Raw genomic sequence first — 71,381 nt, forward strand, 5'->3', positions numbered from 1 at the left:
GCGTGGAAGTGGATCGCGGGTCGGGTGGAGAGGGGGCGGGCGGCTGCTGGGGGGGCGATGAGGGCGGGGCTGCGTGCGTATGCTGCTGGGGAGTGTGCCCTTAGGAGTGTTCGTAGCTGGTACTGGGATGGTCGTGCTCTGATCATCGTGGTGGTGGTCGTGGTGGTGTGGTGGTGGTGGGTGGCGGCTGAGCGGGAGAGGGATATTTGTAGGAGTTCGATCGGGGAACACCGGGGAGACATCACGAGGATCAGCACATCACTCATCACATCACATCACATCACATCACACCCACTCCTGCAGATCCAACCGGAGGAGTGTTAAGGATGGGTCTGGAGAGCCCCACCCCCAGGATCCGCATCTGCATACACCCTTTTTTTTTTTTTTTTTTTTTTTTTTTTTAAAGTGAATTTTGGCCTATGGCATTGCACACTATGAATCTAAGTGACATCTTTGTGAAAGAAAACAAACTCCTGATCCAACACACAAACACGGGAACCGTAAAGTGAAAATACAACGAGTCTAGAAAAGAAAACATTTAAGGAAAATAAAGAGTGTAGATAGGATGGAGGAGGAAAGAGAGGATGAGACTATTGAGGAGGGAGGTATTCCAAGAATTGCTTGGTGTTCCATAAAAAGGCCGCTAAGGCTGGTTCAGCCTTCCGATTGTTAAGAGTCCTGTCGAGCCTGTCAGCCTTGAATCAAATCTTGAGGTGGCGGAGATGTTTTTGGAAGAGTGCCCGCTGGCTCTTGACTTTTGGACAGAAATTCATCAGATGAAAGACCGTTTCTTTCGCCCCACAGTTGGGACAAAGAGGGTCGAAACTCCTACAAATTCGAAAAAGGTGTCTTTTCAGTGCGCAATGACCTGATGCCAGTTGATTGATCAGGGAGCTAAAGCCTATGGGAAGACCCGAGGGAGCTGGTCGCTTGGGCAGGAGCGGGGCTGTGGCCTTCTGGTGAACCTTTCTGTAGTTGCTTTTGACCATTAAGGATTGCAAGGAGGGGGACTCCAGTGCCTCCTTTGCTAACTGATCCGCCATTTCATTGCCAAGAATGTCCTTGTGACCTGGGCACCACACAAGAGACACCTCCAGCGCTGCCGGGAGCTCTGCTAGCGCAGAGTTGATCAATTTGAAAAGCCGCTGCCCAGGCTTGGGAATGTTAGGGTCCTCGGTCCTGGAAATAACTCCTTGATTGTCTACAAAAATCAGAAGCTTCCGATATCGCGATTTCACAACCAACTCCTTTGCCAGTCCTAGGGCAGCTAGAACTCCAACCGCCTCGCTTTCATGGTTCGAAATAACAGACGGCCCCCCCAAGGAATATGAGCTGAAACTGTTCAAGCTTGGACAGACAGCTGCCTAGAGATGGCCCCGATGAACCCGTCGCGGGTACCTGCTATCCGCTGGCGGGTACCCGCCCATGGTTGGCGGGTACCCGCCAGCGTGTGCGTGTTTGGGTGCGGATGCTGGATTTCTGAGAGAAATCGAGCGGGTACCCGCTCTTGTTTGGGCAGGTGGCGGCTGCCACGACGACCAGAAGGACTGGGGAAGTCTTCCTTCCGGTCAAAGAGGTTCTGTAACCCCTTTGACCGGAAGGATTCCTTCCGGTCGAAGTGGTTCTGTAACCTCTTCGACTGGAAGGAAGGCCTTCCAGTTGAAGAGGTTACAAAACCTCTTCGACTGGAAAGGCCTTCCGGTTGAAGAGGTTACAAAACCACTTTGACCGGAAGGATTCCTTCCAGTCGAAGAGGTTAAACCTCACCTCTTCAACTAAACCTCTTCGACTGGAAGGAATCCTTCCGGTCAAAGGGGTTACAGAACCTCTTTGACTGGAAGGCCTTTCCAGTCGAAGAGGTTTTTTAACCTCTTTGAAGGCCCTCCAGTTGAAGAGGTTACAAAACCTCTTCAAGCGGAAGGATTCCTTCCAGTCGAGGAGGTTTTGCAACCTCTTCGACTGGAAGGAATATTCCTTCCGGTCGATTTTGAGGGGCAGGTACCCGCCGGTACCCGCTCTGACTGCCCCAGGCGGTGCGGGTGCGGGTGCGGGTGTCGAACTTTTGGCAAAAAAGCGTGCGGGTACCCGCATCCGAACAGGTACCCGGGTTCACAGGGGCCATCTCTACAGCTGCCCCAGCCCCTCCTTTCTCCGGGTGATATGACCCATCACTGAAGATTAACAGCACCCCCGGGTCCAAAGACAACTGAGAGACAAGAGACTTAACAGAGAGAGTTGCTGCCTCCTTGGTCAGCCCCATATTGACATATTCCAGCTTCCGCGTTAAGCCGGATCCAAAGTTAAAATCAATGTGTATGAGTTCTGGGTCCAATTCCATGGCCCTGTCCACATTACCCGTTGCCAGGCCACTCTGCGCCAAGTCCGCATATCGCACTGAGGAGTCAGCCCTACTAGAGAGAATGGATGATCGAACCACATTGTTAGCTTTGATCATCACAATCTTCCTAAAGAAGAAAGAAAAACTTGTCCGTAAGATTTCATCCAAGAAAAACGGCAGCGCCAATCTCCTCTGGATGAACACATTTGGTGTTGACTTGAAAACCCCCAGAGTGAAGATTCCCGCCAGTCGATCCACCTTGCTGGCCAGATTTGCAACCTTGCCCTTATTAGACTTTGTGGCCCATACAGCCGCCCCGTACGTGATCCTGGGGAAAAGCACACATTTAATCAGTTTAACACAATCCACCTCCCTAGTCCCCCAGCGTGAGGTGCCAAAAATCTTTAGCTGGTTAATCGTTTTGTGAGCCTTCTCTTCCAGGGCTTTAAAGTTACGGTTGAACAGAAGTTTCCTGTCCAACCAAACTCCAAGCCACTTAACCTCTGACATTGGCTCCAGTTCAAAGGCCCCAAATGGTAAAGCTCCATCCAGAGCCTTACCCTTAGTTAGCCAAAGAAACTGAGCTTTTGCCTGGTCAAAGAAAGCCCCATGAGTCTCACCCCATCGGAGTGAGCGAATGCCCTCTTCAATCAAACCCGCCCTTGCTGTCTCAGCCGAGTATCCCGCAACCAAATGGACGACATCGTCCACATAACCTATAGAGACAGAGTCTAGGGAAGTCAAAAAAGATTTCTTCAGCAGCGAGTTATTATACAGGATATATAGAATAACCAAAAGCGGGGATCCTTGCGGTAGTCCAATCCGGATCGGGAAGGCCTTGGAGACAAAATCATCCAGTCTGATGGTTGTCGATCTATCTTTCAAGAAATCCGCAATAGTTAGCACAAGGTACGTTGGGCAGTTCATTTCAAATAGGTAATTGATCAGCCTGGCCGGGTGGACTGAGGGGTAGGCCGACTTGACATCCAAGAACAGGCCTGCCACTACTTTATCCTCCCTCCACTTTGTCTTGACCCAGTGCTCCAGGGAGAAGATCACATCCTCCGTCCCCGAACCCTTCCTTCCTCCGAAGTGGCCTTCTGCCAGCACTCCCGACCTCTCGGCCCACGCCGTTAGTTGTCTAGCCAGGATTAGCTCAAAGAGCTTGCTCAATGTGCCAAGGAGAGCAATCGGTCGGTAGGCCAACGGGTTGGTGTAGTCCGGTTTACCCTGTTTCCGGATGATAGTGGTCACCGCTACCTTCCAAGAAGCAGGGAATTTACTAGTTATTAGTATGTTATTGTACAAAACTGACAGAGTTTCCGAGAGAGGGTCTGAAAGAGACTTAAGAAGCTCATTCGCTATCCCGTCAATCCCTGGTGCCTTTTTAGGACGGATCCTCCGGATGGCCAAGCGAACTTCCTCCCTTGTTACTGGAGGGTAACTGCCGAACCTGCAAGACAAATCAAAGCGAATATCTGCCAAGTCAATCGGTACATCAGGGGCAGACGTGCCTCTAAACAGCAACTCAGCTTGCTCGTTCTTGTTGTGTACAATGGCCCCGTCATGACCTTTCAGTGGGAGAACTTCTCCCCCTACCGACTTGGATGTGAAGCGTAGAACCAGAAACAGATCCCCTTCGGACGGATCTTCCAGAAGTTTCCGCCAGTTACGCTGTTTCAAAGAGTTAACCAGGGAGAGGAAATAGTCATTCCACTGTTGGTAGCATTCACATGCCTCTGGTGACTTAGCTAATAACATCCAGCGCCGGGCTTGGTTGCGGGTTCGTAGAACCGGGTCAAGGGTCCTGCTACACCACCAGGGCTTGGCCTTGGCCTTGTTGGACCGTGTCCGGCGGCCGAGCTGCTCCTGGGCCCGTTGAAGAAAAGAGGTCAGGGCTTCAGCTTGTGCGTTGGGGTCTGAGGGCAATGTGGTTGAAATTGAGGACAACTCAGCAGATAGGGATTCCAGTTTCCCGCTATCCAGCTCTGTCCATCTGGGGAGTCGCCAATGATAGGTCGGGGCTGGACGGCTCATCCGCAAGGTGGCACGCAGGGCTTGGTGGTCCGATCCGAAGTCCTCGCTTGACACCGAGACCGTCTCCAGCAGTTTGGAGCCTAAAAAATTTGCCCATATCAGGTCAATAGTTGAACCTCTTCCTTTGGATGAGAAAAAAGTGGGGACGTGTCTGGGAGACACTATCCGAAAACCAGAAGATGAAAGGGAACTTAGCAGGTCTCTAGCCTCGGGCTCCGTTTTCCTACAACCCGGGGGGTTCCAGTGCTGATGGTGCAAGTTTGCATCCATAGCAATAATCATCGGGTGTTGCCTAGAATAAAAGGAAGACAGCCAGTCTTTGAGCTCTGCAACTGAAGGGAGTGAAGATGGGGGATTATAAATATTCAAAAGTCGAAAAACCTTCCCAGTCGGGTGAGTGATTTCCACCCCGACCAGGTTCTGGGAGCCCCCCTCCAGAAGTCTAATTGACTCGGAGGGGATCGAGCGCTGTACATAGATGACAGTCTTATGTCTCTGATTCCAGCAGCTAGGAACATGTTCATAGGCTACAAACGCCCGCCATGCCGAGTGTTGAGGTGGTTGGAGGGTGACCGAGTTGATCCACGGTTCTTGAAGAAGGAGAAAATCAAACGAGAGACAGGAATTGAGAACACTTAGCGTTACAGCCTTGGAGACGTGGCAGTTCAGATGCAGAAAGGATGAGGATTCAGGATTGGAGAGGGGGGAAGCGGACGACGGTTCAAGGTCTTGACGGAAATCAGCGGTTTGGATGAGTTCGGGGCGGATAGCACGCGGAGGTGTTTGAGACGGTGGTTGGTGTGTGTGGTGGGGCTGGTCAAGGGTTACCGGAGGTGTACCTATCATTGAGAGGGCAGGGGTTTCTTATCGAACCAGGCCTTCTTGTACGGGCAGGCCATGCTGAAAGGTGTGTGATCGACGCTGTTGATGCCTTCTGTCTTGTTCTTGAGACCAGCCTTGCAGAGAACGCAGGTTTCGACACCGCCAATGCCTTCGGGGCACTCGTTTGTTGGGTGGCTGTTTGCACATTTGGCGCATCGGGCAGACTCACGACACCATTTGCCGAAATGACCCATTCTTAGACATTTGAAGCATTGCGGGGGGCGCGGCTTGAAACACTCCGTCCTATGGAAGTCGTAGTTCAGAAAAACACCTGCTTTCTCGATCCTAGACGCGAGATCTTTGCTGGTAAAGGCCAGGACAATGGAACCGGCTTTCTTTGCTGTCGGCTCGCTCGAGCCCATCCACCTGACACGAGCCAAATCACTCGCCTGGAAGCCATTCTCGGAAGCCAATTGCGCTAGACTCGTCGGTTTGCCAATGTCGAAGCTCCTGGGGACTCCATGCGCCATGACCGAGTATGTGCTCGGGGTCGCCTCAAGATCGGGGTGTACGGTTTTGGACCAGGCATGCTTGTTGTCCATTAACCATTTCTGATGAGTCCTGTTCTTCGTATAGAAGGAAACGTCTCCGGAGGGGAGCACGCTGGCTCCTCTGATCGCAACCTGCTCCCCGTCGACACGAGCATCTAAGCCAAGCAAGGCCTCGTTCGCCTTCTGAACCAAAGCCCCGCTGGGCATTTTCTTCACCTCCGTGCTAGCCGGGTTCGAGTGGATGATAACCCGCTTCGGCTTCAGAGATGCGATGACCTGTTTGGGTGGAGGACGCGTCGTCGGCGCGTGGATGGAGCCATCGAGGGCCGTCGACGCGACGGACGCAAAAGATTTGCCCGTGCTCGCTACAGGTTTGGGGCCAGCCTTCAACATTTTCTCGAATTCAGCCATCCGCTCGATTATGGGATCGACCTTGGCATCGACCTTGGCGTTGAGTTGGTCGACCGTGGCCTCCAGACGCTGAATCATCCTCTCGTTGTTGGCCGAGAGATCAAGGATAAGTTGCACGAACTTGGCGTCTAGAAAAACCCCGCCGTTCGCTTCACGGTTCGCGTCTTCGCCAAGAATCTTGGTCAGGAGGATGTGGAGGCTGGACGCGGGGGGCATGGTAGGCGGGCGAGGTGGAAGGCGGGCCTCGATGTCGTCCATCATCTCCGAATCGCCTGCGATGGGCGCGTCGGGCGGTCGGATTGGGTCGGGGGGGCGATGTGCAGGAAGCATAGGCTGCCTGGGGGGAAGGGGAGTGGGAAAAGAACTTTTCTGATGAGTAGGGGGAGGGGGTGGAGTGTTGAGAAATGTCGACGCGTAAAGTGGTGTTTTTTGTGGTTCGCGGCAGAAAAGTGACATACACCCTTGGTCGTCTCCAGCATCCCAGCTGGCATCTCTAAACTGTTCCAGGTACCTCCCCATAAAAACCTCACATTCTCAACACCTGCTCCCGCACCTGGCAGATGGCAGGTACCCGCATATGTAAACCTGTTTTTGTGGCACAAATGCCAGTGACTATTCAGTTACCAAGGATGTTGGTGATATCAGCAGTGGGCTGCTCAACTACTACACTACTGCCGATGGGGGTTTCTGTGAGCAGTCAGTGATTGCCCGCTACTGCTAACAGCTCCCCTCAAAATAAAGGGGCCCCTATTGGTGCTATTTGAAGTGCTGAAAAGGCTGATCGCACTGGTAGCGTAGGCTTAGCATAGCGGCGCTACTGCTAGCAGCATTTTGCCAGAAACTATACAACACCAAGCTAGCTGATAGCGCACGCTACCAATAGTGTAGCATATAAGCGGCCCAGGGTTGGTGATATGGTCTCTTTGTGATGATTTCTTCCTTTCCTCATGGCAAAGGAGTACATACTGGTACAAATCAATTGGGTGCAGAGTGGGTGAGTGATGGCTGTGGGTATCTGGTGCCAAGAGTCAAGCATGAGTGAACATGCCGCAGTTGTGCTTCCCCAAATATAAACGGCCTTGGACTGACTCCTCAGCCTGTGGCATACACTGCTCAAAAATCTGATTCATCAAAATTTATGGTATTCAAAATTGCATATGTCACTGTTTACATAAAATCATAAAGCCAATTTTGGCTGGGAGATGTCAGCTTGCATAAAACTTAAAGTGACATCTCCCAGCCAAAATTGCAGTTTATGATTTTATGTAAAAAAATCTTATGCAATTTTGAATACCATAATTCTTGGGGCTGATATGTGGCACACAATTTTTGCTGAATATGTGGTCTTTTGTGGGAACCTCCTTACATGAAAATTGACACACATCAAAACAGTTCAACAAGTTCAAGCTATAGATACATCAGTCATTTTGAGGCTTGCCTGGAAGATAATATAATCAAATAATAGTACATGTAACACTCAAGCTGTAAGCTGACAAGTAATCTTTGTGTATGCATGCCCTGAGATCAAAAAAGTAAAAAAAGCTGATTCCTAATTGCAGCCCAGCCTAGCCCAGCATGGTCAATTTCCTTAATCATATTTCTACCCAAATCTGATCAATTCCTATGCATCAAAAATAACTCTAGATAACTGGTATGTTTCAAAGTATGTACTGATATTGCTTGCATATACAGTAGTCAAAATACATGTACAGGAAAGGTTTTCTCCGGTAGAATGGGATATGATTGAGAGAGGCGATCAAATATCCATAGATCCCCAAAGACCTCTGTCAATGTAAGAATAAGATTCAAAATGTGGCCGTATGTGTAAGTACTTGTTCTTGAGTCTCTCTTGAATCCACGTTGAGCTGAGAATTATCTGAACAAGTCAATCAGCATAATTCAAGCAAAAAAATAGGTAGGGGGGTTAGGATGGACACAATTTCTGAATTCCGCCACACAGCAAAAAAAAAAAGAAAAGACAGAAGTTAGTGTGGAGAAAGGTTTTGAGCTAGAGACGGGAAGAGAGAGGGAGAGAGAGAATGAGACGGACCATGACTTCGGAAATGGTACCATGGTTAAGGTAAATACATTCAAGACGATGAGTGCGGCAGGCGTGGAGATAGTTAGGGGGAGGAGAGTCGTTGAGACGAGCGTGAAGGAAGACGATCTTTTTCAAGCGACGGAGACGGGCGAAGGGGTCGACGAGGAACGGTCTTTTACGACGATACAGAGTGTGGGAGTAGAGTGCGATGAGCTGGATGGGAGCCCGGGCAAAGAGATCCTGGGAGAGGACGTCGGCGATGCATTCCCAATAGTTCATTCTGAAGACTCGCAGCTTGGGGAAGTGGAAATCGAGGATGTGGGTGAGGATGGTTTCGTGGCTGATGAAGAGTCCTTCGAGGCTCTCTCTGAGGGTCTCAAAGACCGGCACCAGACGCAGACCATCGTCCCGGAAGCTGTGGATCGATAACACCTTTAGACTAGGCTTGAGCGCCTTCGAGAGACTGATGAGGCTCTCGAGAGACTCTTCATCTTCAAGTTTGATGTCCAGTTGGGTGATTGTCGGGTACATGGCGGATAGGGCGGGGAAGCTTGTGGGAAAACACCGGAGAGGCAGCTGGCTCACATCTAGCGACTCGAGTCCTCGAGCGGCGCCGATCAATGCGTCCAGCAGGCCAGTAGTCTCGTTCGGGCCTGTTGTGTCCAAGACTATCTTCTCGGCCACACTCCGGCCTCCGGAGAGGACTTCAGATTTGAGAGCCAGCCGGAGGACGCGCAGGTTTTCGATCCGTCCGATCAGCTCGATCGTCCTCAACGGAAGCCAGAAGCAGGATATAAATTCAAGGTCTAGTTCGACGATAGTATCCGAAAAATAGGACACCAGGGTTTCGAGGCTCTCGCAGGTATTCATCATTCCTTCGACGGACTTTTGAGGCTGGTCCGCCCGAGCTAGCCCGCGCGGAGGTTCCGGGGGGTTGGGCAGTGTCCAGATATCATAGACCATCAGGTGCTGGCATCGCGGCCGGCGAGAGGGGATCGAGGAGGGAGGTCCACTGGGGCGGGTGAGCTTGCGGATGAAGGCATGGGAGCGAACGCCATCGGTGAAGTTGAGGGTCCGGAAGAGATGATGGACGAAGAGCCAGTCCGCCCACTTCCGGCACACCAGGCGGAGCCCAGCCGCCGTGGTGCCCTCGACATCACTCCGGGCGCTGATGCCGTCGACTAGCCCGTCATCGATGTTGACCAGATACTTGAACACGATCTCGACCACATCCTCCGGCAGATCAAGAAGCCTTGCCATCTTGAATCGCCCATCCACTGTCGACTAATCCTTGAGACAGCCTTGAAGCTCGTGATCGCACGCCAATCGTCTCAAGTCGTTGGCTTGTCGTCGTATTATGTACATACGATGGTAGCTCGGAACAAGTCCCGGGAAGTTTCAGGCTGCAGGGCAGTCCCACCACCCGGATATGTAACCGGATATGCAACATCTCCGGGTCCCCATACATGCGGCAACTTCCGCTGAAGCTGTATGGCTACATTTGCTTTGAAGAATTGGCTGTCCTACAACAACATAACAGAATCTACAATCAAAATAACCATAGCCCGAGCGATATGTTTGCTTGGCTCAGCCAGAGAGGTTCCTCTCCAGGTGAGACTAAGTGCATCTCATGCGGTACATTGTGGCTACTTTAATCCAAGCCCCAATAGTCTCTAGCCAAGGCTCACTTGAGTTGCATGCTAGGTCCTGCGTATCAACAAATTTTCTTATTCTTAGGGTTGCCATTTAGAAAAATCTGAGAACCACAAGGATGCGGTAGTACATATGATCTCCTTTGGAGCTCCAAACTTAACACATGTCCCCCCTGCATATTATAGCAAATTTTACGCGGGAGTAGAAAGTTTGTTTTGGCTGGGAGGTTTGCAAATTTTGTATTGGGTGGCTTCCTGTCAAGATCTGAGGGCCTTCCAGAAGCCCAAAAGCTAGATTTCCCCGTGAAAATCTAGACTTTTTGGGTCTATATCCGCAACTTCAAGGGTCAGATGTGAAGGGAAGTCATCCATTACTCATCTCCCAGCCTCTCCAAAGGTCTGCCCTGGTCTTCCCCAGATGTATCTGATGCCAAATCACTGTCCCTACAATTTGGCCTACTCAGGAGCACCTCTAACTTAACTAAATACCCCCTCCAATAGGGGGGTTCACAATAGGATAAAAATAAAAATTTAGAGCTAATTTTAAGGTCTTTATGAGCAATTTTTGGAAAAATGAAGAAGTTGCTCTGATTCTCAGGGGACACCCAGTCCTGTACATCTTGCCAGATTTTTAAAAATCTGTTGACAAAGGCCTCAAAATTGACTCTGAAATTTTATTTTTATCCTGTTGTGAACCCCCCTAATAGAGGGGTTAAAAATAGAAATTAACAAAAATTGGAGGACTTCCTGTCGAGTCTGGGAGCCTCCCAGATCTCAATTTACACACCCAAATTCTTAATTTTTGACAAAAAGGGAAATGTTTTCCTAGCCCTACAGTTCATTACTTTCATGTGCACTGCCTGAGTTTCTGATAGGTGTCTTAATTTAGGATTTAGAGAGGCATCTAGAGCTCTCTAAATGATGACGGGAAGTCATCCATTTAAATCCCATTTTAAGGATTTTATCAGCAACTTTTTAAAAACTGAAGACTGGAGGACTTACTGTCAATCTGGGAACTCAGATTTTTCCAGATTTCATGGGGAAATCTGGGCTTGATTGTCCCAAATCCTAGATCTGTCTAGATTTCCCTGCATAAATCTGGGAAAATCTGGGTTTCCAGATCCACAGGAAGTCCTCCACTGATTGCCGAGCATGCCCAAATCTGAACATCTTGGCAAATTTTCAGAAATTTGTTGATAAGGGACTTAGTTCAGTTTGGCATTTTCTTGTGACAGAAGACATCAAAAGCAATGGGGTCCTACACTCATACAAGGATTTACAATTCCTACCAGCATAGGAACTAACATGGAAATATTTTTTTCTTGAAAACCATATCAAGTAGAGATATTATGAAAAGAAAAGAAGTTTTCTCGAGAAGTTTCCGAATGCCTGTTCGGGCTCATGTAATTACTTTCCCGGTCCGAGATATTGAAACATTTAGACCGATGCAAAACGGCTTGAACCCTTTAAACAATGTAAATTTAGAAAGAAGAGTATGTATGCATTCCTAGTCCACCCGGGGTCCACTGATAGAAAAATCTTCACATATTTTTCGAAATAAAGAAGTGAAAGCAGGACAAAAATAGGTGAAGTGATATGTAAAATTGTTGGCAGAGGGTCCAAGACAAGACACGGCAAGAGTTTGGAAGATTTTCCGGGTGCTCCACATGAATAGGAGCCATCAACTATCTATTTTTCTTTCTTGACTTTATTACTAGAAGCATTGTGATGTTGGGTCTTATGGATCGAGCCGGTTTTCCATCGCAAGGGCTTGACAGCCTCGTCGACCGTGAGGTTTTTAAGTGTTAGCCATTCCCGATGAACTGCGCCAACATGTCTCCCAAGGTCATGGCGACGACTGAATGCTTTCGAACAGCCATCAGCCGGACATGAAAAAGGTCGCATTCCTGCGTGAGTGGCGATATGTGTTTGGAGGTTGAATGCTCGAGCAAATCTAATTCACATCAAGACAAACACAAGAAACAAGAGGGTTTCAGAAAAAAAAGAACAGCACCTCGAGGTCTAAAACCTGATAAGCCTAACCTTTGACCACATTCTGGGCATGAGTAGCGCTTGAGCTTTACTGCTGGCACATTTTCACAGCTATTGTTTGGTTTATTGGAAGTATCAGAGCTTGAATGCAAGGCGGACGGTTGCGGGACGTTAAGATTGAAGGTCGTGTGCTGAGAGTTGCCGTAATCACTGGACCATGGACGCGAAAAGACCTCGAAGCTCTGTTGGTTATGAGCACAGTGGCTTGATTCGAGCGGGAAAACGTCAGCCATCAAGGAGACTGGCAAGTCGGAAAGTCCACCAGTACTAGTGGCGGGGAAGGTTTCCGTTGGGTTATATGGCAATGCCGTTGATTGGGTGAGACCGCAGAAGTTTGGCACCGTTGAACTCGTTGCAGTCTGGTCCCACATTCCCGCAGCTAAAAACCAGGAAAAAAGGAAAAGTAAATCACGTCAATTTGACTTATATATAAATCAGCACATTTCGATCAGCACAATCTAACCTTGTGGACGGTTCAAAAAACACTGATTCGAGGCTTCAGAGCAATTATCGGGAAGTATTTCAGCTTGGCTTGACGGACCGGGTGTACCGAAACCCACATCGGAGACGGCCTCTGGATGATCCGGGTTGCTTGGAGAAGAAAAAATGAATTGGGACCCAGGGGCTCGGAAGAGGCCTGAACAGGATCCATTTGGCGATGATGCGGGTGAATAAGGAGAACATTCCCGAGGTTCAAGGGGATGGATAGATTGGTGGAATGGCGGGTGAAAGGCGAGATCAGATGTGAAAGCTGAGTCGCCGAGGCTTTCCTGCAACGGATTTCGATTCGTCTGACTTGGAATTGAATCTACATGTTGTGGTTTTAGGAAGGGCATCGGCAACAACAACAGTGATGATAGCATCATAGGGTTATAGTCCAGCAGGCTCTCCATTGAAAATTGCTCTGCGACTGTTTGACCGACTTGGGAATGGTGATGATTGGTAAGAGAACCATCCTCAAAATCGAGAGCGGGCTTCCATTGATCGAACATGTTGAGGCTAGATTGAAAAACTTATATCTTAGAAATGATTTTATGTTCCTGATTGTTTATGGGGGTAAATAATAAACAAAAGCCAACACGACTAAGGAAATGCTTGTCAACTTCTGCAGATTGATAACTAAGTGTGCAGAGAATTGATGAAGTACCAAGCCTGCTATCGGTGTGATTCAAATAGGAAACGGGAGCGCTTCAAAAGAAGGAGGAGAGAGCCGGAAATACAACTATGATGTGGGTGTCTGACACATGAATCTCAATATACAAGGTTATATCACTCCGAGAAAATGTGGTTTTGGCCGTTGCATCAGAAGAGAATGCTCTCTGGGTATGATTCATGTTGGGCTTGGCTACGTGAGCGAGGAAGCTGTTAAAACCGAGAAATCAGATTAAGATATTTAAATATTTTATCAAGCGTTGAAGAAGGCTTGATGTTCAAGACTGCCAGAAAGTGTATTAGGAATCATGACGAGAGGGGATATGAGATCGAAACCCAAGCATTCTGGCTCGCAGGATATCTGAGGATTCCGGATCCATTCCAGTAAGATGTGTGGCACAGACTTGGAGCATAGTCACACAAAGTCTATCGGAATCATTGAAGCTTAACCAGAGACATGCTTTCGCATTTGACAACGACTTACTATTCTTTGCATCAAGAGCGAATCTGAGGAGGTGCTGGCACTTAAGGAATCGATTCATGAGTAATATGCAGCGCGGTGTATATGCTTGGGCCATGTAGTCGAGTGTTCCGGCCCGTGGATATTGTCCCAGGAAAGCACACTGCACTCAGAAATCATAAACGCCTTGCGAGCGAGACTTGGCCTGAAGATACTCAGTTTTCTCTCCTTGAGCTTCTTGGCAAGTCATGTTCATATTCATGTAGATCAACGCATGTTGGAATTCAATTGATTTCGTCTCATGACCCTTTCCAGCTCCGCATCGTTATTTAACACGTTGATCAAGTTGCAACGGGTACAAACAGAAGAAATCACAATTGTGCATGAACCATCGCGATTGAATAGATGATTAATGCTTCGATATAAACACAAGCTACATATTTATAAGGCCCCAGGTCTGATATGAGTGGTCTTGTCGATTGCGCTTTAATCCCGACCAGGACGTGTTGGGAAACCGGCGAGGACACCGGCATCCATGGAAAAAACATTTTCTGTTGGGTTCAAGCTCGAGCGGCCTGAGTGCAGTCACCGATCCATGTCCACTTGCTGCAACATTGACGGGCCATGAGCCTTTTCAGGTATGTAAGCGCGGAGTGCCAATTACGATCCTTGAAGGTATACATCTTTCATCAGCTCCGGCCTGAATATCAGCAGGCGCTGTCAGTGTGTGAAAAGTGTGGGCTCTTCCAATTAAAACCCAAAATGATTCCAGACACGGGCACTCTCTGCGAGGGACAGCCTGGCTCTCGGGCCGGAGTTGCATAGACTCCGAGGGACGAGGCGAAGGGGGTGATTTTAAATATTTATGTATTTTTTTGGCTGTAGCAAATCTAGCCAAGACCCCAACGATCATCGGAGTCTTGATGTTGACACAAAGGGATGAAAGTTTCGTCGCGGATTTGGTGCCGCGGACTTGGTGCCGGCCCGGCGTGAAGATTATGCCATGTTTCCCATCTGCGCGCGAACTCCAGCTGGATATCAACTCACCGATTACAACCTCGAAGCTGTTCGCCATATCTCGCCTGGTGTGTAGCAGCCTTCTGTTCGCTCGACTGAGGATGGGCGCCAACCACAAGAAGCGAAACTTCTCAGCCGTCGACACCTCGAACCAACCCGTCAAAGCATCGAAAATGGACCAATCTTCTGAACCCGCGAAGGAAAAGTTGCCTCACATTATGCCCAGAGTAACTCACACATAACCTGCCAATTCAGCTCAATCGTGGCCGCTGATGCTATATTATTCATTCTTGGTAGAAAAGGTTTTATCGGCAACGAGCTCATGCGAATCCGTTTTCAGACCACAATCTTGACTAGTTGAGTATGATATAACTTGCCAAAGAAGATCCTCCAAAAGTTCTCATGGTTTTCGCCCCTTAAGTCCTGCCCGACCAGAGGAAATGGATTGGTCAAAACACTATCCTCAGTTCTTTCGGAGCCAAAACTCAAATTCAACCGACCAACAAGACGAGAAAGCGGGCACAGATCGTGATTCGAAAAAAGTGGTAGAATTCGCCGATGTTGGGTGCGGCTTCGGAGGATTGTTGATTGCCATGGCACCTTTGTTTCCAGAAAAATTGATGCTAGGTAAATGTGTAAAACCCGTGTTGAGATATTCATCTTGAAGATTGCAAGCACACTTCCTCTATCTTTGGCCATCTATCTCTGCCAGCGAATTCTGAAACAAACCTCACTAACCGATCGACATGTTTGGTTCTCAGGACTAGAGATCCGTCCTCATGTCTGTCAATACGTGGAAGACAAGATCCTCGCACTTAGGGCCCAACAAAAAATTATACAGCAGCAAAACTCATCCGGGGTTGAAGGGGCCGAATTCGTCTTTGAACTACCCAGCTTGCCCAAGCAGATGCCCAAGTTTGTCAAGGATATTCACCAGGATCAGGTTGCCAGTCAAGTGCCAAACGAACCAGCACCAGATGATGAACTAGACGATGAAGCTCCAATCTGGGTTCCTAAGCCGGGAAGATTCGAGAATGTTAGCGTTATCCGGGCAAATGCTATGAAATTCTCGCCCAACTTTTTCTATAAGCATCAGGTCAGCACGATTTCTCATTCCCGCTTGTCTCGCTCTAGAGGAACGTTTTCTTGATTGATCGTTTTTGGTACCTTAACCTTATCCTTCATTTCACACGCAGCTCTCGAAAATGTTCTTCTTATTTCCTGACCCACATTTCAAGGCTAGGAAACACAAAGCAAGAATCATCTCGTTAGTCATCGTATCCTGTTACCTACTTCTCTATACCCGCAATTTGCAAGGCAGAGGACCAACGAATATCACAAAGTTAATCGAAATTGTTACGATAACGCAACACACAGGCCCACATTGCTATCAGAATACGGATACATCCTCAAACCGAATGGTATAATCTATACGATCACGGATGTGAAGGACTTGAACGTATGGATGGTCAAGCATCTGACAGAGCATCCGCTCTTCAAGCCAATCGAGGCGGAAGAGTTGATCAAAGCCGACCCGCTGGAAGACCAACTGATCAAATCGATCTACAATCTCACCGAAGAGGGTAAAAAAGTCACCAGGAATAAGGGCGATAAGTTCTTGGCCATCTTCCGAAGAATCTCTGAAGAAGAAGAACAATCCTTGTTACTATCCTGACAGTCAAATTGAATTATTTAAAGCCAGCAGCACAATGGCTCAAAACAAGGAGTACACCAGCATAGTGCAATGGATAGAGTGACCCCCTTTTGCCCGTGAATAAAACTGGCTGAAAACTCAATGTATATATATACATATATGAATTTCATCATTCTTTCAAGAACCACTCTCCGGGTTCCTTTGTTGCTTTAGCGCTTGCACGTTGGACTTGGTGGTTCGCGCCCAGGAGGGACTTTAGTTAAGTTCGGGCGTGTCCCCTGCCGGTGCGTCGCGGTGCACCCAACTTGGGCCGCCTTCTGGCCCCCAGGTCGGTGCCAACCCGACTGCACGCATGGCGCCACCGATTCAGGTGACCCAGGATACCCGTCACGCGATGCATGACAGGGTGCGAAGATGCGTACCAATGTTTCCCGATTCGCCGGCGCCCGGCTGTGTCTGTATTGGCCGGTAACTGCAACACAATGTTATGTATCGGGGAGGCTTGATTGGGCACCTAGCGCCTTTCTTCTCCTTTCTTACATTCAATCAGCCAGGTCTAATCACCGTGACGATAATCTTGTATGTACAAATGGTCTTTCTTCTTTTTGCAGGGTGCACTGGGCAGTCCTAACGCCTATAAAAAGAGCCATCGTTCGGACACCTATCCACTAATTCCTTCCTCACTCAAGCTCGATAGCAATCCTAATAAAATTATAATCATCGTAGCCGTGCTACTATCCTTTTCACCTGAACATCCATCGGCATACTTTTTTCTCCCCAAAATTTTTGTTCTTCTTGCTTAACTTCAGTAACTCGACGACGACATGCACTTTGCCAAGTCGATAATTGGTTTTGCAGCGGTTTTCGGGCTGCCGAGCGCGTTCGGCTACTAGGAATTCAAGAGTTGTCCAAGTCTCGTACGGAACCATGCCACGTATCCCGATACGTATTGCGGAACGAGCTTTTCCCTCAAGCCAGGTGAAAAGGTATGGGCATGTGAGTTGAAGTCCTTTCTCCGACCTACCTCCAGTATGTCCTCCTACATCACAGCAGTTAACATGTCCGATCGTGGTTTGCCTTTTTTCGGCCCGCGGGATTCTTTTAAAAGTCATAAAACCCCAAAAGGATAGTTACTGGGGCCCTGAATACTGCACCAACACACAAACACGCTGGTGTTGCAAGACCGATGCAAGTCTCCATTCGGATGTGAGTACCAACCTCAGCGCATCAATTCCGATCTCAGAGGAGTAATTATGGGCATCAGTATTGATGATTATTTGACATCCTCCCTCAAGTATCAACAAGGAGTCACCACCAATGACTCAGAGGTCACATCGAAATGCATCCAGCCATAAAGCTGAATCCTCCAATCAAAATATTCGAAGCTCATCACCATGTACATAGTAAAAAAACCCCTCCACCTTCATTCCTGTTCAACCTGGAGCTTTTGGTTGGATTTCTGGCCTCTTCCTATCTCCTACTTCTGCCCCAATCTCATGACACGTAGAGATTGTTTGGATCTACACCTATCTACACCCTAATCAATATGAAAACCTCCTCCATTAAAATCTGTCTTATCATCCTGTTATGAAATCTGGCCGCCTAGCATATAGCCTTATAAGAGCCCTAACTGTGGAAAGTTTCCTCTGATCTTTGTCTTGTCAGGGCTGATGTTGCAGATATGCATTTCACATGTGCATTAGAATCTTATAAGGGTACAAAGAGGCATATAGCCCTAGGTTTGATGAACCAGAGAATGTTGCGATTTCAAAATGGATGGGTTGAAAGAGAAGAAGAGGAGAAGAGATAAATTAAGGGAGTTGAAAAATCGACTCCCACAAATTAATTTATCGACTCCCAAAATGTGTTTACGTCGCGGGGACCGTCTCACGACGTCCACCCCAGGTCCGCGGGACCAAATTTTGACGCGCGCGGATTTTGGGAGTTGGAAAATTAATTCCGCTACCCAGAATGGGAGTCGGAATTTTAATTTCACAAAAAATGCCCAAAAATAAAGAAAAATTCATACTTCCTCACTGGGGCGCCCAAAGCCCCCCAAAATTTTACAGCAGTCAGAAAGTGCTCTTAAGAGCACATGATGAGCTGCACGGCAGTAGCACACCTCAGGAAATGGGTGTGCTACTATGGGTCTAATTTTGGGGATTTCCTACTAAGGAATTCCGCCAAAGCATTAGCTATGGTGCCCCAAAGCCCCCCAAAATTTTACAGTGGGCAGGAATACCGCTGGAAAGCACCTTGTGAGCTTCTTGGAAGTAGCACACCCCAGGCAAGTCACATGCAACTGGGGGTCTAATTTGGCGGATTTCCTACCAAGGAAATCCGCCAGAACCAGCTATGCCCCAAAGCCCCCCAAAGTTTTACAGTGGGCAGAAATACCGCTGAAAATCACCTTGTGAGATTGTTGGCAGTATCACACCCAACGCAAGTCATGTGCAACTGGGGGCCTAATTTGGCGGATTTCCTACTAAGGATATCCGCCAGAACCAGCTACTGTGCTGCAAAGTGCACCAAATTTTTGATCATCAAGTTAAATAATCTGTACTAAAACATTTAGCTGCAAGGTGGTAACCCACCAACAGGAATAATTTTGAGTCAGCTGGGGCTTTTGGTCATATCTACGACTAATTGCCTATGCAATAGTTATTAGTCCCTCCGCCACAGTTATTAGTCCCTCAACCACAGTTAATAGTGTGTCTGCCACAGATATTAGTCCCTCTGCCTCAAAGTTTTACAGTGGGCAGAAATACCGCTGAAAATCACCTTGTGAGCTTCTTGGCAGTATCACACCCCAGGCAAGTCATGTGCAACTGGGGGCCTAATTTGGCGGATTTCCTACTAAAGATATCCGCCAGAACCAGCTACTGTGCTGCAAAGTGCACCAAATTTTTTATCATCAAGTTAAATAATCTGTACTAAAACATTTAGCTGCAAGGCAGTAGCCCACCAACAGAAATAATTTTGAGTCAGCTGGGGCTTTTGGTCATATCTACTACCAATTGCCTCCACCATAGTTATTAGTCCCTCTGCCACAGTTGTTGGTCCCTCTGCCACAGTAATTTTTCCCTCTGCCACAGTTAGTAGTCCCTCCGCCAAATTGAATAGTGCCTCTGACACAGTTATTAGTCCCTCTGCCACAGTTATCAGTCCCCCCGCCACAGTTATTGGTCCCTCCACCAGCTATTAGTCCCTCTGCCCCTGTCCGTTTGCATGCAAACGGACAGGCGCAAACATCACCTTCCTGTCCGTTTGCACGCAAACGGACAGGACGACTACACCTCGTCCTGTCCGTTTGCATGCAAACAGACAGGCCCAAACGTCACCTTCCTGTCCGTTTGCACGCAAACGGACAGGCCCAAACATCACTGTCCTGTCTGTTTGCGCGCAAACGGACAGGACACACACAACATCACTGTCCTGTGTAATCTGTTTTGTCCGATTATGCGTAATCACACAAAATCTGGACACCCGCGCCCGCGGCCTGCACCCGCCGGCGGGCCCTATTTATACATATGGCATACCATATGCCATGTTGCCCCCAGCCCAATCCGACCGGCCCTCCCTCAGCCTCAACCATCAATGGCACCTAAAAAGAAAAGCAAGAAGCGCTGCAAAGCAGCTCAATCACCCACCTCCTCAGTCGCCAGTTGTACCCCCACGAGTACCCGGGTACTTGCCCCTTCTCCCCTGGCAGGTGCCGGGTGCGGGTGCGGTTGCCCAAGATCTGGGGATTTTACCGCGGGTACTCGGACTTGTTGGCGGGTACCCGGGTGCGAGGGGCCATCTTTATGTGGGATGGGTGCTGTGTCAATTTCGCCATAGATTCTGGGAAACAATAATACCGTGTTGAGACCAGGTCCATATCCTTCAAAGTTCATTCCTTGGCTTGGATTCATGTTTGAGTTTGGTGCGTGATAACGTGGCCAAGAGGTTTGCCGTGAGTTGTGACTGATGGGTGGAGAGACTTGAGTTTTTTTTGGTAAGATACATAAACACTTGGCTCATGAGGTTGGCGGAGGACTTAAATGTAACTCGGCCAGGGGTCGCGGTGTGAGTGGCTGAGATTGTTGAGATTGGTTGAGTACTGCTGAGATCAGTTGAGTGGGCGCGCCAACTGTTGTGAAGTCCAACTTTGTGCTTGGAGCATACTATCCAGAACTTGGAAGGACGTCGCCCCGGGTGCTTGCCGGGCAAGATTCTTGCCCAATGACGGGGCCTTCCTTGTTATATTCCGATCCCAATTTGTCTGACAAGTTGGTATCTTCCCCTATATTATTAATTCTCTTGGGGCAGCTGCGGGAGGTGTGTCCTGTTTGGCGACAGGTATAGCAGATTATGTCCGAAGGAGTATTTTTCACTTTATCTTTATCTCCAGACATATTGGGGTTGTTCCAGTCTTTATCCAGTGTATTAGGTTGGTTATTTCTTCGTCTACCCAGATTGGTTTTGTTGCTGATATCTTCTAGGATATTGATCATTGTAGTCAAATCCGCATCCAATGTTCTCATAGCTGTTTTAGCGGCATACTCAACTTCTTTGTCCATCAGGCCTAGCAGTTTAAAATTGATTGTTTCTTGATCCAGTTCTGGTTGAAAGGCTTTAAGTCTGCCATGCTGTGTTGTGACCCAGGATGCGGCTTCCAACTCTCCCGGGATAAAGCGGTCCTTATTGAAAGCCTCTTGTTTCTTTCTCTTCCAGTTTGTATTTCCCCATTTCTTACATAGGGCGGCTCTCCAGAAGTCCCAATCTTGAGATTTAGTCTTCAATCTCATAGTCTTATACCATTGTAACGCAGGTCCTTCTAAAATCGTCAGCAATTTAAGGGCCTGTACCATAGCCAGAATTTCCAAATTTCAATTTCGAGCCCAATTTCACTTTCATCAAAACATGAAATTCACACACTCAAAATTCATTGACCCAAAATGATGTACCATGGCACCAACTCAGCCCTGGCTTCCCAGCACACCAACTCAGCCCTGGCTTTCCGGCAAAGAATGCAACTCACCTCACATCCATCCAGCCCATACAAACACCCCACAGCACGGTCAATCAACCCCCCAACATCATCACATCTACTCACTCCTCCCCTCCCAACAGCCATCGCATTGCACCTCCAGCCCCGGCCTATCGCCCCCCCCCTCTTACCCAAAAATTTCAAAGCCACACCGCGTCTTGCTCACGATGGACCCACAGTTGTTCACTGCCATCATTGCAGCCAGCATAGCTGTTATTCTACTCGCAAAACAGATGAATCACGGTCAACCATACTATGGAGACGGCGGACAAGCAACCCATGTCAATTTCTTATTAAATTTTGCCAGAGAGGAATTGTTCTACAAAGTAATGAAACAACCAACCTTTGATGCACTTATCGCCAAGCTTTGGAGCCAAGGGTTGCTTGCAGATGCCAGATCCGCTACAGTGGAAGAGCAAGTGTTGATCTTCCTGAACATAGTCCGCTACAACAACTCGATGCGTGAAACTGCCCTCAAGTTCCGTCGAGGATTGTACACTGTCAACCGGTATGTTTGATTTTCACTATCTCCTCCACTCCTTGATTATTTTCATAAGCCTGACAAAGATGAGCAGTTATTTTGAGCTGGTTTTAGAGGCACTTGTAACGATGTACCCAGATTATGTCCAGCTGGATTCTCACACAACAGCCCAGCCCTCCAAGATCCGAGATAACCCCAAGTTCGCTGCGTTCAAGAATGCGGTTGGTGCCGTGGATGGAGTTCTAATCAATGCTCATGTCCCCATGAACGATCAGGCGGCATGGAGATGTTGCAAAGGTTACCTTGCTCAGAATGTCCTTGCTGCTGTTAATTTTTGATTTGAATTCATCTTTGTCCTTGCCGGATGGGAGGGGAGCGCTCACAACACTCGGGTGTACATGGACGCCTTCATCAAAGGGCTTCAGCTCCCATCAAATAAATACCTTCTTGCCGATGCTGGTTACGGTCTGCAGCCAGGCTTGATGACTCCATTTCGGGGCGTCCGATATCACCTTAAGGAGCAGGCTACAGCTTCTCAACGCCCAAGTACTGACAAGGAGTTGTACAATCTCCGACACGCCTCCCTTCGTAACACCATCGAACGCATATTTGGGTGTATGAAACAAAAGTTCCGAATACTCTCATCGACCCCAGAAGTCCGCCTCAAGAAGCAAGTTCAACTGGTTTATGGCCTATGTATGCTTTGGAATTTCATCCGCAAACATGAAGGCCATGAATCAATGCTTGATGACAATCACTCTCCGAACTTCCCACCTGCCTCACAAGATTCATACTCACAGACCGACCCAGAAATCCCAGAGACCTCCGAGGGCACTTCAAATTGTACCACAAATGCCCAAGAGGTTGCAGCCATGAAGCAGCGCCGTTACCGCATAGCCAAAAAGCTATGGGAGCAATATGTATCTTACACTTCTAGAGACTGAGCAGAGTGATGAGCAGAGTGAATCATATGTCTGTAGCAGTCGTTTCTTTTTCAGGTTTCCCTAGTCCAATTTACATATTTTTCTTCCTCCACATGGGCAAACTCCCATATTGAACTTGCATGATCATTTGTCTTTTGCTTACAATCTACATTGTACAATAGGGGGTTTCAAAATTGATCCAGGAAGCGTTCCAGGTCGGAGTTTCCAGGAAAAATGAGCGACCTGGAACGCTTCCTGCGGACCTGATCTCCTTCTTCCTATGCCCTTCCAGGACATCCAGGAAAACAGGAAATCAGGAAATTAAAAGAGGACAAAAGAGGATAAATCCCACCTTTCTTCTCAAACCCCGGACCCCCGCCTTTTTTTTCGACACCCCTACATCATCTTTCCCACCACCTCACACTAACTTCGAGCGAATTTTTGTCCACCGCCCGCCATGCTAGAAAATACCTCCCACTCAACAGTAATATCAAGCAGTCAAGACTCAACCCAGAGGAGTCCCTCCCGGTCGACAGCCATATAAGGCAGTTGGCCGGGAGCAGTACCTCCCGGTCGACAACCACATACATACAAGAGTTGACCGGGAGGAACCGGGAGGAGTCCCTCCCGGTCGACAACCATATCAAGCAGTCATCCGGGAGGGACTGGAGCAGTAGTACAGTACCTCCCGGTTGACAGCCATATAAGGCAGTCTACCGGGAGCAGTATCTCAAGGTTGACAGCCATACAAGGCAGTCGACCAGGAGCAGTACCTCCCGGCCGACAACCACATACATACAAGAGTCGACCAGGAGGAGTCCCTCCTGGCCGACAGCCATATCAAGCAGTCATCCGGGAGGGACTTCTCCCGGTCAACTGCCTTATATGGCTGTCGACAGGGAAAGTCCCTCCCGGTCGACAGCAATTAGAGTAGTCGGAATTGATGCAGTTTGAGCTAATTTGAAACTGCTGATGAAAAAAAAAATGTACAAGAAAGTCCGATGAGGTCAGATCAACTTGTGGTTGCGTGGGGGGGAAGGAGCTGGTCCTTCGGGGACCCCAAAGGCATGGGACAAAACATGTTAAAACAGATAATCATTTCCAGGTCTTGTTCTCCTGGGTTCAAATGCAGGAAGTTCCTCTTTCTGGGGGTCTCAATGTAGAACCTCCAGGAATTATTTTTTGGCTGTGTTTTGGTTTTCCTGGAGTTTGGACCTGGAACGCTTCCTGGATCAATTTTGAAGCCCCCTAATGTACTCACTCAGAATGACCGGTGTTTACCGGTCATTGAGAGGCTTCAGCTCAATGACCGGTGAGACCGGTCATCCTCGATGACCTCTCTCAATGCTGAAGCAAGCAGCTTCCGGTGAGACCGGTCATCCTCGATGAACTCTCTCAATGCTGAAGCAAGCAGATTCCGGTGAGACCGGTCATCTTTGAACTCTCTTGATGCTCAAGCAAGCAGCGAGACGCCAAGAGGAACTCCCCTCTCAGCGATACCAGCTCGGCCGGAGGAGAGTCTCTCTTGGCGAGCCATGTTACCAGCTCGCCAAGAGGGACTCTCCAAAGAGCTCAAGCAAGCAGCTTTTCATCTTGATGACCTCACTCAATGCTGAAGTAAGGAGCTTTTCATCTCTCAATGACCGGTGTTTACCGGTCATCGAGAGGCACCGGTGTTTACCCGTAATCGCAAGGCTTCAGCTTGATGAAGAGTCAGACCGGTAATCCTCGATGACCAGTGAGGCTTGAATTGGGTTGAGTCATCTTGATGACCGGTCAGACCGGTCATCAATGTCCTTAAAGGATAAGCAACAGCCGGGATGAAGAGAAAAAATTGAAGATTGGGCAGAATACAGAAGCAGTGAAACACAGACTCAAGGGATAGCTGTAAAACAGTGTATATACATTGTGTGCGTCAATGGAATGGGGGAACATCACGCGAGAAGCTCCTTGGCACAAGCTTGTGTTCGCACAAGAACCTCTTTGGCAAGCCACTTTTGGACTATGTTTGGCGAGGTTGTTTGAACTAACTTCAGGAAGGTTCGTGCTTTGCTGTTATCTTCAATGATGCTGATGTAGTCAACAAACTCATTGTCCGGGATGTCGTCTCCAAACATTTGCTGAAGTTTTTCAAGGGCACATTCGGATGAGCTTTTGTTGGTGGTGGGTGAGGTATTGGTAAGTCTGGAAGAATGATTTTGGTTAGAGGCAATAGATAGCATTGCTCCAACAAGGTCTTTGGATCCCTCCGAAGCCTTTCCAATGGCAGAAATGAGCCCGGTGATCCCATTGCTCAAGATATCATTCTTGCCTTCGCGGATCCTTTTTGGAATGGGTTGACTGGGGGATGGTTGAGCCGAGTTGCCAAGATCCTCCTCCTCATTGACATCAGCTTCCATAGCCAGTTGTCGCTTCAAAGTTGCCAACGCTTTCTTGTGGTTTAACTGAGGGGCTTCTGGGGGGGACACGGGAAGCTCTGGTTCTTGATATCCTGGAAAGCCGGTATCTGCCAATTCGCCCGACGCAACAGTTCCAAGGAAGACATCTTCGGCAAGGTGGAAGAGTGGGAATGACTTTCCCTTGAGCTTATCAAAATTTCGTCTTGGGTGAGCTGCAAACAGCTCATCCCAAGTCCTTGGATCTGCGGTTGGAGTCAAGCCTTCTTCGTCCCAACCAAACCCGGACTGGTGGCAAAGAAACTTGAAGTCTTGATATATTTTCCGAATCGCACCTTTCTGGTTTTGGATCTGTTGAACATCGAGGCTGGTCCCACAGGCCTTGTTCAAGTCAGCTGCGAGCAGAGGCCAGGCATCCTTCTTCAAGCCAGCGTTGTCGGTGGCATGTCCACGCCGAGAGTAGTCCAGGACAAGTTCAAGCACCTTTTTCTTCTGGTCGAGGGTCCAGCTATGAAGTCCTTTCCGCTGTTTGGTGGCTTTGACCGACTGATTTGTGGCTTTGAGAGGGAGTTTCATCGCTTCTGGCTGGTGTTTAGCACTGGTCTTGGTCATAGTTTGTTGGATTGCAGAAGAAGACAAAGGTGATTTTAGAAGAAGACAGAGGGGAATTGTGCAGTTTTGGTAATGATGTTGAAGACGAGAGTGGGTTTGGAAATGTGTGCAACACCAAGGAAGTGTGGAGGCAACCTTTTTATGATGGGAGGAGTCAGTGATTTGAGTTGGATACTGTGGTTGCTGTCAATTTCACAAATCAAGCAGTATCCATTGGTGGTCATTCTCAAAATTATCAACGTGTGATACACCATTTCAATTTTGGAGTGGGAAATTGAAAGGGGCAGGCTAAATCCACACCAAAAAATTACTTCATCCACTCCAAAAATGGAGTGAACAGTAGTCCACTCCAACTTTCATTGGAGTGAACCATAGTCTACTCCAAATTTTGTTGGAGTGAACAAAATTACACTCCAAAAAAGCCTGTTTTTTGGAGTGTACCCATGATGCACTCCAAAAATTTTGGAGTGAACCCAATTGGACTCCAAAAATATTTTTTCCAAAGTAAAATGATTTATTTTTTTGGAGTGCACAGACGTTCACTCCAAATTTATTGGAGTGGTTTTACACAATATTCTAGTGAAAGAATTCAGGGTTCTCAAAGAGGAACAAAACCTTATGTCAGCATCATATGTGTATTTAAAATACATCAAAAATGATGTATGTACAATTCTTTCAGTTTCTACAATGACTAAAACCTTCACCAGAAATAAATTTGGGGGGATTCAATTAGGTTGATTCGTGTAACCTGCATACTACTGCTATAAATTTTTCCTGGTACTCCATCCCAAGAACTTGGAATATACATTTTTCAAAGTTACAAGTTTTGATTATACAGATTCAAAATTGCATTTTTTTTTTTTTAAATTTGAGAAGCCTTAATCCACTCCAATAAATTTGGAGTAAACATCTGTGCACTCCAAAAAAAAAAAAAAAAAAACTCCCTTGAAAAAATATTTTTGGAGTGAAATTGGGTTCACTACAAAATTTTTGGAGTGCATCATGGGTACACTCCAAAAAACAGGCTTTTTTGGAGTGTAATTTTGTTCACTCCAACAAAATTTGGAGTAGACTATGGTTCACTCCAATGAAAGTTGGAGTGGACTACTGTTCACTCCATTTTTGGAGTGGATGAAGTAATTTTTTGGTGTATATTTAGCCTGCCCCAATTGAAATTGTGCAAAAATTTGCGAAAATTGGGGTCTATGGTACAGGCCCTAAGGATAATTACCTCATCTCTGATGAAACTGTCATTTCTTGCCGTGTCAATCCAGTGTATGAACTCTAAGTGATTGTATTCTCCTTTGCCAGAGAATGTCGGCCAGTCTGATTTATTAATGGCTTGGACCAGTTGCTTTTGTAAGTCTGCATCCGGTCGGTTGTCTTGACATGCGGGTTTAGAGGTGTTGTGTAGCCTTGCTGTCATCAACGGTGTATCCGCTGCGCTGCATATAGCGTAGCAATTTTTCGTGTCGCTGCGCTACGCGCTACGCGCAGCGGGCAGATCGCTGCGCGCAGCGGGCAGATCGCTGCGCTACGCGCTTTTTGATTTTCCCGGAAAAAAAATCAAAAAATAGCCTGCTAAAGAAGCAATCACGTAGCGGTCAGCGCCGCTTTTCTCTATGCCATGTGGGATCCAAAAAAAAAAAAAGGAAAAAGAGTTTAACATACATAAAAACATGTTTAGAACATAAAACTGTTCCGCTATCCGCTAATTTAGCGGGTAGCGTAGCGAATTTTTGCTTTCGCTGCGCTTTTGCTAATGGCCCTGGGAGGGTAGCGGACAATCGCTGCGCGTAGCGAGTAGCGCAGCGGTGTTCTCGCTGCGCTATTGCTTTTTGGTCTGGTCACGTAGCGGTCAACCGCTGCGCTACGCTAAAAGGCCGCTTTTTTTAGCGTAGCGCAGCGGATACACCGTTGCTGTCATTAAGTTCGCATTAACAGGTGTTTTAGCACAGGTCAACTTCTCAACGCTCTGTTGTAATTCCAGTAGCTGTTTTCTGAGAGACGCGTTAGCTGTCTCGGTATTGTCGGCAAATTTGTCCAGTGTAGTAGATATTTTCAGAGTCTATTCTTTGAGCTTCTCCGTTCTCTTCCAGTTGCTGTTCTATGTCCGCATTAGATAAATTTTCCGCTGCCCCATAGTCGGGTTTCTCCCCCCATTTAGAGACTAATAGCTTCTCTATGTCTCTGTGGTGTTCATGCAACAACCTTTGTACCTGATCTATTGAGTTTACTTGGTGCTCATGTTTGTTGCAAGAGCATCCTCCTGTCACGGGTATCTGTTTTAATGAGCTTATATCAGCGCTCAGTTGTTGCACTACAGCTATCATTTTGTTCAAAGAATGATTAGCTTCTTTATCAGTTGTTGTTTTATCGTCTAGGAGACTCGCGGTTGAGGTGGTAGCAATCTGTATTTTGTCTTCAATACGACCCGACAGCTCTTGGAACATTTGAACCAGTTTGGCTCTGCTTACTGGATTGTTTGAAGTCATTGTTTTCAGTTGTTTTATCTCTTCTTTAATCCTTTTCATTTCTTTAACTAGAGCTTCTCCTTGTTTGTCACACAAGCCTCTTTGCGCTGATAGTACGCTCAAGTTTTCCAGTTGTTTCTCTATCTCACTTACTTTGCCAATCACTGCACGAGGATCTGACTCCTCTTTCTTGGGGTCTTGTTGGACTCTCATCTCATTTATTGTTTTAATAATGTTTTGCATGTGTAGTGACTGTTGATTGCTAAGGTTATTAATAGAAAACTTAACAGATTTGAAATGAGCGTCATTAGTGTCTATGCCACGCTGGATAAGGTTGGAGGTAGGGACTGTAGAATCTTTATGAATCATCAAATGTAAGGAAGGAAGAATTGACCTGACTTCTCCATTAATTTGCCCCGATAACAAACAAGCATTACCATCAACCACTGCTTCTACTTGTTTGAACATCATCCCAAAGACATGAGTAGCATTGCTTACTGTCAATGGTGACGACCCCCCCCCAATTGCGAGCTTGCATCTGCTCCGAGTGCTGGTAGTAGCCTTGGAGCGTCCTGGACATTCTGTAAACCTTGTCGTAAATTGAGGACCTGTAAGCTCTTCGGCGTCTCATCCGGTCTTGACCGGGGTTGGCTGGCGGCATGTTTTGGTTTGGCTGCGCCGCTGGCTGGTAGGGGTGATGACAATGCTGCTGTATTGGATCTGCCGCTTGGGTTCACGTGGGGTTGTGTTGAGTGTAATTCGTGGACACAATGCATAGTGCATATGCAATGTTGTGTGTACACGTGGACGCACTTGTAGACTTCGCTTCAAACTCGGAAAAGTTCTTTTTCTCTTGCTTTCTCGGTCTCGCGTGTCTGGTTGGCTGGTCGTTCGAAGTTTCCACACGGTATACTCGATCTAGTCGGTTTGAAAGCCATCGCATTGAAGGATTAACTACTCAGGTAAAATCAAGCATCAATCAGTTCAACCAGTCAAACACTCACAATCACATTCTTCAAAAATCTCAGCTAGCATCAAGAAATGCAAAACAGTATCGGTTTAGGAGGAGAAAATATCAAGCTCAAGGAGTCACAGCGTTGGTTTCTGTTAATCATCCTTGTTTTCTGCTTGTTTATCTTATTTACTAAACAAATTGTTTTCTTTCAGTTTGATTTTGTGTTCTAGTTAGATTGTTCTTCGTTATCGTCAATTGTGTTCAGTTTACTTGTAAAGATTGCTTCTTTATTCTGTTAGTAGAGTTTCTTTTGTTTTGTTATCTCTTCATTGCGTTTGAACTCTTTCACTTATTGTTAAATCTTTCTCATATCATTTCTAGTCTTTCTACTACTACTACTGGCCGAAATACATAACGATTTACAATAAAGAGTGACCAGGCGATTCACTACAGGTTGTTGTTCTGGTTCGTAGCTCCCCCCCGCCCAAGCTAAGTACAGGTTCCACCCCTCTGTCAGTAGCAACAGGTTGTCCCGACCTATCATGCGTTCCAACGCTCTGTGGGAGGATATTGCCTGAGTCCTTATGGTCCTCATCGCCTCCTCTTGGTTGGCTGCGTGCGCCCAACGGTAATGATCCCGGTAGCTGAGGTGAGTTCGTTCTAGGAGCTCCCTCGCGGGGTTCGGGGGGAACACTCTTCTTTCTTCTGAGGAATTCTCCTGGCGGAACGAGGTTGGGTTTTGCGGACCTAGTAGAGGATGGTTTTGAAGAAGAGTTAGATGTCTTTAAGTCTTTGGGAGGCATTATGGAGAAAAAAAATGTAAGGTTATGTCCGACTAACCAAGCACAAATTCTACTGAAGCTTTGTCAGGGTCGCGGGGAGTCTCTCTAGCTACTTCTCTTCTCCAGGCTTGGGTACCTGCTAACTGTTGTTGGATATCAACGGTAGAAGTTCCAACTCTGTTAGCAGCCGGATTGATCTGATTTGACACAGGAGGAACTCGGGTATTTGACAGATTAATCGGGTCTGCTATACATAGGAGGGTTGAAAGCGGGGATAGCTGCAATCCTTTCTGCAGAGGTTGTTGGTCGGGTACCGTTATTGGCAGTGGCACCCGCAGTATTGCCGGTTGGACAAAAAACGCTTGCAAACAGGTTATCAATAACCGCGTTAGGGTTTAGAGACTGTGAAAACAACAGGCCTCGCGCTGTTGTTGGTTAAGCTTGTTCTTCTGTTAGGAAGTTGGCTATCAGTCTCTGGGCGAGGGTTCAACGCTTTGGAAGAGCCAATCACTGGTTCTGTGTGAGCAGGTCTGGAGCTGGAAAAATAACTCCTGAGAGTTGATTGGACGGGGGCCACTGATCAAGATATTTGTCAGTGATGAGCTAGTCTGAGGGTGCTTCAGTATCTATACGTACTCGTTCTAATATTAATCAAGCTATGTATAACGTAACGGTCTGGGAAGAGTACTCTCTGGTTTATCACTCTTACTTCTAAGGATAGTTATAGAGCAACACGTCCTATAATAGGATAAAAGCAATAGTCAGTTCTTTCTCTTTGAGAACAGAAGACTAAGAGAAGAAAATAGGATGGTCTAGGGAATCAATAATTTCCCAATGAGGCCCCCAAATGTCGGCGGGTACCTCTTCTGTGGTAGTCTGTCGAATAGAAAGGTACTTTTATAAGTACCAAAGGTGATGATATAGAGAGATGAAAACTTTCCTGTGGCACGGGAGGCTGGTAGAGCAAATACTACCAGGTCTGGCAGACCGCTGGGATAAGGGTTTCTCTGAGATATCAGATAGCTGAACTGAAGAGGAACTACTTACTTGGTCTTAACAGATTTGGCGAGGAGTACGGATAAGATGGAGGAGATGAGAGATAGAGATGATAAGAGTCGAGGTTGGAAAGGAAGAAGGTTGATAGAAGTGGAAACAAACTAAGGATCTTGGTACAGATAAGCCCCAATCGTAGACTACTTATGTAGTAAGTTGACTACAATGTTGGTGGGCTTGGTATCTGGGAATCTCTGGAGGAAAAATTCTTCTCAACACTTGGATCTTAGGATTTATAGATCAACGGTTTAACCCTCCGCGGGTTGTACGAACTCCGCGGATGAGAGGTCTGGCTTTCTCAAGCTATGCTATAAAGGGAACATCAATCGGACTAACATCAGGTCATTATATCAAGGCTGAAACTGCTGCACTAAAAGTAGTGCAGCGCAGCAGAAATGGGCTCGCTGCGCTGCACTTTTTTATAGCAATTTTCCGCTAACGCTTCAGCTTTTTGAAAATGGAGGGAAAATTCCTCTTTTTTTAGCGGACCACAAAAGTGCCTCAGAAGCGCAAAACCGCTGCGTGGTAGCGCAGGGCAGTGGCACTTCGCTAGAAAAGCGGGATTTGCAGCGGCAAATCCCGCTTTTATAATCTGGGTTCCTGCTGTGCGTGCTTTTCCGCTTTTCACGCTTTATTAGTGCAGCATAGCTAATATTACTGCATGTTTGCCGCAATAGAGAGAAAATATACTCAAAAAGAAACAGAAACTAAAAAAGTGACCTATACCCCCTGACTCTTGGTCGATTTTTTTGGCTGTTTAGTCTTCTTGATGTTGGAGGGAGAAGATAACTTGGGTTTTTTTTTGGCAGCGTCCAGAACAGCCTGAGAATCTTCAAAAACCCCACCCAACTTGACCCCGCCGCGTAACCACAAGTGGCTGCTGATAGCACGTTCAATTGATCGCATCACAAGTCCGGCCCGCCCTGATGAACAAACATTGGCGGCAGCTGAGAAGGTGCGCTCCACCGTTGCTGAGCTAGCTGCGCAAGCAAGATAATCGCGCTTGCTTTTTGAGCTGAATTAACTGCGCAGCACCAAAAGTGCGGAAGAAGTATCAGCTAAAAAGCAGTGCAGCGCGCAAAAGCACCCCAGTAGCGGTTGAAAGCGCACACCGCTATCGCTGCGCTTTCCCGCAGCGAAAGCGCCGCTTTTTTGGCTGCGCTTACGCTATGTCATCCAAGGAAATAGCGGTGTTTTGCTGCAGAAAGCGGTAGCGCAGCGCGGGGACGCTACCGCTTCAGCTTTTTGGGCTGGGGGGTTAGCGGCGCCCGCTGCGCTGCGCTAAAATCGCCGCTTTCTGCAGCGTAGCGCAGCTTTTCAGTCTTGACTATATCTACGTTGTATTGGGCGCGCTCTCTTATCTTTGGAGCGCGCACTGAATGTGCTATTTGATTTACTTAATAGTGGGTGTTAGCCCCTTGCGCACCCGTGTGGGTAGTCAAGGGCTGAAAACATGCGGCACCAATTATGGGTTCAGCCTAAAACACCAGGGGAGATTTTGACGCACTCTCCAGAGAGTGCCATACCGTACCCATTTTCTGTAACTTTGCTGGATGCCTTTGATGAAGGTAGTGTAAGAAGTAATAAAAGATTCTGGAAATGTTCCACAACTGATCTGAAACTGATCCTGAATTCATCCATAAATGATCCACAAGTCATGCAGAAGTTCAGAACACAGTTGAAACCACTAGGACACAATGAACACAATTGAATCATAATTCAAGTTGAACTGTTTGTTGATTGTGATGATTTCTTGGGGTTAAATTCATATTATTCACATGCTCATGAAGGTGTTCATTGTTTTCACTTTGCTCATTTTTTCCTCATGTGCATGCATAAAAGTTTTTTGAAAATTGCAGGCTGGGCCTCTTTCAGATCAACAACATGTACACCCCAGTTAGAATGATGTGAAACACCCATCTGAATTGGCATGTTTCCCTAAGAAAGGCTGGTATCATCTATAATTGAGCCAAAAAAGGATGAAGATAGGGTGAAAATATGAGTCAAGTCAAGCTTGGAGGTTTGTGGTACCATATTTCAGCTAGACAACCTGGCTTCTTAACACATATAAGATTGTGTTTTTTTTGTGTTTTTGTGTTTTAATGTCTACATGCACATGCATGTGAGCTGTTTTTTTCATTTTGCCAATGTCACCTTTGTGTACGCGCGTACATTGGGGTGACAGATTGCCAGAGGGGCTTTTCACAGCTCCACAACAAGTAAAAAACTGGTCAGAAAGCCATTAAAGCCCCAGCTAGTCACATTTATGGTGTGTGAAACCCCTTGCACGTAGAGAAATTGATCAAAATAAATTCGCCATAAATGATTAATATTTGGGCATTGAGTAACTATGGTATTAGGGGGGTTCACAATAGGATAAAAGTAAAATTTTAGAGTCAATTTTAAGGTCTTTATCAACAAATTTTTAAAAAACTGGCAAGGTGTACAGGACTGGGTATCCCCTGAGAATCAGAGCAAAATCTTTATTTTTTAAAAAGTTGTTCATAAAGGCCTTAAAATTAGCTCTAAAGTTTTATTTTTATCCTATTGTGAACCCCCCTTTCAAAATGGCATAAGATTTTTTTACATAAAATCATAAACTGCAATTTTGGCTGGGAGATGTCACTTTAAGTTTTATGCACACTGACATCTCCCAGCAAAAATTGGCTTTATGATTTTATGTAAAGAGTGAAATATGCAATTTTGAATACCATAAACTATCATTTCATTATATGTTGTAATTGAGTTATACATAAAGAATGAAAGAGTTCTATAAAACATTGCATGAGGTCCTGTGATACTTCCTCATAAATTATAACAGACTTCCCATTGACTTCTGAATAATTTATCAATAATTTCCTAATACACATCTGACTGAAATCAGACTCAGAACAACATAAAATTACAATCAGGCACTCTCTGGAGATTGTGTCAAAGTCTCCCCTGGTGAAAACCACATTGGAGTGATGCAATCAATAAATGTCATATAGGGAAGCAGTGAGGAACTTGAAAGAGTAGAAATTGACATGGTGTGAATCTCCTGGTAAAGCCCCTCCGATTGTTGGGCAATTTCATATTCAGCTGATAGCAGATGCAGGCGCTACAGCAGATCAAAAAAAAAAGAAGAATTTTATAATTTCTCTACTGCCGCGGGGTTGACATAGCACATAAGTCCCTCCTTCAGAGGGTCCCTGCAGGACGGCGCCCCCCCTCCAATAGAGGGACTTGGTTAAGTTAGCGCGGATTAAGGTTTCACCCGTCAAAACTGCCGTCAAAGACAAAACACCCGCCTGATTGACCGCCCACCTGTCAGCCTCCGGTCAACCGTCAAACTGCCAGCCGAATTAACAGCCAAACGGCCGGCACTTGACTTCAGGCAAGTTTAACATAACTTGCCTGGGGTCGGTTTGCCAACACACGCGCTTGACCTGACAACAGCCGGTGGGAACAGTGGCAAGATGCCAGCCTCCAAGCTAACCCAAAAAAAAGGTCAGAGGGCCAAGACAAAGTCCGCCCATCAGAGGGACACGTCACCCTTGGCCCTCTCATTTTTTCCAAGTCCGCTCATCGGATCACCACCATCCTCCATCTGCCCCACCCTCACCAACCCACATCCTCAGATGTGTCCCTCTGCGCCTGCCTCCTTGTCAGCCCTCTGCTAGTCCGGACAGCGCAGAGTGCCAACAAGGGGCCACAAATTCTGCTTCCCTTCTGGCATGAAGCGCAGGAAAGATTGTTACAGTATAGTATGGTAGATGAGTTGCGCGCAACAAATGACACATAGTACAAACTGTTGAGTATTATGCCCGCTTAACAGCGAGCTGGAAGTTGGGAGAAGAAGAGGTTTGAAGCTCGAACCTCCTCCCTTCCATATAGTACAGGCACCCTCTCAAAGAGAGGGTTTTTCCCCCAGAGTTTCTTGGTACCAAGCCCGTCCGCATTGCTGATCAGACTCAGCGATTGGGGCCTTTCCAACTTGAACTCCATTTCCCTCCTAACCTTTTCCTTTCCTCTTACAAGCTTATTCACTCAACTCCATCCAACACCACCCTCTTCCTTTCTCTAAAACTTGACTCATTTGAACCAGCCACCTACTTCAGACTATCAGAACCTAGCAATTCTCCGCACAGGTAAGCGCGCCCGGTTCCTATTCCTCTCTTTCCTTTCTCCGGCACAAATCCTAGAGATTCCAGCAAGAGCTACCTCTGCTAGGCCCCTTGTGCTGAGGCGTGGCTACTCCTCGCGCGTTGACGGTTGAGTTGAGATTTAGACTAAGGTCTTTTGTTGTTTGATTCTTGCCTTGCCAGCGCCATACTACCGGATACTTAGTATCCTTTCCATTCAGGGTTCTGTCACGTTAGAGACAGGCCCTGAAACTCCTCCTTGCCCGGCCCACACCCCATCCACAGCACGCCCACCTCCACATCACATCCTCCATCAAGCTCCGCACCCCTTCCGAGCCACGTTCCCCCAACTATTGCTCCTCCTTGTCTTCCTCCTTGCCTGCTTGCTTCTGAGCTGATTTTTACTATTGATCAATCTTTCCAACCACAGGGAATGTTGCAAGGACCCGCCGAGATTTGTGCAGTCACTGATGGCCAGGCCTTTTCTTCTCATCACGGCCTCCAAGCTGAGGGAACACCGCACCAGCCAACCACACCAAGCCCATGATGAGCCCATCCCGCCGGCTGAGTTTGAGCTGCACTTTGGCTCTCTTATTGGTTGGTCCTCAAGAACTGGGTGGTGTGGCTGAGAGACCGAGAGGCTGATGCTCCTCATTTGCTTCTCCCCCGCAGAGTTGTCAAGCGAGGCCTTGGGCAGCTCGATTGTTGCCGTACCAGGCTGAGAGCCCAGGGTAACTGTGACAACTTTGGCGGCAAAGCCGCGTGTCACTTGATACAGGAATGCCCAGCAAGCACAATGGATTTGAAAATTGGGGGTTGGCCAAGCCTTAGGTGTGTCACTAACTTAGCTAATTCCCTCCTTGGGGGAGCAAAGCGACCTCCGAAGGAGGGACTTAGGCGCTATGTGGACCCCGCGGCCTGAGAGAATTATGACTTTTGGTGGGGACTTTTTTAGAATCACTCTCCCTCATGAGCCTCTGCACAATTTTTGAAATTGCTTACATTTCTGGGATGACCCAAGCTGTCCCTATGTTTCTACTATTTTTTCCCATCCTCAGCACCTCTTGTTGATCTGCAATCAGAGTTGTAACATCATGGATTCCAGATTCTGTACAGTGCAACATGTGTGATACGGGATAAAGCCAACTAGATGAAGTTGCAAAAAAAGACATTTGAATGTCATTACATATCCCTAAAAATGGGACAATAGGTGGAAAGATTCTCCTTGATGTTCTGCATCTTTTGTTCCCCTACAACTCAATCACATAATGTGATGTGATGAAGCTAGACAGGATTGAAAAAGGCCAAGTTCCTGATTCTCTCAGGCCGCGGGGTCCACTTAGTGTCCAAGTCCCTCCTTCGGAGGGTCCCTGCGGGACGGCGTCCCCCCTCCACAAAGAGAGGGAGTTAGTTAAGTTAGGGTGCGTCAGGATTCACGCCAAAGCTCGATGCTTGGGGGCAAGCCTCTCTGCGAGACAGAGACCCTGCGGGGCCCTCCTCCAGGGAGGCTTTGTCAAGCTCCATGGCGCCACTGATTCAGGTGACCCAGGATACCCGTCACCCAATGCATGACAGGGTGCGAAGATGCGTACCAATGTTTCCCGATTCGCCGGCGCCCGGCTGTGTATGTATTGGCCGGTAACTGCAACACAATGTTATGTATCGGGGAGGCTTGATTGGGCTTCTTTCTTCATTCAATCAGCCAGGTCTAATCACCGTGACGATAATCTTATATGTACAAATGGTCTTTCTTCTTTTTGCAGGGTGCACTGGGCAGTCCTAACGCCTATAAAAAGAGCCATCGTTCGTTTACCTATCCACTAATTTCTTCCTCACTCAAGCTCGATAGCAATCCTAATAAAAGTATAATCATCGTAGCCGTGCTACTATCCTTTTCACCTGAACATCCATCGGCATTCTTTTTTCTCCCCAAAATTTTTGTTCTTCTTGCTTAACTTCAGTAACTCGACGACGATATGCACTTTGCCAAGTCGATAATTGGTTTTGCAGCAGTTTTCGGGCTGCCGAGCGCGTTCGGCTACCAGGAATTGAAGATTTGTCAAAATCTCGTACGGAACGATGTCATGTATCCCGATGCGTATTGCGGAACGAGCCTTTCCCCCAAGCCAGGTGAAAAAGTATGGGCATGTGAGTTGAAGTCCTTTCTCCGAGCTATGTACCTCCAGTATGTCCTCCTGCATCACAGCAGTTAACATGACCAATCGTGGTTTGCCTTTTTTCGGCCCGCGGGATTCTTTTAAAAGTCAGAATACCCCAAAGGAATAGTTACTGGGGCCCTGAATACTGCACCGACACACAAACGCGCTGGTGTTGCAAGATCGATGCAACTCTCCTTGCGCATGTAAGTACCAACCTCAGCGCATCAATTCTGACCTCAGAGGTGTAACTATGGCACCAGTATTGATGATTATTTGATATCCTCCCTTAAGTATCAAGAAGGAGTCAACACCAAAGACTCAGAGGTCACATCGAAATGCATCCAGCCATAAAGCTGAATCCTCCAATCAAAATATTCAAAACTCATCATCATGTACATAGTAAAAAAACCCCTCCACCTTCATTCCTGTTCAACCTGGAGCTTTTGGTTGGATTTCTGGCCTCTTCCTATCTCCTACTTCTGCCCCAATCTCATGACATGTAGAGATCGTTCGGATCTACACCCTAATCAATATGCAAACCTTCTCCATTAAAGTCTGTCTTGTCTTTCTGTTATGAAATCTGGCCGCCTAGCATGTAGCCTTATAAGAGCCCTAACTATGGAGGGTCCTGTATGTCTACTTAGCTTCTTGGATCTAGATGCTTCATAACTGGTGTTTGATGCCATTCCATCCCGTTCTTTTCTGGTTGTTGTTTTTGAATCCACTTTGCTCTTCACCACATTGTTATCTTGACGTTTCCTCTGGTCTTTGTTTTGTCAGGGCTGAAGTTGCAGACATGCATTTCACATGTGCATGAGAATCTTATAAGAGTACAAAGAGGCATATAGCCTTAGGTTTGATGAACCAGAGAATGTTGCGATTTCAAAATGGATGGGTTGAGAGAGAAAGAAGAGATAAATTACATCAGAGTGAAATAGGCTAGGGAGGCAAACGCAAAGAAAGACGGACATGATTTAAGAATAACATTTAGAATGTTTTTTTCGCTGAAGAGCCCGCGGAGACGGCTGTGATAAGAGGCGCACCACACAGGGTCCAGCAGACGAACCAGTCAGACCAAGCCGTTCTCGAACGTCAAGAAAGGGAGGGGGGATTAGAGGAAAGAGAGGGCGAACCGCTTAGGATCCGGTCGATGTATTCCGACTCTGAATTAATTTCAGAGCCGCTCCATTTCTGATGCTTGAGCACGTCGCAGCCAATGTCCTTCTCGACGGCCTGAATAGACTCGACGTATCCGAGCATCCCGTCTTCTTTGACCCGTTTCGCCAATTGAGCTGTATGAGCATATTCGTGTGCCACCCCCCCCCCCCCCGAAAGACATTGTCCGTCAAACCAACTCGCTCCTGGTAAGAAACGGACAAGACGGGGCAGAGAGAGGTGTAGCTAACCGGTCATCGTCGCCGTCGAATGCAGACCCGCGAGCGATATCAGCTGCAGATTGGACCCGAAGCGCGAGAGCTCCCGGACAGATGCTGTCAGATCTTCGGGCGAATAGCCGTGGTGAGACCAAGTGAATGACGGCCAGAGGTTGTAGACCAGACTCCTACATTTCGCGGCAGGAAAAGAAACATCAGTTTGTGTGCGGTGTTGGACCAGGAGAGGCTGGGAAGAATCGACGAAACTGGGCGGGAAACTGGCGGTGTATTTGGGTTGCGATCGATTGGGCTTTCAGAGGATTAGGGGCTCTTTAGTCTCGATCCACACGAGATCCGATACGGGACAGAATTTCAATTCGCGATTAATCGCGGCTCGGAGACAGCCCTTGAACCTGTAATACCCCTCCCTGGTAGCTGCGCGTTCCATCCGATCTGCTCCGGGGTCTCCTTCCCATTCGTGCCATCTTGGATCATCTTTCGCGCAAGGATCGATGCCTCTCGATGCGACAGTTCTTCGGCTTCGACTTCTTTCAAGTATTCGGAATATTTGCTTGATCAGGGATGTGGTATTATTGCTCGAAGGCTCGTTCGACGGCTAAAGAAGACGTTTGCTCAGGGCCATCAACAAGATCTTCTGGCTTAAAAAAGAGGGCAGTGTGTACCTCGATCAAACGTGATCAGCTCGACGGACGCGGTTCACCGCTTCTCGATCTCATTGATTTCATCACCCGAGGCGCCGCGCTCCTCAGCCCGGATGATTCCCTCGGCCAAGGCAGTCTTTTGCTGATGAGGCGGGGTGGTTTGGATGCCCAAGATGAAGCGATGGTCGCGGGGGTCATGGTCGGAGCTGCATCGATGAGTTTGGCGCTTTCGGCATCGGTCCGGCCGATCACGAGGGTCTCGAGGCCCATGATGAACCATTGCATCCGTGCCGCTCGCAGCCGACTAAGATGCTCGCATGTCGGCGCCAACACTTTGCCCGCTTGGTGGCCACATTTCTTGCCCCCCACCAGCTGGTCTTCGAAATGCACCCCGGCTACGCCAGCTTCCCCGAACGCCTTGGCTAGCTTCATGACCGTCGATAGGCCCCCGTGTCCGTTGTCTCCATCGGCCACGATCGGCTTGAGGTAGTCCACAGATGGGCGGATGTCGGGCTCGGACGGGTGGGCAGCCCATTCTTTGCGATCGTGTAGTTGCTGGGCTTTGACGTGTCTTTGGACGGCTGTGGGCACGGTGTGGTATGGATAGTCCGCCAGGCCAGGTCTGACTTCGTGCGTTCCGGGGACAAAGGTGCTTGAGGCTGCCCAGCCACTGACGTGGACAATTGGCAGATGATGGGCCATCTGGCATTGCTGAACTGCGCCCATGGTCAGGACTGGTTGGTGGGTTTGTCGGGCCTCGGCGAGCAGTTTCCGCGACTTCCGTGCGTGGAGGTTGGCATGGCTGTCCTGATGGACCGGCAGGCTGCCCCGTTTGGTGGCTATCAGCTCGGCGGGCCACTGGCCGGGACTGTCAGGATTCGGGCCCAGGCCCGACCAGCCCGAGAGATTGGGTTTTTTTTTTCACCATGAGTTGGCTAGCTCAGGAATTACATCAGCGGGCTTGGAGATTCGTTTGGAAGATACTTCTTCTGGGACGGGGGCCGATGGAGATGGGTTTGGGAACACAGAAAGATTTTTTTGCATTTGCTGCCACATTTCTGGCGAAACAAAAACACCGTTTGCTATCAGTCGCCCTGTACTTTCGGACACTGTTGCTGCGTGGGCTGATATCACGAAGAGTTGACGAGGTTTGAGGTGAACGGTGTAGTTGAGGAGCTTTGAGGTAAAATGGACTTGAAGAGCTTGGAGGTGAGCAATGTTGTTGTGGAGCGTTGTGGAAGGTTGTCCGTAGGGAGGCAAGGTGTCCAAGGGTACATCACATGTAGTAAAGTTTGGTAGCACATTTAGCCTGCCCCGTCATAAAACTAATTATGCCGCCAATTTGCCTGTTTGGCCCATGCCAGAACACCTCTGGAGTCCACTTATCACAGGTCTGTTTGGCAAACCCAACCAGACCAGTTTCATAATGCACAACTACACACCGGAGGTGTAAAACCAACCCTCTGGATGGCCTGTTCAACAGGTCATTCAAAGGAGTACATGAATGTGTACCCTCTCAATGACCAGTCAACCGGTCATTGAAGAGGACACAACAACCTCTGGATGGCCATTTGGACAGGCCAGCCAGAGGACTTCACCTCTTGATGATTGGTCAACCGGTCATTGAAGAGGACTTCACACCTCTCAATGACCGGACCAGTCATTGAGAGGGACTCTACACCCTCTTGAAAACTGGTTGACCGGTCATCAAGAGGGACTCTACACCCTCTCAATGACTGGTTGACTGGTTGTTGAGTGTTGAGGGGAACAACAGTTTTAACAAGATGTCACACTTCATTGTAGTGAGATTTATGCAGTGAGCTTAACAAACGTCAAGCTGGGGTTTCATTGTCAATTATTCCTAACTAGTAATATTAGCCCGGTTCACATTGGATTTTTGACACCATTTTTATCCAATTTACCATTATAATTTTCCATTTTTTTCAAGTTGGTCAGATTCATCTGAAATCACTTTTTTTTGATGATTGAAAAATATGCACAAATTTTATGATAAAATGCCATAAAAATGGTGTTAAAGTAACCAACGTGAGCCAGGCTATTGGCTTTAAGCTTCATGAAGGTGTCAACGTGATTGGTAATGCTGGTGTTTGCATCCTGTCTGAGATTATCAATCTTTGTTTGGATAAGGAATACTGACACTTGATTTTCACTCTGATGATAGTCCTTGATCAGTATCCATAAGATATATGGACTCAATTGGGGATATTGAACATAGTCTTCATATGCAGCTTGGAATCTTTGAGAGTTATCTTTGTCCATTTGACTAAACAAGAATTCCACTACACATTGATTCTCTACAAGCTTGGAATCACCAGTTACTTCTGTTTCTTCATTGTTTGTCAAAAACTGCGCTAAGAAAAGTGATCTAAAGTTGCCAACAATTTGTGAGGACCAGTTGGTAAAATTGGATTCATTGAGGTTACTTGTGATCTTCACTCAAGATAAGGCGTGTTCTTGAGATGCTCTGGATTCTTTGGCATTTGAGTACGTGGGTTCTCCCTTGGAGTTGTCCGAGTCGGGATTCCTTCGGAACTTGACCTGGCCAACAACACAGTATAACCCACGGTCCACACATCAATTGCAAGGCACCTTGTGTTGCCGTGTGTGGATCTGGTCAGGATCTTCTGATTTGATTTCCCATTTGCCGGGTGATGAGAGTTGAATTTCGCCAGAATTCCTGCCAAGCACAGGTGGAACTGGTGGTTTAGGCTCCTCCCCAGGTTGGAGTACGGGTGAAGCTTCAGCTTTGAACGGTAATGGGCTGTAGGGTGGTTTGTGAGCCTGAGACATCTTGGATGGGTTAGAAAGTCGTCTTGGGTGGGGAGGGGTCTGGGGTCGAGAGAGGTCTAGGTGGGGAATGTGGGGTCAAGAGAGGGAGAGGACCAGCTCAGGTCGAGAGAGGGCGGACAAGATTTGGTTGAGAGGGGTCTGGGGTCAAGAGAAATGTGGGGTCGAGAGGGGTCTGGGGTTGAGATGTGCTTTGGCACACTCCTACAAACGGAGTGTGCTTTGGCACACTCCTACAAACGGAGTGTGCTTTGGCACACTCCTACAAACGGAGTGTGCTTTGGCACACTCCTACAAACGGAGTGTGCTTTGGCACACTCCTACAAACGGAGTGTGCTTTGGCACACTCCTACAAACAGAGTGTGCTTTGGCACACTCCTACAAACAGAGTGTGCTTTGGCACACTCCTACAAACAGAGTGTGCTTTGGCACACTCCTACAAATGGAGTGTGCTTTGGCACACTCCTACAAATGGAGTGTGCTTTGGCACACTCCTACAAATGGAGTGTGCTTTGGCACACTCCTAATAATGGAGTGTGCTTTGGCACACTCCTAATAATGGAGTGTGCTTTGGCACACTCCTAATAATGGAGTGTGCTTTGGCACACTCCTATTAACGGAGTGTGCTTTGGCACACTCCTATTAACGGAGTGTGCTTTGGCACACTCCTAATAACGGAGTGTGCTTTGGCACACTCCTAATAACAGAGTGTGCTTTGGCACACTCCTAATAACGGAGTGTGCTTTGGCACACTCCTAATAACGGAGTGTGCTTTGGCACACTCCTAATAACGGAGTGTGCTTTGGCACACTCCTAATAACGGAGTGTGCTTTGGCACACTCCTAATAACGGAGTGTGCTTTGGCACACTCCTAATAACGGAGTGTGCTTTGGCACACTCCTAATAACGGAGTGTGCTTTGGCACACTCCTAATAACGGAGTGTGCTTTGGCACACTCCTAATAACGGAGTGTGCTTTGGCACACTCCTAATAACGGAGTGTGCTTTGGCACACTCCTAATAACGGAGTGTGCTTTGGCACACTCCTAATAACGGAGTGTGCTTTGGCACACTCCTAATAACGGAGTGTGCTTTGGCACACTCCTAATAACGGAGTGTGCTTTGGCACACTCCTAATAACGGAGTGTGCTTTGGCACACTCCTAATAACGGAGTGTGCTTTGGCACACTCCTAATAACGGAGTGTGCTTTGGCACACTCCTAATAACGGAGTGTGCTTTGGCACACTCCTAATAACGGAGTGTGCTTTGGCACACTCCTAATAACGGAGTGTGCTTTGGCACACTCCTAATAACGGAGTGTGCTTTAGCACACTCCTAATAACGGAGTGTGCTTTGTCACACTCCTAATAACGGAGTGTGCTTTGGCACACTCCTAATAACGGAGTGTGCTTTGGCACACTCCTAATAACGGAGTGTGCTTTGGCACACTCCTAATAACGGAGTGTGCTTTGGCACACTCCTAATAACGGAGTGTGCTTTGGCACACTCCTAATAACGGAGTGTGCTTTGGCACACTCCTAATAACAGAGTGTGCTTTGGCACACTCCTAATAACAGAGTGTGCTTTGGCACACTCCTAATAACAGAGTGTGCTTTGGCACACTCCTAATAACGGAGTGTGCTTTGGCACACTCCTAATAACAGAGTGTGCTTTGGCACACTCCTAATAACGGAGTGTGCTTTGGCACACTCCTAATAACGGAGTGTGCTTTGGCACACTCCTAATAACGGAGTGTGCTTTGGCACACTCCTAATAACGGAGTGTGCTTTGGCACACTCCTAATAACGGAGTGTGCTTTGGCACACTCCTAATAACGGAGTGTGCTTTGGCACACTCCTAATAACGGAGTGTGCTTTGGCACACTCCTAATAACGGAGTGTGCTTTGGCACACTCCTAATAACGGAGTGTGCTTTGGCACACTCCTAATAACGGAGTGTGCTTTGGCACACTCCTAATAACAGAGTGTGCTTTGGCACACTCCTAATAACGGAGTGTGCTTTGGCACACTCCTAATAACAGAGTGTGCTTTGGCACACTCCTAATAACGGAGTGTGCTTTGGCACACTCCTAATAACAGAGTGTGCTTTGGCACACTCCTAATAACGGAGTGTGCTTTGGCACACTCCTAATAACAGAGTGTGCTTTGGCACACTCCTAATAACAGAGTGTGCTTTGACACACTCCTAATAGCGGAGTGTGCTTTGGCACACTCATCAGTCAATGGGCTGAAGGAAGAAAGATCCCCCATAAGCAGCAAATTTCACCCACTTCTTAGCCAAACCTCACATCTACGGCCTGAAAAATGTTCCACAATCTGATCTTCTTGACATGCCCTCCGATCCTGTCTAGAGCTACGTCCTTACAGAGGCAACCTACAAGACAGATGATTCCCAAAACCCCATCAATGTGACATACTTTATTCACTTCACAACTTCATTTCTCTCTGAACAGTATTTGCTTGAGCTCAAAGAGAACTTTAATCAAATATCTCAATTGGAGGCTGGCCTAGATTTGACTTTGCGGCATCACATTCTTGTGATACTCAAAAAGATCTTGGCAGATCTTCAAGAACTCAATGATGGAGCCGGTGAAAATGAGAAGAACCAATACCAAACGAACTCATCAAATCAACAAAACTTTGTGAACCATCAAGACCCAATCAGATCAAGCCAACTAGACGACTCAGATGACATTGATACTCTCCACACTTCAGGTAGTGATGTGTAAACCCCCCTCCTCCTTTGGGGTTCACAAGATGTCATCAAGGGACACCTGCCCTGTCACATGTTGAAATTACTCAGGTGAAAAGAATTGTGTGTTGTGGGATTTGAACCCACAACCTTCTACATTCATGAGAGCTGCTCACACAGTTGGTCTTACTGGTGATATTTGGATATTAGATCATATCCCCTCAAATGGAGCTTGAAGAATACATTCCAACATTACAAGCTTGAATATAGTCCGCACTCCTCTCTTCCCTGGTTCAGTAGAGAGCTGACTCTCTCTGCTCCAGGCAAGCCCTTTGCTCTTCTCTTTTCTTTCTCTCTTGTGTTCTCATGCTCACAGAGAGAGCTGGATCTCTCTGCTCCAGACTGCAATCAAGTCTCCCAGTGTTTGGTCCTAGAAGCTCATTTAGGCTCTCCAGCCAGCTGCTCCTCTGTCCTACTTCTGAGCTCCAGTGAAGGGATTCCAACCCTTACATGACAACTCACCACCTCCACTCTCTGATGTCAGCTTTTTGAGCATGTGGGATTAAGGCTTCTAAAATGTTTACCTTATGTTCAAATCAGGCTAATCTTTGATCCACTCCATACCATACACACTGGTAATTTAGTTGAGGGTACTTCCACTGGATGCCTGGTACAATTGGGTATTCTAAGACCCCGTTGAATGGGGTGTACAGTCATTGAGTGCAGATTCCCTCCACTTGATGACTGTTGGAAAATCATTGATTTGAGGGTGTGTCCACTCAATGGACATATCTAAATTACCAGCCACCAAGTGGGAACATACTCCACTCAATGACTGATTTTTATTTTCATTGATTGGAGAGATTCTCCACTCAATGTCTGGTGTGTGTACTGGCTATTGAGTGGAGGTGTTCTCCACTTGGTGACCGGTTCTATGTACCGGCCATTGAGTGCAGACACCCTCCACTTGATTACAGGTGACCAGGCACAGAAAATCCCAGCTCAATGACCAGTACGGCATGTTGGTCATTGAGCCCAGATTTTCCCAGCTTGAAGGATAATTCATAATGTAAAAACAGCAGGGAAAAGCCTGGCTTGAGGAATAGTATGTACTGTCCATCCAGCTGCACTTTTCCAAGCTGGGTGGACAGCGTAGACTGCCTACCAAGCTCAGAAAGGCTGAATCAATGACCAGCATGCACTGTTCATTTTTCCAGTGCTTCTTGCTGGATGACCAGTATGTACTGGTCATCGTATTTGTCAGCCTTAGAGTCAACTCAGCTGACCTAAAGTCTGCCTTTTTCTACTTTTTACATATGAATTACTTCATATCTTTTTCATCTTAAGAGGAAACCTTTTTTTGACTTCAGATTCTGTTTCCTCATGCAATTTTAACCCTAGTTACAACTTACCAATTCTTTGTAACTATACTCCTTCCCTGAGTTATTGAGTTGTGGCGCGCATGCGCAGTTGTGACGTGTCAGCGCTGCCAGGCGCGCCAAACCACATGTACATATGTGAATTACATAAGCAAACTGTGAAAAATTTTGTAGTCAGGATCCCCCTTGCCTGAGGCCTATCTACAGACTTCAGCACACCAGAACCACACTCCAGATAACCCCAGGATCACCACCAAAGAGATTACCACACTCCCAGTATACCTACCGTCACAGGCGCCTAGGATAGTAACCTCTTTCACTGAACCTTGTTTATCTCAGAGGTACAACTCTGTGTCTTGCTTGATCTGCTCTTTTCTGCTGGACTTTGCCTCATTCTTGATCACAGGGCTGTCCCTTCATAACTGCATTCTTTTTCTGTGGTTTTTGTAAGAAACAAACCACATAGGTTTCCATTTAAAGAACCTTGACTATCCAGAAGGAAGCTAAAAAATTGTGGCTGGATTAAACTTGTCTAATCCAGAAGCCCTCCACGTTTCTTTGGTGAGAGGAGGCTGTAGCACTCTCTAGCACAGCTTGGCAGCACTCTTCTGAAGAGGTAGCATTGCCAGTGGACGTGCATTCCCACCAGAATAATCTTGAATATCTGCTCATCTTGATCCTGCTCAGTTTCTTCCTCTCTTTCTCACTCTCTCTCTTATTTGTATTTTCTTTATCCAAAGAAATCCAAATAATTCTCCCTTTCTTCTTGTGTCCTGTGGTCACTAAAGAGACTCAGGCTCACAGTATTTGAGCTTGGAGAGGCTGAAGATTGATGACCAGGGCATGCTGGCTATCAAGCGTGGCCTCTCCCAACTCAATGGCCAGTTTTTGATGGTCATCTAGTTGGAGAAGCCCTGGTACAACAACAAGCACATCCTGGTCATTGATCTGGGTCTTTCCAAGATTGGTGGGCAGTCTATACTGTCCATCAAGCTCAATGAACATTATGTAGTGTCTGTTCATTGAGTTTGGAATTTCTCAGTTCAATGACCAGAAAACAAGGGTCATTGAGCCTGTGTGAACAAGCCACTTGCCAATGTCCACCCTGATGTTTGCCCAAACATGATGGTGGAAATAGCAAAAAAAAAAAAAAAAAAACCTCCCCTGTAAGCCTTAGAGCCAACATAGTTAGCCTCAAGTCTCCCTTTTCTATGCTTTTACACCTAAATACCCTTATATGTTTTTCATCTTAAGTGTTATCTTTGTTTTGACTTCAGATTCTGTTTCCTCATGCACTTTTAAACCTAGTTACAACTCAAAACTTCTTTGTAACTCTAGGTTATGCCAAGCGCTGGTTCACAGACCTACGCTCAGCTAATGGCAAACAATCTTGGGAATGGTGGAAAAAACAAATTAACAGCAAATGGGGAAGCCCAGCATGGCGCTTCAAAATTGAAAATAAATTTGATGAGAGCACCTTTGATATTGAAAAAGACAATCCACTTAGATGGGTAATATCTCAGAAAGATGGATTGAAAGCCATTTGGCCCAATTTAACAGACAATGAAGTCCACCTGAGAATCCTCAAAAAATGTGGAGGAGATCTAGAGCACGCCATTAAAAGTAGACTACCCTACAATGCAAGTACTGAAGATATTGTTAACACTTTAGAAGATATAACTACACGTACACACATTGGCAGAAGATATAAGCCTAAATATCAAGGAGATAAAACTGAGAAAACAGAAGAGAAAAAACCATCCTCTTCAAAAGACCAGAGTTATCAGAAAGATAAGAAGTGCTACACCTGTGGTAAAATGGGACACACTTCACCAAACTGCCCTCAACCAAAGAAAAACATTAACAATGTTGAAATAGAGGCAGAAGAAACAGCTGAAGAGAAGACTCAATCAGACACAGAGGAAACACATGATGATGGGTCTTCAGTCTCATCAGGATCTTGTAATATGATTAACATAGACATAGAAGTGGCTGAAGCTGAAACAGAACATAATTTACCACAAGCATGGCATCCTGGACAACCTATAGGAAACACCCAGGAAGCAAGACTGATGAAAACCAAACCTACAAGAGGGAAAGGCTACACAGCTGGTAAAACCAACATTACACACATACTGTTCAATGGTAGAGAAGCAGAAATGTTACTGGACAGTGGAGCATATTGCTCAGTAGTACCTGAGACATACTTGAGAAAATTATGCCCAGACTACAGAGACATCCTTCTACCACTAGGGAAAGTAAGAATAAACAGTGCCAGCAGCACCATGAAGCCAATAGGAGTATTTGAATGCCCAATAATAATCCCTCACCCAACAGGATCAGTCAGAATGACAGTGGAATTTATTGTGATAGAGGATCAACACTGGGTCGCTACGCTAAGCTACGCTATTTGCCTGATAATCCTCAGCGTAGCGACGAGATTGTCACCCAAGATCTCCATAGTGTTAGTTACAGTTAATTTCAGTTAAACTAACAGCAGCGTAGCGGAATCATTTTGCCTCTCAATTTTTTCTTGCGCTAGCTTGGACTAATCACCGCTAAAATAGCTGTCAGCATAGTTTTCTCACCGCTAACACGTTTGTGATCCCTACACAGCGTAGTTTAATCATCGCTAACAACCTTTTAATTGCTAAACAGCGTAGCTGAGTTTACGCTAACAGTTAGCGTAACGTGCAGCTTTTCCCGCTGCGCTACGCTGTGTGACAGGAGATGGGATCCGTGAAGAATGAAATAAAAGCACGCCAAACTAGGGCAGCTCAGTCCCTTTTGGGGATCGAACCCACATGAGTGCCTGATACAGGACCGGGATATCGCACGTGTTTACCACTGCACTAGGCCTGAGTATACAGCGGCCGTGAGAATGGGTTATCCATACGCTCTCATCTGGTATTATTGTATGCAACCCCGTGGATGCTTGGGCTGCCGTGGCATGTTCCCAGACCCGTTTCAGAGTTGGTATCCAAATACACCTCTTGGCTCTTTTCGCATTGCCCCTTTCAATCAACTCTTACATATGCGCTCACTGCTCAGCGCAATCCACAAATTAGTATTTATTCACCAATCCCAAGCCCCTATAGCATCTTTTCCCCTCAAATGCTCACTGCTCTACTATCACTTCACCACCTCGCAACTGTTCAGACGCTTTTTGAGTGCCCAGCAGCCGAGCGATTAAATTAAAAAAGTAAGCCAACCTCCGAACTGCCCTTGTGCCCCTTTGCAGCTTGCAGAGCTGCCAAGGGGCCTTTTTCTGCTTTCTGACAACCTGATCATTGGTACTGACACTCTTTACGTGCCCAGCGCCTAACCAATTGACTCACAGAGGTAAGTCAACCCTGTGAACTGCATTGGAAATTGCACCTTTCTCTTAATGCTGATGGTGTGCGCTTCCGATTTGTTTAGACGCCTGGGAAGCACGCAGAAACCGACCAATTGATTTACAAAGGTACGTTCTCTCTTGGAAGTTGAATCGCTTGCATGCCCCTTGGTGACACCCTGCCGATAGGCTTACAAAATCTGCGCAAGCGCCGAGCAACCGTCCAGCTTACTTGATCAAGAGGTAAGCCGACCATCCGCGCTGCTCATTTGCCCATTGCAGCTCTAGGGTTGCCTGTTTCTGCTTGCTGACACCCCGCCAACCTTTTAGACACTCCACCGACCCTTTCAGAAGCCCCACCCACCCTTTCAGACGCCTGCCGACCCGTTCAGACGCCCTCCGACCTGTTTAGACGTCCTCCAACCCGTTCAGACGCCCGCTAACCCCAATTGACTTCAAGAGGTATGCCAACCCTCCTCGCTGCTATTTTTCCTCTTTGCAGCTCTGCGATCGTGTTCCTTGTTGTTGACACCACACCTTTTTAAATGCTCCACCAATACGTTCAGACTCACACCGGCCCATTCAGACGCTCGCCGACCCGTTTAAACGCTCGCCGACCCGTTCAGACGCCCCCGACCCATTCAGACGCGCGCCGATCCGCTCAGACGCTCGCCGACCGGCTCAGACGCTCACCGACCCGCTCAGACGGTCGCCGACCCGCTCAGACGGTCGCCGACCCGCTCAGACGCTCGCCCACCCGTTAAGACGCCCCCAACCCATTCAGAAACCCCGCCAATCCTTTCAGACGCTCTGCAACGACTAAGCAGCCAATTAATCAACTTCCAGACGTAAGTCAAGCCTTTGGGCTGTTCACAAATTCAATAAATTTCTTCACAAGAGCGTGGTGCTTACCACTCCAATTTCACTTGGTAACAGTATCAAACAGCGAGATCATTGGAGTGTGTCATCATGGGAAAAAAGAAAAGGTATGGACTCACATCTATTCAGAGGGACATTGATACTGATTGATATTTCTCTTGTCACTTTTGCCTTTTTCTTTGTTGGTTGACTGTCTTGCAAATTATTATAATGACTATGTTGATGAAATGATTGATCTCGGGCGGACATTCTCCCGGGGACTTGAAATTATTCTTCTAGTCATAAAAATAAGAGCAGTAAAGCATCTTGCCTAAGAAATAAGGCAAAGCAATCAAGGGAAAACAACGCTTTGATGCAGGAACAACTTGAGTGGAAGGACGGGTCCGTGATTTGGCATCGGGTCAAATACGAACCTCACAACCTCTATCCAAACATCCCTTGGGTCAATGACAAACCAACCCGTATTCCAACTGCCGCCAAAATCGCATCCGCACACAAACAAGTCAGATCATACCGATTTCTCACCTCCGGACTCAACGTGATCAAGGATCCTCTTGACAAAAAGTCTGTGATAGCCATTGTCAAATTCACACCCGTCGAAGAGCTCACTAGTTCTCAAATCGAAGATCTCAACTACGTTTCCAATTTTCTAAATAAGTCTAAACGTTTTATCAATGGTGTTCACTCTTGTTCTCGAGTTTGGGGTGGTCTCATGTGGGCCATTGGCTGGAGGAAGTCATATGATGAGGACCAGATTGTAGGCCGATACATCAAGGCATTCAACAAAACTGAAATGCGGGCCTTTGATGAACATTACATCAAGTCTTCTAAAGTTGGTCAAATAATCGGAAATCTCTTCAAGGATCTTGCTCACACTCCATTCCAAGACAATCAAGACCTCATGAAGAAGTATAATATCCCCTCCTTTCCAGACCTTGCTTACGGTGAACTTCCACAAGAGTCTACCTGCACTCCTCATATTACGTTTACTACCAATGGTTTTTTTAATCCTCCGCACAAAGACACCGAGGATATCTCTCAATTTGCTTTCGTCTTGTTTCTTCCAACTCGCACTTCTGATTACACTTTAGTAGACTCTTCCAAGTATGACATCAAATCGGGGCCTTTTATTTTCCCTGATCACCGTATTGGTATTGATTTTGATCATCAGCATGGGATTGTCAAGATGATATGGCAAGCGAATAAATATACTCACTGCACTATGCCTCACTCTAAGAGCTCTCAATTTACTCGTCTTGGAATGTCCATACAAATAAACTCTGCTTTAGCACATACTTGTGATAAATATATGAAGGGTTTTTACACTAGCATAGCCCATTATTTTGGCGATCATTTTTTTATATGTTTTGTAGTATGGGTAGAAGTACTTTAATAGCTACTTCAGTCACAATTTTGTTTTACTTTACGCTTTTCTTCTCTTTCTAAGATTTTACACTTGTTATCCCCAACCATGTTCTGATTTAATTACAAAATCCTCTTTCAACACAATTTGAGCCTCAAGAAAATATATATGTATCAACAATTCAGGAAAAGGGTGACTTGAGTTATGAGAGAGAGCCTTGATTTTGCATGTTTTCTGAGTCGGAATTGATTCAATGAAATAGTACACAAATGAGAATGTGGCGTAAAAGCAGCCATGACCTCTATTAGCATACAAATAGCCATCTAAGCAATTAACTCTTAAAAACTAGTAATTATCATGATTACAAAGGATATACAATCAAACAACTAGATTCAGGACTTGAATTGATCTGAATTGACTGGATAGAGCATAGTGAAACTCAGAAATATTAGAATGAATATTCATACATAGTGGATTTTATTCATATCAATCAGAACATGAATTCAAAAGACCATTTTCATTCAATAAATAGTAGCATATGAATTAGCCAAGAAATCAAGTTTTAACTGCCAGAGGTTTGATTTGTTGAATGTGTGTGCACAGAAATTGAATCTTAAAATTCTAAAAGTTTCAAAGAAAATTTACTTTCAAAATATCTTTGCAATAGAATCATGATAGATTAGACTAAGCTAGGAAGGCCAGTTACAATAACCACATAATTTATAGAAGAATTATAATCAAGAATTCATATCAATGGACCAGCAAAAGATTAATGAGAAGAGTGCACATTTGGAATTAAATAAAGCATTGGTTTGAGCCATGCAAACAGATACATGGCTGTGAGGTGAAATTGAGCCTTCAGATCAGACTATATTTTCTGGTGTGGGTCACAGATATTAATTTGAGCGCCCGCAAAAAACTACGGGTCACCAGTCAGTCCAAGCTATGCAGAGTTCTCTTGCATACATTTTTTTCCCAAACTCGCAAGTTGTTTGCTGTCCAATACATACCATTCACCACAAACAAATTCAGCTCCTCCAAGTCCTACTTTTTCTTAAAACCATCACTCCGTTCTGAAAATTCATGCCAGCTCAATCTACCAAACAAGCTGGATACACAAGCAATGCTTCCGAGGGTCAAGTTCGTCGATCCTCAAGAGTCACCACCCCTATCAGGAGATCTGGAATGATCAACCCTTCACCAGATTCACGTCGTTCAATCACCCAGCCCCTTTTGTCCAATAGAACTGCCACAGAATCAAGTACAACTCAACCCAGAAAACGAAAGGCACCCTCAGAGTTTGATTCAGATTTGATCTCCCAAGACACACCTATTGCCACCAAACAAAACGGAAAGAAACCAAACAATTCAAGTTGCTCTCAAAGAAATCCTGCCAACTCCAAAGCTCAATCTTCCCAGGCTACTGATTATATCCAAGACTCCAATGAAGAAAATTCAAAGGCACAACCAAAACGGAAAAGACGCAACCCTGAGTTTGACGATGCCAAGGATTTTTTTTCTGATCCATTCCGTCGCAAGGATGATGTAAGTCCTAAGAAATTTTTTTTATGAATGATGCTATAACTCATCATCTTTCTTTTTTATTTGAAGCCTTCTGATAAACCACCACAGACATACAGCTGTAAATGGTGTAAAAAAGAAGTGCGAGTTTCTCAAAGCAGCTTTTCAAATCTTCGTGCGCATCGTGATGGGTCTCGTCAGGGTGGAAGGATTTCGGAAGGATGCCCAAAACGTCGTGATGCTATTGCTGCTGGTGCCAAGCTGCCTCCGACCACGCTTGAAGAAGACAGACTGAAAAAGGCTGGTGGAAAACCTGGAACAATCACTCACCATTTCGCCCCAGTTGAAAAGTTCAATAATGTTGTACTCAATCAGATCTTATCTCTGTGGTTGTTACGTCAAGCAATCCCTTGGACTCGAGTTGAGGATGCTTATCTGCAAGCAGCATTTCACTACTGTCAAGCCGGTGCCAACTTGTTTAAGCGAAGATGGGCGGCCGATTCGGCTAGAACAGTGTACTTGGACTTACAAGCTGCAATGATCAAACGTGTAAAAGTGTGTAATTTAATTTGATTTTTTTGGGAGAATTACTGACTTATCTTGTTGAAATGATTTATCAATCATCAGGATACCAACAGCAAGTTCAATCTTATACATGATGTTTGGACAACCAAAGGGAACCGTTTTGGATTTATCGGCGCTTCAGTTTCTTTTGTTGATAACGATTGGAACTACAACGTACTCCATCTGAGTCTCAAACTTGTTGCTTGTCACCACAGAGGGAGCTTGTTGGCTGAGCCAGTAATCAACGTTTTGAAGAAGCATCAACTTCAGGGAAAGATAAGTTTTCTTGCTTATACGGTAGATATCCAAAATCTAATTGGTTTTCTTTTTCTTGTAAATACATGCTATGCCAGACTACAGATTCGGGCTCAAACAACGGTACAATGGCTTCAACAATGCACTCCCAATTGCGTCTCCTTGAAGGAACCGACGAAATCGAATGGGACTACAATACGATGCACATTAAGTGCTTTTGCCACAAGATGGCATTGGTTGTTAATGCTGGTTTGAACGAATTAGGTATTGAAGCCCCACCACCACCAAAGATCAAGAAATCTTTTCTTGGCGCTTTCCCCTACTCAGATAATCTGGAGCGAATCTTGGAAGAGGAGGATGAAGATGCTGCAGATGGATTGGTAGAGGAAAGCGATGCTGGTGACAATACGGATAGCGATATTTATAACGAGGATGAGGATGACGTGGTAGAGGACGATGATGTGGTAGAAGAAGATGAATATTCTGAACCGGTTGAGAGAGAAGATAAGGCGAGAAGAAGTAGGAATGCTGGAAATAAGAGTAAATCTGCTACAAACAGGAATGAGTCTAATGAGTTGCATGATTTGACTAAAGCAGTAGGTTTACGATCTTCTATCTTGTATTTTTCTTTTATTTTTTGCGTACTGACTGAACTATAAGAAAATAGTTGGACTTTGTAGTCAAAAAGATAACTGGCTTGTGTGTATGGAGACAGGAATTTGACCGTCGTGCAGCAGGAAAAAACCTGAAGGGTCTGATTGCAGGCTACGGAATTCGCTGGAACATAAAATATCAAAGCCGACAGCGTGCCTATGAGGCAAGAGAAGTAAGTATTTGCGCTTCAATTAGCTTTACAATTAAAATTTATCACTGATAGCTTTGACTGTAGGTTATCGATTCAATGCTCCACGATGAGTATGTTAAATACCAAGATCAAATTTCCAAATCCAGTCGTAAAGAAAATCGCAAGAAGTTTGGTCACTTTAAGGAAATTCAGTTCTCAAATAAAGAATGGTTGATGATTAAAGAATTAAACAAGGAGTTAGAAGTGAGAAAAAAAATTTCAAAAGACGTATATATGACTTTGTTCAAGAAGCTTATTTTTTTTATCAGCCTTTCAACCGTCTCACCAAATTGATGGAGGGTGATGGGCCTACAGGTGCATTTGTGTTGCCAAATTATTATCAAACAATTAGCGATTTGAAAAAGAAAGAGGAAGGATCCGACCGAGGAGATGTGTTACATCCGATGTATATTAAAATGATTGAAAAGCTCAAGACCTACCAGGACGAGGCGCTTGAATGTGAAACTCTTGTCATGGCAACGATTCTCCATCCAACATTTCGCTTGAATCTTTTTACGCATTGCTGGCCTGAAAAAGCTGACGAGGCAAAGAAATTATTGGAGCGACACTTTTTCAAGCGAGACAGTATGCTACAAAAACAGAAAGCTGAAGATGAAAACAACTCAAAGAAAATGAATCCAACTGTTGATCAAGATGATATCTTTGAGTTGTTCAGCGCTTCAGCTGTCGAAGAAAGTAAAGAGCTTGAAGTTTACATCAAAAACATGGATCGGCTACCGGGACCGAGGGCAAAAGATCCAAAAGCGCTGTTGGTATGGTGGAAGGTGTGTTTTTTGTAATAAACTCATTTCAATTTGGAAATGACACTCATGTTTCATAACCTACAGGATCATTCATCAACTTATCCTGTTCTTGCATCCTTGGCGAAGGACTACCTAGCTTGCTCAGCATCTTCATGTGCGGCTGAGCGTATATTTTCTTCCGCTGCCAATGTCTGCTCAAGTGGGCGAGGTAGCTTAATACCCCGTACTATTGAGCAATGCGTTAGTAGTCATCTGTGGCTCAAAGAAGGCATACAAGTTACAGGAAAGTTTTCCAAAGCCCAAAGTATCGTTTCTGCTTATACCGAATTTTGTGAAAAACAAAAGTAATCTTTTTCAAATATTTTTTCTTGCTGCTTTGCACCTCTGAATCAAGTTTTTCTTACCTACCAAAAACGATCACATAAAAAGTTAAAAAAATTATGTAAAATATTAAAACAAAAATCAATTGATGTTGCGACTAGTCTTATTTCATCTTTTTCCATATCCCCCACCCACAAAAAAATTCCCTTTCTATGTTCATATTTACTCCCCTGCACACCCAATTACTTGTTTTTTTTTGAATATTTTTTTTCAAGTAATTGATTGTGCCGGTTTCATGTTTGGTATCCTGAAAATATTGATTGGGTAGATTTGCCTATCTAAGTTTCACTGAGAGTTAGTGCAAGTTACACTAAGATTTAGCGCAAGTTACGCTCAGATTTAGCAAAAGTTACGCTAATACTTAGCGTAGCTGATATAATTGCTAGGCTAATACTCAGCATAGCTGATATAATCACTATGCTAATACTCAGCGTAGCTGATATATAGCGTAGCTGATACATAGCGTAACTTTCTGAGTCGCTAACACCGCTAACATTCAGAAAACAACAATTTTTTTAAGCGTTAACTTCCTTCTCCTCTTGTCAGCTAACACTACGCTAACGTTTTTTTTTTTTTTTTGAAAAAAAAAGCGTTAGCTGCCAATTTTGAGCGCTAACAGTAACTTTGGTGTAGCGTAGCTGAAAAAGCTAACACTACGCTGCGCTACAGCTATTGTTAGCGTAGCTGACCCAGTGTTGAGAGGATGCAGTAAGTAAACACTTCATACTAGGAAATGACTACTTAAATATCTATGGCTTTGACATAACTAATAGCAGAGAAAGATACTTTACTATTGGAAATGACAATAAAAAGAAGAAATTCCTATTTAAATCCAAAGAGCTTTTACCTGTAGAACAAGTAGAAGTACAGGATGAAGAAAAGGAGAGATTTGGAAGAGAACAACTAGCAGAAGCTAACTTTAATGATAAACTGAGTGTAGACCAATTATTACAGTTACACAACATGCTGTATAGGAACAAAAATGCATTTGCATCAGATAAAGAACCACTAGGGGCAGTTACAGGCCATGAAGTGGACATTACATTGAACATTGAGCGCCCCTACCCACCTTTACTAAGGAGACCAGCTTATCCAGAAAGTCCCAGAGCAAGAGAAGAGCTTGCCAAACACCTGGATGAACTAGTAAGGCTCAATGTACTCAGAAAAGTAGGGCATAATGAAGAAGTGGAAATAACCACACCAGTAATTATAACCTACCATAATGGTAAATCAAGCATGGTAGGAGATTTCCGTGCCCTGAACACCTATACAGTCACAGACAGATATCCTATACCAAGGATACAGGAGACACTGACAAACCTAGCCAAAGCAAAATACATTACAAGTATGGATGCTTTAAAAGGATTTCATCAGAATGTAGTAACAGAATGTGCAAGAAGATACCTGAGAATTATAACACACAAAGGTGTTTATGAATATCTCAGAATGCCTTTTGGAATTAAAAACGCCCCATCACATTTCCAAAGAATGATGAATACCATCTTCTGTGAAGAACTTGGACTAGGATGGCTAATTATATACATAGATGACATAATTATATGCTCTGAAACATGGGGAGACCATATGAGTAGAATAGAACTAGTTCTAACAAAAATAATTAATGTCAAAATGAAAATTTCATTAAAGAAATGTGCATTTGGATTTGCAGAAATTAAAGCACTAGGCACTGCAAGAAAAACTCTAGAAACTGCTTGCAGTTGAGATGCAGCAAGCTTCAATCAAGGCTCAGCTCAAGCTGGAGTAAAGCACTCAAATTCCGTGCTGGTGCAGCTTGAGTGTGTACCTTGTTCAGCATTTCAATGTTGAACATGCTGTAGTGCTCATGCAGTAGGCTGAGGCAAATGAGCATCCCCCTGAGCACCCTTTTGTTTTCTTTTATTAAACACTCCATGCGCCATTGAATCCAGCCAGAATAACATAAAAAGGGCATGTACACATGAAAGGGATATGTACAGATGAAAGAAATATGTATGCATGAAAGGGGAATGTGATGAGGTGTATTAACATATAAAAGGGATATGTACACATGATGAAAGGGGTATGTATGCATGAAAGGGGTATGTGCAGTAAGGGGTATTTGCACATGAAAGGGGTATGTGGGATATGTAAACATCAAAGGGGTATGTAAACCTGAATGATGAAAGGGGTATTGAAAGGGATGTAAACAACTCAAAGGGGACATGTAAACATGAAAGGGTCATGAACACATGATGAAAGGGGTATGTACACATTGTGAAAGTGATACATGCACATGAAAGGGATATACACACATGAAAGGGGTATGTGCACATAAAGGGCTATGTACACATTATGAAAGGGGAGAATGCATACAAAAGAGATATGTGCACATGAAAGGGGTATGTGCACATGAAAAGGGAATTTTCACATGAAAGGGGAATTTGCACAGGTATCAACTCCTGTACTCATTTTTTTGTACCTAGACTCACTCTTGCATACATGAGGCAATGTGCATGGAATCAACCAGTGCTTGATTCATGCATGAGGCACAGCTTGCCTTGAGCTCTTGCATCTCAACTGCAAGCAGTTTCTAGAGTTTTTCTTGCAGTGAGGACATGTAGTTTCAGGACTAGCATTATGCATAGACCAGAATAAAGTAGCAGCAGTGTTACAGAAGCCAGCACCAACAAACAAAAAAGAAATGCAAAGCTTTCTTGGGTTTGCCAGCTACTACAGACAACACCTAGAGGGCTATGCAGCTATAGCCAGAAGCTTGTATGAGATAGCTTCCAATGATACTGCCTTTGAAATGACCACAGAAAGACACATGGCATTTAATAAAATAAAAGAACATCTGACTAGAGCACCTCTATTATTAATGCCAGATTTCAAGAAACCTTTTGTGTTATATGTTGATGCCTCAATGGAAAGACTAGGAGCAGCCCTCCATCAATTACAAATCATCAATAATAAACCTGTGGAAGGTCCCATTTGTTTCATATCTAGACAACTCAAGAAAAGTGAAGCACGCTATGGAGCAAGTCAACTAGAATGCCTATGTTTAGTCTGGGCCCTAGAGAAACTCCACTATTATCTAGATGGAAGTGTGTTTGATGTAATCACAGACTGTATTGCACTAAAATCACTCATTAACATGAAGACCTCTAACAGACATATGCTTAGATGGCAGATATCCATTGAAGTATATAGAGGTAACATGACAATAATCCATAAAGAAGGGAGATTGCATAAAAATGCAGATGGACTCTCTAGGTGGTCCTTACAAAATACACCAGATAATCCAGCCTGGGCACCTGAAGACCCAGAAGAATTACCAATAATGGGAATCAGCATTACTGAACTAGAAGATGAATTCTTTGAAGAAATCAGAAATAGCTATAAACAAGACAAGAACTGCACATTGTTAGTACAAATCTTATCCAAAACAGATTCAAAGGATGATGACCTGATTGCAGCACTAGACACAGCATGGAAGAAATCATACCAAGAAGGAAGATTTCACCTATTTGACGGAATCATATACCACAGATCCAAACACACATGTGTACTGACAGTAATGGATAGAGTATTGATCAATACATTACTACATGAATGCCATGACAGTACATCATCTGGCCATCTATCTTCAGACAGAGCAGAAGACAGAGTAAGAAACCTAGCATGGTGGCCAACATGGCAGCAAGATTTAGAAACATACTGCACCACATTTAAGAGATGCCAGAGAGCAAGCAAAGCAAAAGGGAAAAGGTTTGGCCACATGATAAAAATAGAAGAACCCACTAGACCATGGGAAACAGTTATCATGGAATGGGTAACAGGGCTACCACCTGGAGGAAAGAAGAATTATAATGCATGTCTAGTCATTGTAGACAGATTTAGCAAAACACCTATATTTCTACCATGTCACAAAGATGGTACAGCTATGGACACAGCCATAATGATTTGGCAACAAGTGATTTCATGGACAGGTTTATTCAAAAACATCATCAGTGACAGGGATCCCAAATTCACATCAGATCTATGGAGAGGCTTGTACCGCCTATTTGGCACCAAACTCTCTTTCTCAACAGCATATCATCCACAAACAGATGGGCTAGCAGAGAGAATGATTCAGACTTTAGAAGATATGCTAAGAAGATTCTGTGCATATAAATTAGAGTTTAAATATTCTGATGGATTCACTCATGAATGGGTCACATTATTACCAGCCCTAGAGTTAGCCTACAGGACATCAACCCATGCATCAACAGGGAAAACACCAGCTATTTTAGAAAAAGGATGGAACCCCAGACTACCACAAGACAGCCTGAAAAAGGACTTGGTAGAAGTACATCCCACAGCAGCAAGCTTCAAAAATATGCTGGACAAAGCCATAAAACATGCCCAACAAAGCATGGATAATGCATTTGAATACAGCAAAGAGAAATGGGACAAAAAGCATGAAGTACCCAGCTTCAAAATAGGAGATTTAGTATTAATATCAACTACAAACTTTACTAATATCAAAGGACCTAAGAAGCTTAGGAATGCATTTGTAGGCCCATTTGTAATCAAAACATTACATGGACCAAATGCAGTAGAAGTGGAACTATATGGAGAACTAGAAAAGAAACATCCTACATTTCCAGTAAGCTTACTTAAACACTATAATGAATCAGATGCTGAATTATTCCCTTTACGCAAGGAAATACCTGAAGCAGAAGCACCTCCACTTGAAGAGTCAGAGGAGAAGAAAATTCATAAGATCTTGAAAGACAAAAAGATCAGAGGAGAGAAAGATAAATTATATCTTGTGAGATACAGGAACCCAATTCATGAAAATGAATGGCTACCAGAAAAGGAAATTAAAGATGCGGATAAATATCTAAGAAGATTCAAGAACTCTAAACACAAAGATTAAATGATTTCAGAATTGAACCTTTTTAGAGGGGGCAAGTGTCAGCCTGAGAGATACATCAAGTATCCAAAAGACTGCAATAACTTAGTAAATAATAATAATTATTAAATTATTATTGCAGAATCAGATTCCTCATCATAAATTAAGGGGGGTCACCCACTTAAAGTACCCCCTTATTCCTATTCCTTCATGTACTAATTGTATGAATAAGAATTGGCCCCAGAAAGCGCCCAAAAAATAGTATTACATACATAAATTTAGTAAAACAAACAATGTACATAAAATTAAACTATTGTACATTAATGAGTAATATTATTCGTGTAAAAATACCCCGTGAAAGTATTATGTAGACTTCTACTGAAGCTCTTTCACATGACAATTGGTTATAAACATGTCATGTGACAGAGTCAGGGAAATTAGTCTATTACAATACAATTAAATTACCCACAGCCAAGCCCTTTTTCACGGCTACACCCCTGGATACTCCCATAGGGAGAAAAGGACTCAGTGTTTACGCCCACTGAAGTCCCCTCTATAAATAGAGGCCTATTTGGCCCTCAGGAAAAGATCCCCCAGACCATTCACCGCCCATAAACTGTAAGTTTGCCGTGAATATTCTCCTCTGCTACATTTGTAGCCACTTTTCCTTATAAACCATCCCCAGCACGTAAAATCCACTGGATTAAACCCTTTAAATCATCAAAAATCCCTTATTAGCATATTTAAAGCTTTATCCTTATAAGTAGTTGCCGTAAGACCACCACCTCTGTCAAGCAACCAATCAGTTTAAGCGCTTGTCACCTACTTTTACGCCAAATTAATTCCCTGTAATTAATAATTACATAATTAATTCCTCCTCTTTTACAGAGTATTAAAACCCTTGTAGTAGCCATATTTGCCACGTAACAAGCTTGGTAATTTAAATTACCAGTGTTTACATCAGCACAGTTATAGTGCTAGGGCCCAAAACCCTTATTTTGACGGGTTTTTTGCCCTAAGCTTCATAAACAGAGCTGTCAGAATCCTTCTGCCATATGGTTACCAAAATGTTTACAGGCCCTCAAAGATTCATTATGTACCCTTAATGACCACAAAACCCCCAAATGTGGCAGCTACAGTGTGATCAGCTTTCAAATATCATTACTTTGGCAGTTTCTTGGTGTTTCTGCCACTATATCTCATCCTAGCGTGTGAATCCTTCTGCCATGTGGTTACCAAAATGTTTACAAGCCCCCAAAGATTCATTGTGTACCTTTAATGACCACAAAACCCCCAAATGTAGCAGATACAGTCTGATCAGTTCCCAAATATCACTACTTTGGTAGTTTCTTGGTGTCTCTGCCACTATATCTCATCCCAGCGTGGGAATCCTTCTGCCATATGGCTAGACAAATGTTTTAGAGACCCCCAAAATTTCATTATGTGCCTTGAATGACCACAAAACCCCCAAATGTAGCAGCTACAGTGCAATCAGCTTCCAAATATCACTACTTTGGTAGTTTCTTGGTGTTTCTGCCACTATATTTCATTCCAGCGTGGGAACCCTTCTGCCATATTGTTACCAAAATGTTTACAAGCCCCCTAAGATTCATTATGTACCTTTAAAGACCACAAAACCCCCAAATGTAGCAGCTACAGTGCAATCAGCTTCCAAATATCACTACTTTGGTAGTTTCTTGGTCTTTCTGCCACTATATCCCATCCAAGAGTGGGAATCCTTCTGCCATATGGCTACCAAAATGTTTGAAGTCCCCCAAAGATTCATTATGTACATTTAATGACCACAAAACCCCCAAATGTAGCAGCTACAATCTGATCAGTTCCCAAATATCACTACTTTGGTAGTTTCTTGGGGTCTCTGCCACTATATCTCATCCCAGCGTGGGAATCCTTCAGCCATATGGCTACCAAAATGTTTAGAGACCCCCAAAGATTCATTATGTACCCTTAATGACCACAAAATCCCCATATGTAGCAGCTACAGTGTGATCAGCTTCCAAATATCACTACTTGGGTAGTTTCTGGGTGTTTCTGCCACTATATCTCATCCTAGCGTGGGAATCCTTCTGCCATATGGTTACCAAAATGTTTACAGGCCCTCAAAGATTCATTATGTACCCTTAATGCCCACAAAACCCCCAAATGTAGAAGCTACAGTCTGATCAGTTCCCAAATATCACTACTTTGGTAGCTTCTTGGTGTTTCTGCCACTATATCTCATCCCAGCGTGGGAATGTAAGAGTTTCACTCAGGTTTCACACTTACTCAAACTGAACTCATTAGACACATATGTACTTATGCTTATACATGATATTGTTGCCCAATATATCTTCTACTCCCGTTTGAAGGACTCCTCTCTCCTTTTTCCTCAAGCTGGCCGTCTTCACCTAGGTTTCCCTTTCTTCTTCATTCCTTTGAAATCCACACTCTTTTCATAGAACTCCAGGCCTTTGGCCCTCCGCCCCACTGATCACTCAGTGAAGGACTTCCAGTCCTTACAGGGAATCCTTCTGCCATATGGCTAGACAAATGTTTAGAGACCCCCAAAAATTAATTATGTGCCTTGAATGACCACAAAACACCCAAATGTAGCAGCTACAGTGCAATCAGCTTCCAAATATCACTACTTTGGTAGTTTCTTGGTCTTTCTGCCACTATATCTCATCCTAGCGCGGGAATCCTTCTGCCATATGGCTACCAAAATGTTTAGAGACCCCCAAAGATTCATCATTCACGTTTAATGACCACAAAACCCCCAAATATAGCAGCTACAGTGCAATCAGTTCCCAAATATCACTACTTTGATAGTTTCTTGGTGTTTCTGCCACTATATCCCATCCCAGCGTGGGAATCCTTCTGCCATATGGTTACCAAAATGTTGACACGCCCCCAAAGATTCATTAAGTACCCTTAATGACCACAAAACCCCCAAATTTAGCAGCTACAGTGCGATCAGCTTCCAAATATCACTACTTTGGTAGTTTCTGGGTGTTTCTGCCACTATATCTCATCCTAGTGTGGGAATCCTTCTGCCATATGTTAACCAAAATGTTTACAAGCCCCCAAAGATTCATTATGCACCTTTAATGACCATAAAACCACCAAATGTAGCAGCTACAGTCTGATCAGTTTCCAAATATCACTACTTTGGTAGTTTCTTGGTCTTTTTGCCATTATATCTCATCCCAGCGTGGGAATCCATCTGGCATATGGTTACCAAAATATTTACAGGCCCCCAAAGATTCATCATGTACTCTTAATGACCACAAAACCCCCAAATGTAGAAGCTACATTCTGATCAGTTCCCAAATATCACTACTTTGGTAGTTTCTTGGTGTTTCTGCCACTATATTTCATTCCAGCGTGGGAACCATTCTTCCATATGGTTACCAAAGTGTTGAAAAGCCCCCATAGATTCATTATGTACCTTTTATGACCACAAAACCCCCAAATGTAGCAGCTACAGTGCGATCAGTTCCCAAATATCACTACTTTGGTAGTTTCTTGGTGTCTCTGCCACTATATCTCATCCCAGCGTGGGAAACTTTCTGCCATATGGTTACCAAAATGTTTACAGGCCCTCAAAGATTCATTATGTACCCTTAATGCCCACAAAACCCCCAAATGTAGAAGCTACAGTCTGATCAGTTCCCAAATATCACTATTTTGGTATTTTCTTGGTCTTTCTGCCACCATATCTCATTGCAGTGTGGTAATCCTTCTGCCATATGGTTACCCAAATGTTTAAAAGCCCCCCAATATCCATTATGTACCTTTAATGACCACAAAACTCCCAAATGTAGCAGCTACAGTCTGATCAGTTCCCAAACATCACTACTTTGGTAGTTTCTTGGTCTTTGTGCCACTATACCTCATCCCAGGGTGGGAATCCTTCTGCCATGTGTTCACCAAAATGCTTACAAGCCCCCAAAGATTCATTATGTACCTTTAATGACCACAAAACCCCCAAATGTAGCAGCTACAGTGCGATCAGTTCCCAAATATCACACCAGGGAGGGATTGGTTGCACTCTCTAGAGAGTGCCAGACCGTAATTCCTCCCTGGAAGTCTGCCAGATGTGAACCGTTCCCTCATGTGTAACTTTATTGTGGCTCAGCTGTATGTTTATACTGAACTCATACTGAGTTGTTCCATATCCAATCTTGTGTGTTCCAGTGAGTTAAACTCAAATATTGGTTTTCTCAAATCAATTGCTCATGCTGGCACCCACAGGGATCCTCCACTGGCCAGTGTGTACTGGAAATCAAGTGGATACACCCTCCAATTGAGTACCAGTATGGACATGCATCAAGTGGCAAAAGCCTCTGCTCAATGGTGGTTTGGAAGGCCATCAAGTTGAGACATACTCCAATCAATGAGCCTGGGTACTGGCAATGGATTGGAGAGCTTCACTTGATGGCCATGTATATTACTAGCCATTGATTTGAGACATCCTCTTCTCAATGACCAGTTTGTAAGGCCATCACATGAAGGTTTTCTCCTCTCAATGAACAGTGTGCACTGTCCATCAAGTGGAGCCACCATCCAATTGATTACAGGGTAATAGGCTGTGAAAATCTCAGCTCAATGACCAGCAAATAATGGTTGTTGAGCGGAGCCTTTCTCAGCCTGGTGAACCGGCATGCACCCCACATCGCGCTGGGAAAATCCCAGCTCAACAGCCAGCATGTACTGGTCATTCAGCTGGGCTTTTAAGAGCTCGGTGGACAGTATGTACTGCCTACTGAGCTCGTAAAATCCCAGATAGATGACCAGCATGTGCTGGTCATCGCGCGAGGGCTTCCCTGGCTTGATGACCTATGTACTCCGGGTTTGAGCTCGGAGAGCCAGGGGGCTGATGACAAGGGCATGCTGGTCACCAAGCGCGGCCTCTGCTAGTTTGATGACCAGTTCGTGCTTTTTGTTGAGCCGAAGAAGCCCTAGCCTGATGACCAGCACATGCTGGTCATCGATCTGGGCCTATCTGAGCTTGGTAGGCAGTTCATACTCCCTACAAGGCTCGGATACGCCCAGATTGATTGCCAGCATGTACTGGGAGTCAGCTGGGACTTTCCCAGCGCGATGAACAGTACACACTGTTCATCAACTTGCAGTACATGTGCCAGCGACTTGCCAATGTCCACCCTCACGTTTGCCCGAACCTGAGGGTGGACGTTACATAAAAAAATAACACTCCCCGGGGGACACAGGGGGATACACAACCAATCCAGGTTTCCCCGCGCGCCCATAGTTTACTTGTGCCCACCTTCAAACCACCAGACAAAAATTTTTTTAACTCTTTTCCTCACATGTGCGTACCACTCCTGCTGTTCCAAGGCCAATAATTTTCAGTGGTCTGGATACAGCAGGTCTGCAGTACCAAAGGCTTATCTAGCAGCCTGTGCTACTGAAGTGGCATGTGATAAGAGCAATCAACACCACATTTTTGCACCATGCACATGGAAACAAAGTTACCTGTGATTAATGAATCCTATGTGCAGGAGAAAATTCATGGAAAATATGTATGGAAAATATTGAAGACAATCAATCTAAAAGACAAAAGGCATACATAACCCAAACCAAGATGTGTGTGAGCATTTAAGAATTGACTGTTTGCCTTGTAGGTCTCAGGCAAACTGTTAAATTTTTTCTCCAGCTGTTTTCAGAAGCAAGGGGATATTGAAGTTCCCATTAACATCCACCAATATAGCCCCCTTTTGTGTTAAACAATTTTATTTGTGACTCTGAACCCTGCATTTTTCAGTAAGTTTTAACTAAAGGTATGAAAATTGTACAATGTGTAGTCCTGTACACAAGGTGTGTATTCCGAAATGATAATAAGCTATTCACACTTCAGAATCTAAAATTCTTGAATGTTCCATCACTTAGTAAAATTTTTAGGGAAAACTAAATCCAGTAGTTTCGCATTTTGTATTTCTGGGAGTCAAATTGCATGTTACACAGGTTTTCCTACCTTTTTCCCTTTTCTTGAAGAATATAAATTTGATACCAAACCACTCTCCCCAAATAATATCATGGCTGAAATATGTCACTCACTAGGATTCATCCACCATTTGGCTGATCATCTGAAGTTACGAGTATTTTTTATAATGTGGTGTTGTTTGGTTTTTGAATTAAAACAATTCTGCAATGAAAAATATTGCCTGTCACTTGGCTAAAGCTATATTTTAGCATAAGGATAGGTACATTCTTGGCGACACTTTTGTGCATTGAAGCTTGTGTTCAAAATTGTGATTATGATGAACCAAACACAAAAATTCAACAGAGCAATAATGATGTGTTGACATTGAGTGACAGATCATTTCACAACAACTTCACCTACAGTTACCCTTCTATTGGGGAGGAAGTTTAACAAAGTTACAGATGACATAGAACTCACATCATACCAAGCAACTGACAAAATTACGGTCTGGCACTCTCTAGAGAGTGCAACAAATCCCTCCCTGGTGTCACTACTTTGGTAGTTTCTTGGTGTTTCTGCCACTATATCTCATCCCACCGTGAGAATTCTTCTGACATATGGCTCCCAAAATGTTTAAAAGCCCCCAAAGTTTCATTATGTACCTTTACTGACCACAAAAACCCCCAATGTGGCAGCTACAATCTGATCAGTTTCCAAGTATCACTACTTTGGTAGGTTCTTGTTGTTTCTGCCACTCTATCTCATCCCAGATTGGGGATTCTACAAAACCTCCAAATATAGCAGCTACAGTCTGATCAGCTCCCAAATATCACTACTTTGGTAGTTTCTTGGTGTTTGTGCCACTATATCTCATCCCAGTGTGGGAATTCTTCTGCCATATAGTTACCCAAATTTTAACAAGCCCCCAAATTATCATTATGTGCCTTTAATGACCACGAAACCCTCAAATGTAATATTGCAGAAGAATTCCCATGCTTCAATGAGATATAGTGGAAGAAACACCAAACAACTACCAAAGTAGTGATATTTGGAAGCTGATCAGACTGTAGCTGCTACATTTGTGGGTTTTCTGGTCATTTAAAGGTATATAATGAATCATTGGAGACCTTGCAACATTTTGATAACCATATGGCAGAGGTATTCCCAGGCTGGGATGAGATAACGTGGCAGAGACACCAAGAAACTACCAAAGTAGTGATTTTTCGAAGCTGATCACACTGTAGCTGCTACTTTTGGGGGTTTTGTGGTCATTAAAAGTACTTAATGAATCTTTGGGAGATGGCAAACATTTTGGTAACCATATGGCAGAAGGAATTCCCACGCTGGGATGAGATATAGTGGCAGAAACACCAAGAAACTACCAAAGTAGTGATATTTGCAAACTGATCAGACTGTAGCTGCTACATTTGGGGGTTTTGTGGTCATCAAAGGTGCATAATGAATCTTTGGGGGACTCTCAACAGTTGGGTAACCATATGGCAGAAGGATTCCCACACTGGGATGAGATATAGTGGCAGAAACACCAAGAAACTACCAAAGTAGTGATATTTGCAAACTTATCAGACTGTAGCTGCTACATTTGGGGGTTTTGTGGTCATGAAGAGTACATAATGAATCTTTGGGGGCTTGTGAAAATTTTGGTAACCACATGGCAGAAGGATTCCCACGCTGGCATGAAATATAGTGGCAGAAACACCAAGAAACTACCAACCTAGTGATATTTGGGAACTGATCACACTGTAGCTGCTACATTTGGGGGTTTTGTAGTCATTAAAGGTACATAATGAATCTTTGGGGGCTTGTAAAAATTTTGGTAACCACATGGCAGAAGGATTCCCACGCTGGCATGAAATATAGTGGCAGAAACACCAAGAAACTACCAACCTAGTGATATTTGGGAACTGATCACACTGTAGCTGCTACATTTGGGGGTTTTGTGGTCATTAAAGGTAAATAATGAATCTTTGGGGGCCTGTAAACATTTTGGTAATCATATGGCAGAAGGATTACCACGCTAGGATGAGATATAGTGGCAGAAACACCTAGAACCTACCAAAGTAGTGATATTTGGGAACTGATCGCACTGTAGCAACAATGGGAAGTTACTTACGTTACGTTATCCAGCGGAATTTTCGTAACATAACTTCCCACCGTTACCAGATAACGCATTATTGTTATCTGGTGAAATGTTCCTGCGCTTGTTTGAATAACGTAACGGAGGGGACTTTCCGCCTTGATGCCGCAAAAAATAACGCTGATTATGCGCTAACCGCATTATCTGGCGGAAAAGCACTGTAAACTTGGCAAAAAACCCGCTTTATCTGCACGTTATCCTCCTCAGATTGCGGGGGATAACGTAACAGGTCTAATATGACAGAAAAAAAATCAAAAAATAACATAACTAAAACAACGCTGCCGTTAGCGCAACAATAACGGCACTAATTCAGTTACGCTATCCATTACTTTTTGTTATGGATAACGTAACTTCCCACTGTTGACTGTAGCTGCTACATTTGGGGGTTTTGTGGTAATTAAAGGTAGATAATGACTCTTTGGGGGCCTCTTAACATTTTGGTAACCATATGGCAGAAGGATTCCCATGCTAGGATGAGATATAGTGCCAGAAACACCAAGAAACTACCAAAGTAGTGATATTTGGAAGCTGATCAGACTGTAGCTGCTACATTTGTGGGTTTTGTGGTCATTTAAAGGTATATAATGAATCATTGGAGACCTGGCAACATTTTGATAACCATATGGCAGAGGTATTCCTAGGCTGGATGAGATAACGTGGCAGAGACACCAAGAAACTACCAAAGTAGTGATGTTTCAAAGCTGATCACACTGTAGCTGCTACATTTTGGGGTTTTGTGGTCATCAAAGGTACATAATGCATCTTTGGGGCACGCCAAACATTTTGGTAACCATATGGCAGAAGGATTCCCGCGCTGGGATGAGATATCGTGGCAGAAACACCAAGAAACTACCAAAGTAGTGATATTTGGGAACTGATCACACTGTAGCTGCTACATTTGGGGTTTTTGTGGTCATTAAAGGTACATAATGAATCTTTGGGGGCCTCTTGACATTTTGGTAACCATATGGCAGAAGGATTCCCATGCTGAGATGAGATATAGTGGCAGAAACACCAAGAAACTACCAAAGTAGTGATATTTGGGAACTGATCAGACTGTAGCTGCTACATTGGGGGGCTTTGTGGTCAGTAAAGGTACATAATGAATCTTTGCGGGCCTCTCAACATTTTGTTAACAATATGGTAGAAGGATTCCCACACTGGGATGAGATATAGTGGCAGAAACACCAAGAAACTACCAAAGAAGTGATATTTGGCAACTGATCAGATTGTAGCTGCTGCATAATGGATGTGACCCCAAACACAATATTTATGCGTTTTATATGAAGAACAATTGTCCCAAGAAATTTTATGTGGAAATATTCCTCATTAATCTGTGGTTGACAACAAAAGTAGATAAAAAAAAGAGCCTGACATGAATATGTTAAACCATGGTAAACTAATTCCAAAACGGCCTTCTATGCATGTAGCACTTCAAGTATGATGTGCAATATCTTCCGGAAGTTTGACCAACCAAATGAAAAATGTGTGCAGGATGGTATCAGGAGAGAGGTCAGGGGTCAATGTTTTTCCTTTTTTGAAAAAAGGTAGATTTGGAGACTTCTGATAACATCAATTGTTGAAGTAAAAAAAAAAAAGAAAACAAATTTGAGACCCCTCAGCCACCATGGATTAATCCTAAAACTTGCAATGTCTTTTTTTCATGAAGAATTGAATGGTGTTTGTAGAAATTTATGAATGTTATCAGACAAAAAAAAAAGATTCCTGTGGCTTGAAGCAAATGTAGGGGGAAGGAGAGAGATTATAGAAGATTATTAAGGAGACATGGAGCACAGACAAAGGTATCAAGAGGAATAAGAAAAAATTGATCAATATACGCTATATTGATCAATATACGCTATATTGATCAATATACAACATCGCAAATTCATCCATCTTGGTAGTGGATGTGCCACCCAAAACAAAAACAAAAAAACAAAAACTTCCTTTGTTTCAGATCCAGAAGACCAGTACATAGACAAAGCCAAGCAGGAAAAGAACAAAAAAACAAAAAAACAAAAAACCAATCAAAGAGGAACATTGTACAATGAGTGACGGTGTTTTGAGCTACATATGTAGGCTTAACTTGTCAATAAAGGTTAATTGGAACATATAACGGCACAAGACTCCTACACCATTTGGCCAAAGCCCCATAATCTGGTCAATAGGAGCCAGAGGTCCCAACCATGCAAGGGCAAGATTGTCTCAGTCAGTTAAAAACCTGTGATAATAGCCAGAGCTAACAGTGGTCTATACTCCATGGTCCAATTGTGGACAGCAATCAGAGGAACCCTTCAGAGTTCTTTTCCTGTTATATTTCTTTTATTATCTCTCAGTAGAGAGTGGCCAAACTGTTGCTCTTGGGTATTACTGAATCACTTGTTTACTA

General features: G+C 45.1%; 8 protein-coding genes across 8 annotated transcripts in view; 4 read left to right on the top strand and 4 right to left on the bottom strand.

The window, feature by feature from the left end:
* Positions 1 to 146, bottom strand: part of PtA15_11A354 (uncharacterized protein) — a gene marked incomplete at both ends in the record, with an annotated part of 1,909 nt that extends 1,763 nt beyond the window's left edge. The window contains one exon of the mRNA XM_053161254.1: positions 1 to 146. This exon is cut by the window's left edge and continues 33 nt beyond it. Coding sequence (XP_053025219.1) covers positions 1 to 146 — 146 coding nt within the window.
* An 11,395-nt stretch (positions 147 to 11,541) lies between these two features.
* On the bottom strand, positions 11,542 to 12,896 carry PtA15_11A356 (uncharacterized protein; the record flags this gene model as incomplete). The annotated part of the gene is made up of 3 exons (XM_053161255.1): positions 11,542 to 11,806; positions 11,896 to 12,283; positions 12,368 to 12,896. 3 exons carry the CDS (start codon positions 12,894 to 12,896, stop codon positions 11,542 to 11,544), a joined length of 1,182 nt encoding a protein of 393 aa, XP_053025220.1.
* Positions 12,897 to 14,514: 1,618 nt separating this feature from the next.
* Positions 14,515 to 16,208, top strand: PtA15_11A357 (uncharacterized protein; the record flags this gene model as incomplete). The annotated part of the gene is made up of 6 exons (XM_053161256.1): positions 14,515 to 14,760; positions 14,831 to 14,889; positions 14,955 to 15,160; positions 15,295 to 15,629; positions 15,730 to 15,800; positions 15,911 to 16,208. The coding sequence occupies 6 exons, from the start codon at positions 14,515 to 14,517 to the stop codon at positions 16,206 to 16,208; spliced, it is 1,215 nt and encodes a 404-aa protein (XP_053025221.1).
* Positions 16,209 to 24,557: 8,349 nt separating this feature from the next.
* On the bottom strand, positions 24,558 to 25,022 carry PtA15_11A358 (uncharacterized protein; the record flags this gene model as incomplete). The annotated part of the gene is made up of 1 exon (XM_053161257.1): positions 24,558 to 25,022. The coding sequence occupies one exon, from the start codon at positions 25,020 to 25,022 to the stop codon at positions 24,558 to 24,560; it is 465 nt and encodes a 154-aa protein (XP_053025222.1).
* Positions 25,023 to 36,995: 11,973 nt separating this feature from the next.
* Positions 36,996 to 37,529, top strand: PtA15_11A359 (uncharacterized protein; the record flags this gene model as incomplete). The annotated part of the gene is made up of 3 exons (XM_053161258.1): positions 36,996 to 37,167; positions 37,284 to 37,381; positions 37,470 to 37,529. 3 exons carry the CDS (start codon positions 36,996 to 36,998, stop codon positions 37,527 to 37,529), a joined length of 330 nt encoding a protein of 109 aa, XP_053025223.1.
* A 636-nt stretch (positions 37,530 to 38,165) lies between these two features.
* Positions 38,166 to 39,939, bottom strand: PtA15_11A360 (uncharacterized protein; the record flags this gene model as incomplete). Its single annotated transcript, XM_053161260.1, has 6 exons — positions 38,166 to 38,203; positions 38,312 to 38,470; positions 38,585 to 38,739; positions 38,819 to 38,861; positions 38,965 to 39,099; positions 39,264 to 39,939. 6 exons carry the CDS (start codon positions 39,937 to 39,939, stop codon positions 38,166 to 38,168), a joined length of 1,206 nt encoding a protein of 401 aa, XP_053025224.1.
* Positions 39,940 to 49,062: 9,123 nt separating this feature from the next.
* PtA15_11A361 (uncharacterized protein) lies at positions 49,063 to 50,269 on the top strand (the record flags this gene model as incomplete). Its single annotated transcript, XM_053161261.1, has 6 exons — positions 49,063 to 49,084; positions 49,431 to 49,454; positions 49,533 to 49,575; positions 49,656 to 49,689; positions 49,777 to 49,872; positions 50,033 to 50,269. The coding sequence occupies 6 exons, from the start codon at positions 49,063 to 49,065 to the stop codon at positions 50,267 to 50,269; spliced, it is 456 nt and encodes a 151-aa protein (XP_053025225.1).
* Positions 50,270 to 50,677: 408 nt separating this feature from the next.
* On the top strand, positions 50,678 to 51,718 carry PtA15_11A362 (uncharacterized protein; the record flags this gene model as incomplete). Its single annotated transcript, XM_053161262.1, has 1 exon — positions 50,678 to 51,718. One exon carries the CDS (start codon positions 50,678 to 50,680, stop codon positions 51,716 to 51,718), a length of 1,041 nt encoding a protein of 346 aa, XP_053025226.1.
* Positions 51,719 to 71,381: the final 19,663 nt, after the last annotated feature.

This window comes from Puccinia triticina, chromosome 11A, assembly GCF_026914185.1.
Source record: "Puccinia triticina chromosome 11A, complete sequence".
Lineage (NCBI taxonomy): Eukaryota > Fungi > Basidiomycota > Pucciniomycetes > Pucciniales > Pucciniaceae > Puccinia > Puccinia triticina.